This window comes from Trichechus manatus, unplaced genomic scaffold (genome assembly GCF_000243295.1).
Source record: "Trichechus manatus latirostris isolate Lorelei unplaced genomic scaffold, TriManLat1.0 scaffold00024, whole genome shotgun sequence".
Lineage (NCBI taxonomy): Eukaryota > Metazoa > Chordata > Mammalia > Sirenia > Trichechidae > Trichechus > Trichechus manatus.
In genome coordinates, this window is record NW_004443960.1 from 3,130,471 (window position 1) to 3,200,134 (window position 69,664).

Below are 69,664 nucleotides of genomic sequence, written 5' to 3' on the forward strand. Positions count from 1 at the left end.
TACTGAGGTATCCAGGACACTCTATTAGCTGGCTGCTACGTTCATCCTTGCTCAGCTCTCTGTAGCCACACTGGCGTTCTTGCTGTTTCTTGAACTCATTGAGCTCATTTGTACCTTGCTGTTTCCTCTGCTGGCACACTTTTCCACCACATGCAGAGTCCACTTCTTTCAGGTTTCCGCTCAGATAACACTCAAAGAGGCCTACAGCAACCTTCTCTAGAATAACTTCATAGGAGTGGAATCCTAAAATGCTCTTTACCTGTTTTAGTCTTCTTCCAAACATTGATCACTTTCCCGCATTTGAATGTAAGTTCCATGAAAATAGAGGACTTTGTCTTAGTCACTTTTGTATTCCCAGCCCAGAGAGCAATGTCTAGAACATAACAGCCACTTGATACATACTAATTGAATGACTTCGTGACATAATATTCCTACCATATATCTGTATTTGGAAAAAGTTTCCATTTACTCTGGTCATCTCCTCCATCTGGATGTGAACCAGTGAGCTATAGGAGTGGTAGAAATCTCTACTAGTCATCCAGTGCCTGGTGCTTAAATGCTAAATAAATAAAAAGTAACTGTAATTATTACAGGAAACACTTGTATATATGATACCCAACCTACTGACCTTCATATTGGCTCCACTGGACCTGGTCTTATCCAGGAGAAGTCCTCCTGAAGAGTTAATAGGACCAGCCTATATTCCCTCCAACCTCTGGAGCTTGGGTCCTCTGTGGTGGAACACAGTATTTTTGGTGGCTGAAGAAGGAGGAATGTGCACTGGATTCCCATTCCCTGTTTCCTTTTCATCCATCCACCTTATGTGTATTTCTTGGTCTCTGCTTTGGGTATCCACCCACAAATGCAATATAGTATAAACCAGATAGTAGATCGGAGATTCTGCCCTCTGGAATAGCAAACTATCTTTGCCTTTCATTAATAGTCTGGAATTAGTAGACGAATTCACTGTTAAGTTGCCAGTTCATGACCTCAGTTTTTCCTTCTCACAGCATTATTTGTGCTCCCCAAACCTAAAGTGATCTCCTGTCTAGAGCAAGGGGAAGAGCCATGGATCCAGGGACCCCAGGAGTTCAAGGACAGTCATGTAGAGTCTCCTACAGGTAAGTGTACGTCATGAGAAGAGGGGAAATGTACCTTGATAGGATCCTTTACAGGGGCTTAGCATTTTGAGATTTTACTTTTAAAAAAAAAATCAGTCATCATTGAGTTGTTCTTTTTTTTATTCCTGTGATTTTCTTGCCCTGGATACAGGTGGCTGATTCTTAAGTTTATTTCAACAGGGTTAAAGTTCAAAAATGACACTGGAAGTCATCAGCCTGTATCTCTTCCTGCCTTAGAAATAGAAGCACCAGGAGATATAGTTTCAAAAAAGGCCAGAGCCAAAGTTCCCCAGAAAACCACAGACAAAGAAAATCAAGGTGATATACACAGGGTGGGGAAACGGCATCAAGATTTTCCAGTAAAGAAAAGAAAAAAACTTTCAACCTGGAAACAAGAGTTGCTGAAACTTATGGATCTTCACAAGAAAGACCATGCAGGAGGAAAGCCTTTTAAATGTCAGGAATGTGGGAAAAGCTTCAGAGTTAGCTCTGATCTTATTAAACACCAGCGAATTCACACTGAAGAGAAACCCTATAAATGTCAACAGTGTGGTAAGAGGTTTAGATGGAGTTCAGATCTTAATAAGCACTTAACAACACACCAAGGCATAAAACCATATAAATGCTCATGGTGTGGGAAAAGCTTCAGTCAGAACACAAATCTCCATACACACCAGAGAACTCACACCGGTGAGAAGCCTTTTACATGTCATGAATGTGGGAAAAAATTCAGTCAGAACTCCCACCTTATTAAGCACCGGAGAACCCACACAGGTGAGCAGCCTTTTTCCTGTAGCATATGCATGAGAAACTTCAGCAGGCGGTCAAGCCTTCTTAGACACCAGAAACTCCACAGGTAAATAGAAGCTTGTCCAGTGTTCCCCTTTCTGAAGGAATTCACCAAATAGAGTTTAAAGTTGGTGAGAAAATACAAAATCATAAAGCAATCAATGATAAGAATTTGTCATCAGTGGAAAATTTGAGGGTACAGATGTCCTGACGGGAATCTAACTTGGCTCTGCAGGAGACAGCAACAGCTTATTATTTTTACTTTTAACAGGATTCCTTTGTAAGAGAGGTATTCTAAGAACATTCTGGTTGGGATTGTATTGGCAGAATAACAAATTCAACTTCAAATAGTAGATGCAAGCATGAGTCAATCAATGGTTTTCTATAATCACAAAGGTAAATATTTGTTTTACATTAGTCTCCCCAGCCACTCTTGAACATACACGATAGAAACATTTGTAGCATGGTATTCCAAAACAAAAAGCAATAATATGTGTGTTTAATTGTATACTATTATCTTCAGAGTGTCAGGCTTACTGCTTTAAATTGTCTCGTACGACAGAAATGTATTCTAATGTAAAGTTCTCCAAGAACCAAATTGGATTTCCTTTTATTTTTGGACACTGTTCACAAAGTTGGACATCCTTTGAGTATCTACTTGAACTTTTTAACAACTTTACCTCTTGAGTTTTTACTGTAATGAAATCATATTTACTTCATCACCAAGGAATCTGCCAGGTGAACTAATAATGCACTAGCTTATGTCTTTCATTGGTGGTGTTTGGAAAATGGGAAACATCTCCAGTGAGATCTTATGGAAACGGGTTGGAATTTGTAGCCATGGACTATGCATTAGATGTAAAGAATAATTTTTGGCAATAAAAGAAACTAGACTACTTTCTTACCTCATAATGTCACTAGGATTAAACAGCCATAAAATTTAGCACTTGCCTAAGGCTTGAAAGAAAATTAGTGGCAGTTCAGGATCAGATTCTGGTCAGGTTTCTTTTTGTTGCTTGCCTTTTAATTTGACTTGTTTGTTTATTATTAAGAATGAGAAAAGAATTGTGTTTATATGGAAACTGAGGTGTATGTTTTGCATGCAGACCCTTGAAGTTCACTTGCTTTGGTGACCTGGGGAATCCAGTTAGCAGAAGACAGAGAGTTCCCAAAAGGAAAGGTTTAGGAACTGATGAGTATTGGGCAAGGATGGGTGAATTCGCATCTATGTAGTTTGTCTTAAACTGTGTTATGGATTTAATTGTGTCCCCCCACCCCCAAAAAAAAATATGCATTGTAAATCCTAACCCCTGTACCTGTGGTAAGAGCCCTGGTAGCTCAATGTTTAAGCGTGTGGGTGCTAACTGAAAAGTCAGCGATTTAAACCCACCAGCTACTCTGAGGGAGAAAGATGTGACAGTTAGCTTCCATAAAGATTACAGCCTTGGAAACCCTATGGAGCTGTTCTACTGTCCTGTAGGGTTGCTATGAGTCGTAATACCTGTGGTTATGATCCCATTTGGAAATGGGTCTTTTTTGTTGTTAATGAGGCAGTATTATTGTAAGGTAGGTTTAAGCAAGTGAGCGCAAATGGAGGGGAAGATACACACCACATGATTGCCAAGGAACCTAGGAATAGAAACTGAAAAGAGACAAGGACCTTCCCCCAGAGCAGATCAAAAGAGAGCCTTCCCTTAGAGCTGGCACTGAATTGACTTCTAGACCCGTAAACTGTGAGAAAATAAATTTCTGTTCATTAAAGCTACCCACTTTTTGTATTTTATAGCAACACTAGATAACTAAGCCACACTGTAAGCTCTTAAGTGGGAAGGGTCTACCTGTCCTTTGTTCTCTCCGGCACAGCATTTAAGAGCAGTCTTAGGTGACAAATTTGATGGACTGATGAAAGTCCCTGTTGTGTGCCATTGAGTCAATTCCAACTCATAGGAACCCTATAGGACACAGTAGAGCTGCCTCATAGGGTTTCCTAGGTTGTTATCTTCATGGAAACAGATCACCAGGTATTTTCTCCCATGGAGCTGCTGGGAGGTTCAAACTACCAGCCTTTCAGTTAGCAGCTGAGCGCTTAAGCATTGCACTACCAAGGTGCCTTAAAGTCTGTACAGGCCTGTAGGTTTTCTAATAACTTACCTACTTAATTTACAACAGTGACTCTGGTATGTTCCTGCTAGAATTTTCAGGTACAGTCCTAGGTAAGGGGCTTAAGAAATTATCCCTTCCAAATCTTATTTTATAGATGAGGACATTAAGGCTCAAAATAGGTACAGGGACTTGCTCAACACCCAACAGCTAGAAGGCGACATTCCTTCTGGTGGTTGTCACTCATCTTCATCAGTCAGGCTGGAAGCAGGATTAGCATGATTTGTATGTCATGCCTGCACAGCCAGCCTGGATGACATCTGTTTCTGAGCTTATAAAACATTCCCGTTTCTTGATTAGTCACTGAAGCACTTTAAGTCTCCTTTGGTGTATAATAGAGATAACACTCACCTCAAGGTTCTGGAGATTAGATGAATCGATGAAAGTAAAATACCCCACAGAGCCTGAATTATAGTGAATGCTTAGTTCAAGTGTGTTTCTTTCTCTTTCCCCTGCTCCCTGGTGATGTGTGGAACTGACTGCATTAAAGAAGCTAATGCATTTGTGGCTGTGGCAGTTCCACTCAGAAGCTGAGGTGGTGGTGGTGATTATGCTAAGTTGATTTGGCCCTTGGCTTCCATGCTTTATGGTGTAAGTCACTAAAGCCACCTGAGCTATTAGTGAATGTGTGGATTGCTCAAGTTAATTCTTCCCTTTTTTCTGGTATATTCTGAACCTTAAGGCACCAGCTCCCTTTTAATGGAGTTGGTCTGGAACTTCTAGCAGTGATTTTATTTTGCTTCTCAAGATGAATGACACCACGACTTATTTCTTAAGCACAGTTGGTTCTCAAGCTCTGGTCCACACCGCTCTTACCCAGTTCCCTCTCAGCCTTAGACTCTTGGGACTTGGCCCCTTTTGCCAGGATATGTGGATTTCTTCCTTGCACTACATTCATTCATGCAATTCAGTTGAGGACCTTTGATGTGCCAGACACTGCCCTGGACTCTGAGGATACAGCTATGAACAAAAGAAACAAAAATGCATATGGCACTTGCATTCTAAAACAGTAAAAGGGCAAATGGTTATGCTTCCCTGATCCTGGCAGTTAGGGTTATGAAATAAGTTTTGGGTCTTGGGTTGTGAGCAGAAGTGTCACTTCTGGCTGAAGCATTTGTTTACTACTGTGAGACTCTAGTACTCCTTTGTCCTTAATTGTGGAATCACATAGAGAGGAGCCATGAGTTCAAAGCAGCCTGGGGTGCTGAGCCCCAACATGGAAGGCAACTGTTCTGAAGAATTCCCCACACCTGAAATAGTCTGTGGGAACAAGAAATAAACTGTTGTGTTAAGCCACTGAGATGGTGGTGGTAGTTGTTTCTGTAGCATAATCTGATGCATCCTGATAGACCGAGAGCCTAGAGGAGGGCATTTGGGGAAGGAACCTCATCCTTTTCATTCCACCTGGCCTTTGGGAGACAGACAGATTCCTCTTTCAGTGCTCCACTGAGCTGATGTAAGACTGTTGGGAAAGCTCAGGAACCCAAACAGCTGTACGCAAGAAGTTAAAAAGACTTAGATAAAAACAAAACCAAGATCTGTTGGGGCTTGGCTTTAAAATAAAATCTGAGACACACATACAACCCTAGGTTCAGCCTTAGAAGTTAGTATTAAAATTCTCACAAACACACTCCATGATCTTTTTCTTTTCACCCGCCATAACCTTAACCAGATGATTTTTTTTAGGACAAACCAGACAGGTGCTGGACACAAGACACATCTTGGAGAGCCAGACTCCTTAAAACACCCACCTCATTTCTGTGGTGGTGGTAGTTCCCATGGAGTCAACTCTGACCCATGGCAACCCCATGTACAACAATGAAACATTGCCCAATCCTGCGCCATCTTCACGATCATTGGTATGCTGGAGTCCATCCATTGTGGCCACTGTGTATTTTGAGTGCCATCCAACCGAGGAGGCTCGTCTTCCAGCACCATGTCAGACAGTATTCTGTTGTGACCCATAGGGTTTCCATTGGCTAATTTTCAAAAGTAGGTCACCATGCCTTTCTTCCTATTCTCTTAGACTGGAAACTACTGAAAAATGTCCACCATGGGTGACCCTGATAGTATTTGAAATACTGGTGGCATAGCTTCCAGCATCATATGTAACACGCAAGCCAGCACAGTAGAACAAACAGACAGGTGGTGGATTTCTGTGTTAAAACCCGTTGCCGTCCAGTTGATTCCAACTCACAGCGACCCTATAGGACAGAGTAGAACTGCCCCATAGGGTTTCTACGAAGCGGCTGGTGGATTTGAACTGCCGGCCTTTTGGTTAGCAGCCAAGCTTTTAACCACTGTGCCACCAGGGCTGATTTTTATGTTGCATACTCAATCTTCCTCAAACACTGCGTCCCCTTTATCACTGTTCCATTCCTAGAGACTCAATAGCTCACTCCCCAATTCCTACATCCTTAGCTCCCTAGTTTGGCTTCAGGGCACCTCATCGGCGGGACCCAACTTTCAGATAACCTGCTTTTCCTCTCTCCACGCTGACATATCCCTAGTGCTGAGCTAGCCTGTCAATCTTTTAGCCCCCAATATCGCCTCCTTGCCTGTCCAAATCCTTCCTTCAACCTCACATCCCATCTCCACCTTGTAACCCTCACAACTGAAGCCCAAACTGGCCTATCTCTTCTCAGAACCGTGGTTAAAACACAGATTGCTGGGCCCTACTCCTAGGGTTTCTAATTCAGTCAGTCTAGGGTGGGACCCAAGAATCTGCATTCCTAACAGGCTCCCACGTAATGCCAAAGCCCCTGATCCAGGAATCCCACTTTGAGAACCACTGTTCTGGACCTTTTCTCCTGGGGGCAGAGGTTGTCTTGGAAGCCCAGTAATTCTGAAGATTTTGATACCTATGGCAGGATATCAAAATCCTTGAGTGGGCCTGAATACATGGATTAAATGCAAATAATCTGCTCCTTATTCTCATGCATCTGGCAAATCACCACCAATAATTATGGGTGTAAAATCTCCACATTTACCCTGGAATTTTTTCTAAATTTTATTTTGTTGTTGATAATGTACACAGCAAAACATACACCAGTTCGTTTCTACATGTACAGTTGAGTGACATTGAATATATTTTTTGAGTTGTACAATCATTCTCATCCTCCTTTTCTGAGTTGTTCCTCTCCAATTAACATAAACTCACTGCCCCCTAAGGTTCTTATCTAATCTTTTGAGTTACTGTTGTCAATTTGATCCCACATAGATAGTTCTTAAAAGAGCATATTTTTACTAGTTGAACTATTGTTCAGTTTTAAGATGACTTCAGGGGATATTTTTGGTTTAAGGTTTAAAGATTATCTCAGGGCAATAATTTTAGGGATTCATCCACTCTCCATGGCTCCAGAAAGTCTAGAGTCCATGAAAATTTTAAATTCTGGTTTGCATTTTCCCCCTTTTGATCAGGATTCTTCTATGGAATCTTTGATCAAAATGTTCAGTAATGGTAGCTGGGCACCATCCAGTTCTGGTTCCATGGCAAAGGAGGCAGTTGTTCATGTAGGCAATTACCCACACATTCCATATCTTCCTCCTTTTCCTGACTGTCCTTCTTCCTCTTGCTTCAGGTGGTGGCCCATGAATTTTGATGCCTTCCCAATCTCACCCTCCGTCACTGGCCCTTTGAAGGCCTCCTGGATCCGTGGCCTCTGGCTGGAACACCAATGAAGTTTCTCAAACTAGTTTTCCTCCTTAGGTTCCGTAGAGGGCCCTTGCTGGCTCGGTGCCCCTGTCACTGCCCTGCCCATGTGCCTGGCATGCTCTCCCCTCCAGGACTAACCCTGGCAGAGGTGACATCTGACTCTCTTCCTCTTCTGGGGACTGGCAGGGCTGGGTTTCTCCAGTGCCTCAGCAGACTTAACCATGGGGGGACCAGGGAGTACCCTCACCCAGCCTTGTCCAGGGTCCTCTGAGAAGGTGGAGGCACCCTCTGGCAGGGTAGGGGTGTCATCTCCAAGGCCTGTACTTCTCCAGCCTTACAGGCGAGCAGCATCCCTGGGGCACATGAGGCCCCCAGAGGACCTGGAACATGCTGTCTTAGCCGCTACTCCTCATCAGGGCACCTCAGTCCAGCAGTCTTCAGACAGCGTTTACTTACTCTTGGTGTGTGTGCAAAGTCGATTCAAGGGTTACCTACAGGACACAGGTAAGTTGAAGGGCACCCGTTTCCAAATGCTCAGCTTCCATACACACTTCTTCCTAAAACTGATCTGAAAAAACCTTGGAGGACATTCCCCTTCCTTACTTGCACTCCGAGGAGCCCTGGTGGTGTGGCTTGGCTGCTAGCTGAAAGGTTGGCTCGAACCTGCCAGTGGCTCCGTGGGACAAAAGACCAGGCAATCCGCCCCCATAAAGATTATAGCCTTGTAAACCCTAAGGGGTCGCTAGGAGTTGGAATCAGTTCCACGGTAATAAGTTTACCTGCACTTAACCACCACCTTCCACTACCTGCCCTGACCTTACAAGAGTGTGTTGCCGGGCACTTAAAAGTCTCTCAGAACCCAAAGAGACTTAAAAAAATATCAGTGTCCTGGCCTGGAAAGTGGATGACTAATGACTGGGTAGGGAATCCTGCGAATCAAGAGCTTTCCAAATTTTTACCATCAACAGAATTGAAGGAGGACTTCACAACTCGTCAGCTGACAGATGATAAAGAAAAATGATAGTTCAGTATGTGATATACGTCATATAACTAAGAGAAATAGAAAATAGGTGATTATCCCGCAACAAAATTCCTTCCACTCCTACCTACATATCATCTCTGCAAGTGAAAAAACGGTATAATTGGTGCTGAGCTTGGCCTCATTCTGGCAATAACTAATATTCATTCATGATATATGAATGATTGAAAAAATCCATCCAGATCATTAAAAGATGGATTTCCAGTAAACTGTTATTTTTTGTTTATAACTATTTATCCAAATATATATTTGTGTTGTTTGATCAATAGTGTTTAATAATTATAACTCAATCAGAGGAAGAGATTTTAACATTTAGAGCCTTATGATCACAGGAAAGTAATTTTTCTTCTATTTATATACATTTTAAAATAAACATTCTTACCGAAGAATGACACAAACACAAATGCTCAAATCATAAGTACTGTGTATAGCTAAGTCATCACAGAGTGAACATCCTTGTTCCCTTCTATTCCTAGTTTGCTAAGATCATGTGATATATATATAACACATATACACATATTTATACATACATGCACATCATAAATACATCTTATGGATATCTATATTTCATATAGATAGGTAAAAAGTAAATATATTTCTAAACATTAAAATATTTCTGAGACAAACAGCCATGCTATGTGAGGCATTCATGTACCTGGTGCGGGTATTGGTGATCAGGACTATCTCCAAGGAATAGAGGAACTGCAGGCAGTTCTCGACTTATGCAAGTTACGAAAAATGGCACTTAGGACCGTCTTTTTTTTTTAATTATTATTTGTGTATTTTTTATGTATGTATGTATGTTTTAAAATATATCTGTAAGTTTATATATAATGTTTCCAACCCCCAAGGACAAAGATTAGATTTATAAAAATACTGATAACAAAAGGCAGTAATAATGAAAAACTGAAAAAAAATTAGGTATGTGGCTTATGTCAGACCTGACGACACTGGAGTCGTCGAAACAGAACCCCATGGTAAGTCGGGGACTACTTGTATACCGCAGGACTAGTCAACAGTGCTTTCTGACAACCACAGCCTGGGACAGCTGCAACACACCCAGACAGTCTGTGGCTTATCTAGTCATTAAGGAAATCTTCCACCTCTACAGACCGTTCAGATCCTGATCTCTGACCACAACATCACCTCTGTATTGCAGTTTTTGAATAAATGGTTCAATGTCTTCTGTGATGGTTAGTGTTAAGTGTCAACTTGGCTAGGCTGTGACTCCCAGTGTTGTGTAATTGTCCTCCATTTTGTGGTATTGTGTAATTGTCCTCCATTTTATGTGTCGTAAATCCTAAACCTCTATATGTTAATGAGCCAGGATTAGTGTGGGGTGTATCTTGAGTCACACCCTTACTAAGGAGCATGACTCAAGTCACACCCTTACTCAAGTCATACCCTTATTCAGTTCACCACCTTACTCAAGTATCTGATGTAAGGGGAGTTTCCTTGAGGGTGTGAACTATAGCCAATATATGTGGACACTGTCAAAGCTTGCTCTGGCTCTGGATCCTGCATCTGGCTCATCATCTGGCCTCCAGTTCTTGAGACCTGAGCTAGCAGCCTGCTGTCTGATCTGCCAGTTCTGGGATTCACCAGCTTCCACAGCCCTGTGAACCAGCAGTCTATTGTTTGACCTGCTGGTTTGGGTTCGTCAGCCCCTGCAACCACATGAGTTGGGAGAAGCCTCCAGCCTGACACCTAACCCAAGGATTTGGGACTTGCCAGCCTCCACAACTGCATGAGCCATTTCCTTGAGATATATATGTATGTACGTATATGCTTCACTGGTTTTGCTTGTCTGGAGAATCCAGCCTAAGATACCCTCTATTCTACTGGGGCTGTACATGTGGAGAGTGTATCAGGCATCTGTTGACTGCCTGCTAGCATCTATTTCCCTTTTTCCCCTTCCCAACAACCTTGATTCAATTTGGAGATCTGTGAGGTTCCTGACCCTGGTATCCAGGAATACAGCATGTGACCTTAGCTAAGTTAATAAGTAGATTCTTCGTCCTTAGCTAGAAGATGGCTCAGGGTCAGCTGGTCCCATCAGGACTTTTGTCGGAAATGCTAGAATAAAAACACTTCCTCTTGCTGGATTATACATCTAGCCCCAGTAGCTGTTGACAGTATTCCTGAAACTATTGGAGATGTGAGTGTTAGGATGAAGCCAACACCACAGAAGGCAGAGCAGACTGATAGACATTCAGTCCTTGGTGACATCATTGTGCTACAGGATCAAGCATCACCTGATACTTAGAACTACCCTGAACTTTTCAGATAAATGAGCCTGTCTTTTCCCTTTGTTGTTTATGCCATTTTGAATGGGGATTTCTGCTTATTGTAATTGAAAGAATTCCAACTAATACAGAGAGTAATAGCTGATTTAAGATGATTGATATAACATATATATTAACAGTTCTTTTATATGTACATATTTAGTCTACATAAAAGTAGAGCGGTATAATGAACCCCTATGCATGCTTCAACAATTATCGACATTTTGCTTATCTTGTTCAATTTATTCCCTCCACTTTTCTGTTTTTCTTTTGTCTTGTGGGAGTGAGTAGTTGTTTGCTTTTTTGGCGGGAGTATTTTAAGGCAAATCTCAGACATTATAGTACTTTACCCACAAATACTTCAGTTTGTAAGACATAAACAATTCTTGGCAGTCTCTGTCGTAACCTACCATTGAGGAAGAGTTCCCAGGCAGTGGAGGCCCTCTCTCCCACAGGAGAGAAGGTTAATTGAGAATATGGGAGGGCAATCAAAACTTAGCCGACAACTTCTGAAGGTGGCTTTGTGAAAGGACCCCCTTGGCTTCCTCCCTGGGGTATTTGTTTATGAAAACACCAAGCATCCCAAATACCTCATAATGAGGTGGTCCACAAGGGCTGTTTGATGCCTTTAATGATCACCAGGGCAACTTCTTAATAACTTGAAACTACATGAGCAACAGCTGTACTTTTAATGAGCCCCAGAGTGGTGGCACTCATTAAGAGTTTGGTGGCAACAGTTAATTGTAGGTTTCCTAGAAGTCACTAAAGAACAACTAAAATAATTACCCTCCAACGAATTCATACAGGGGATTTCCCCAAGGAGCTCAAAGGGCCCTCAGGGATAGTTCCTCATTTACCTGCTCAGATTGAAAACATTTTTCTGGAAATAATGTGAAAAGTAATATTCAAAACATTATAAACTTAATATAATTCACCCTCTCTCTCTCTCTCTCTCTCTCTCTCTCTCTCTCAAAAGGGGTGGTGTTGCTTTAAGCAGTCCTCGTCGTGTAGCTTTCTTGTCTTCTTTATGCACTCTTTGAGATAGAAGTTTCCTTATTTCTGCATTTCAAATGCCTAGCCTCAGGTGCCGTTCCTTCCCTGGTTGGGAGGGATGGAGACTGACAGTCCCTCGTATTGAGTGTCTATGGAATGAACTAATCAGACCATGAGGAAAGAGTATCCCAGGCAGGAAAAGTTTGTTGAGAAAAGGCACTAAGGCTGGAAAGCAGAGCCTGTTCCAGGAACTAGGGCCCATTCACCTGTGCTGGGTTTAGAATGTGTGTAGAATAGATGGCAATGTGGCTAGAGCACTTGAGGCCTTGAATGTCAGGGAGAGCCTTGAAAGCTTTATCTTTGGCTAATTTTCGTGGTAGTAGGAAGCTATTGGGGGCCCTGGTGGCACAGTGGTTAAGAGCTCAGCTGCTTACCAAAAGGTTGGCAGTTCGAATCCACCAGTCGCTCCTTAGAAACCCTATGGGGCAGTTCTACTCTGTCCTATACGGATGGTATGAGTCGAAATTCACTTGACCTCAATGGGTTTGGTTTTTTGGGGTTTAGGAAGTCATTGATGGCTTTTGAGCAGATTAGTTATACAGTTGGATTTGCTTTGTAGAAAGAATCAAGAAGTCCAGGTCTGCTCTGTAGAAAGACCAGTTGGATGACTCTTATACAAGCCCAGTCTAATGATGTGTCTCTAGAGCAGGGGTTCCAGCTGGGGGGGATCAATTTTGCCCCCACCCCCACCCTGGGGACCTTTGGCATTGTCTGGAGACAGTTTTGTCACAACTAGGGGATATGCTACTGACATCTAGTGGGTGGAGGCCAGGGATGCTACTGAATATCCTACAGTGCACAGAACGGCCTCCGACAAAGAGAAATCTCCTGCCCAGAATGTCAGTAATGCTGACATTGAGAAGCCCTGCCCTAGAATGACAGTAGTGGACATGGAGAGGGGACAGATGTCAGAGACATCTCAGGCAGAGACCAGTATTAGCCTCCTTCTGTATCTTTTTTGGTGCTTAAGTACTTGACACCCAGTAAGTACTTGTTGATTAACCAGGTCTCATTAGCCCAGCCTTCTTATTTTTCCATCCATTTATTCTTGTCTGAAATACTTATTTAGCACCAGACACTGTTCAAGATGCTGGAATTCAGCAGTGAACAAAACAAAGACCCTACTCTGAAGGATCTTACATTCTTGCAGGTAGTGACAGATATTAAACACATACATTATGTTAGGTGGTGAGATAAGCTGTGAAGAAGCTCTTGTAAGATGGGATTTCTCTTACGACCACCACATACCATTTACTTAGCACCTTCTAAGTGCCAAGCACTGGGCTTAATGTTTTACAAATATAATTCCTAATCTTGTCCTCAGTCCCACAAGGTGGGTAATGCTATCCTCAGATGAGAAAAGAGGCTCAGAGAAGTTGAGTAATTTGCTCAGAATCACTTAGTTTGGGGTTGAGCTGGACTTGAAACCAAGTCCACCTGACAAAGTCTGATGTTTTCATTACATAACACTGTGTCTCATACACCACGCTGATTTCACAGGGATGAGAACTCTGTACCTTCTTTCCTAGAGAGTAGGAAAGTGAAGTAGAAATGGACTCTCACATCAACCTCTTTCTCTTTCCATGTTGAAGTTTTTAACGGAGAGACTAGCTGGAGATGATTCATTAGAGTTGTCAGAACTGAATTTGGAGCCACAGATCTGCTTCAGTTGGACTGGGATTCCTCTCCACTCCTCACATTCTCTCAGACAGATGATGGTGGAACCTAACTTCGCAGAGGAAATTGGCAACTTGGAGATCTCCCACCAACCCTTTAGACTCTCCAGTTATTAGCAAGTGTCTGAGACTCGCAAAGCCTTCTCACAGCTCTGGGAGCTCTGTTGTGAATGGCTGCAGTCCAAGCTACACTCAAGGAGAAGATCCTGGAGCTGAAATAATTCCTGATCACCCTACTCAGGGAGATCTAAGCCTGAGGTAAGGGAATGTCATCTGGAAAGCAATGAGAATGCATGGTGCAAGGTTTGGAGTGAGGACTTGGGAGACTAAGGCAATGAGTGAGTAGGAGAGTATGTAAAGAGAAAAAGGAGATTGGTTTCTAGAGGGTCCGGGTTAGGAGACAGGCAGCTGGAACAGAGTGGAGAAACGTGATTTTGCTGCTGCTTCTTAAGCACTTGATTCTTTTCCATGCCAACTGGTGTCCATGCCAGCTTTCCCAAGAGAACAGCCTTTCTTCTCCTTTTCAGGAAAGAGGGTGAGTGGAAAGTGAGGTTGGATGCCTTCACCAGTCACTGAGCTTTCAATAAGTCTCTGCTTCCTAACAGTGAAGGATGGGAGGTGTTTGTCCCCTGTAGAATTCTGTATCAACTCTCATGGAAGCAGCAGTCAAGAAATCAAACCACGTATTACATTGGGCATACCTGCTTCAAAAGATCAAGTGTTAAAAAGTGAAGATATCACTTTAAGGATTAAGGTGCGTATGACCCACACCATGGTATTTTCAGTCACCTCATGTGCGTGCGAAACCTGGACAATGAATAAAGAAGACCAAAGAAGAGTTGATGCCTTTGAATTATGATGTTGGTGAAGAATATTGAATACATCATGGACTGCCAAAAGAAGGAACAAATCTGACTTGGAAGAAGTACAGCCAAAATGTTCCTTAGAAGTGAGGATGGCAAGACTTTGTCTCACGTACCTTTGGGCATGTTATCAGGAGGGACAAGTCCCTGGAGAAGGACATCATGCTTGGTAAAGTAGAGGGTCAGCAAAAAGATAAAGGTAAAGTAGAGGGTCAGCAAAAAAGAGGAAGACCCTCAATGGAATGGATTGACTATCTGGCTGCAACAATGAGCTCAAACATAGCAATGATTGTGAGGGTGGTGCAGGACCGGGCAGTGTTTCATTCTGTTGTACATAGGATCACTGTGAGCCAGAACCAACACAATGGCACCTAACAACAACAACAACAACAGAACTCTACCGTTCTCCCTCTGAGCTAGCTCTGTGGAGGAGAATCTTCTGGTTCACAAAATGCCCGCTCATTGATGAAGGGATTGCGAACAATGCCCAGCAAGCTGTGGCAACTTAGGTTATGTCCTTAGAGTCTAAGTCACACATAATGGGCCTCAGGCTGTTTTTAGAAGGGTATGCTCGCAAGATTAGGCCCCTTGGCTGCTGTCTGGAAACCTGGATTTCTCGGGTTCCCACAGTGCCCTGACTGTTAAAGGCGTTTTACTGTGCCTAGAATGTGGGGGCCCTGGTGGCGCAGTGGTTAAGCGTTAGGCTGCTAATCAAAAGATCAGCAGTTCAAATCCACCAGTTGCTTCTTGGAAATCCTATGGGGCAGTTCTACTCTCCTATAGGGTCGCTATGAGTCAGAATCAACTTGTCAGCGATGGGTTAGACTGTGCAAACAGCTGAATACCTGCTTTCCTTCTGGAAGTTTGGAATTTTGGTACGAGCTAGGTAAGGATGCTTACATGACGAGCCCCCAGTAAAGCCCCTGTGCGCTGAGTCTCTAATGGATTTACCTGGACAGAAGCATTGTACACAAGTTACTGTGCTTTTCCCTGTACAGGAAGGAGAAGGCATAAGGAGGCCTGTGCATGGATTTCTCTAGACTTCACTTGTCTACTTCCCTTGCTGATCCTAACGTGTATCCTGCTGTAATAAACCACATGCTGAGTCTTGAATACCAACAAATCACTGAACACATGGGTGGTCTTAGGAACCCCTAAAACAGGATCCTTCACACATCAGTATTCAAATATGCTGTGATAGCTGTCGTGATTTAAAAACTGCTCTTGAGCACACATCTTCCTGTACCTATTGCCCTATCTCTCCATGTGTTTCCTTGCCATTTATTCTTCTCTGTTCTAACTTCTACTACCATTCCGCTAAAATGCTCCTGCTGAGGGCTCTGTTGACTTCTGTTTTGTCAAATCCAATAAACAGATTTTGGTCCTCAACTTATTTGAGATCACTAGCATTTAATCCAATTGATTACCCCCTTCCCCTTTGAAATTCTTCTCCTGACTTCCTTAATACATATTCCTGGTTTTCCTCCTACCTCTCTTGTCTATTCTTTCCAGAACTGCTCTTCTAACGTGACTTTAAGTGTTGTTTCCCAAGGTCTGGTCTCTTAGCCAAGATTTCAAAAATTTAAATGGGCATAAATATTTCAGGAGAACTCTTAATAATAAACAAAAAGCCAATTTTAAAATGGGAAAATCATTTGAATAGACATTTCTCAAAAGAAGAGACACAAATAGTAGCCACTAAGTCCATGAAAATGTGCTGAATGTCATTACTGAAAATAATGTGTGTTACACATTTGTGTTTGTTTTTTTTTTTTTTTTTTGGCCAAGTGAGCACTTCCTGCAAGAGGTATTTTCATAAGCTCACTGTGCTATTTTTTTTTACATGTTGCTATAAAAAAATTAGCATAGCACTTAGGAGGGAGGAGAGTGCTCAGGAAATGCGAATCAAAACCACAATACCACTTCACACCCACTAGGATGGCTCTAATCAAAAAGTGGGACAGTAACACATGCTGGCAAGGATGTGGAGAAATAGAACCCTTATACACTGATAGAAGAAACCCTGGTGGCACAATGGTTAAGTGCTTGGCTGCCAACCCAGAGGTTGGTGGTTCAAACCCACCCAGCAGCTTCGCAGAAGAAAGCCTTCATGATCTGCTACCATAAAGATTACAGCCTAGAAAACCCTATAGGGCAGTTCTACTATGTTGCATGAGGTAGCTGTAAGTCACAATTGACAGCACCTAACAACAACAACAACACACACTGCTGGTGGAAATGTAAAATGGCTCAGCCAGTTTGGAAAACAGTCTAGCTGTTTCTCAAAAAGTTAGACACAGAGTTCCCATGATCCAGCAATTCCACTCCTAGGTAAGAGAATGGAAGACATGTCCACACAAAAACTTGCACACAAATGTTCATAACAGCATTATTCTTTTTATACACATAGTTGATTGTTTAAGAGAGCATATTACTCACAGGTGATATTGTTTATTTTATAAGCCAATCTTACTTGACTGAAAGGTGACCTACAGAAATAGCTTCAGTTCTATGTTCAAAAGTATCTTAGGGCGATAGTCTCGAGGGTTCCTCTACTCTCTCATTGGTCCAGTAAGTCTGGCCTTTTTTAGGAATTTGAATTTTGTTCTACATTTTTCTCCCATTTTATCCAGGACCTTCTGTTGTGTCTCTGGTCAGAAAGGTTGGTAGTGATAGCCAGGCACCATCTAGTTCTGGTCTCAGGTTAGAAGAGGCTGTGGTTCATGTAGGCTGTTAGTCCTGTGGACTAGTGTCTCCTCTGAGTCTTTGGTTTCCTTCATTTCCTTTAGCTCCAGATGAGTAGAGACCAATAGTTGTATCTCAGATGGCCACTCGCACTTTTAAGACCCCAAATGCTACTCACCAAACTAGAAGGTAGAACATTATGAACTATCCTGTGCCAAGTTAGTTATCCCACAAGACTATGGTCCTAAACCTTTTAACCCAGTAAATCCCATGAGTTATTTGGCTATGTCTAGGAAGTCTCCATAACAGTACCCCCTATGTTTTTTATTATATGGGTATATATGCAGCACACCAAAACACGTCTATACATATGCCTACAACACACCTGTACATGCACGTGCATTTATTCACATACGCCTTCCTATACACATACATGCATACCTACCTACCATGTAACCATGCACATGTTATTTGGTTATTACTGTTGTTGCAAAATTGTGTGTGTCATAGCACTTACTGAAATTGTACCTTTTTCTTGTGTACTTCTTAGTGTCTTCATTTACATTGGTCAAGTTGTGTAGACTTCACCCATATTTGGTATTGCTTTCCTATCACCAAAAATAACAAGTGTCTACCATCTAGAAAGCGATTCCCCCTGCTTCCTTGTCCCATTTCCTGGTAACCATCTAAGAACTTTGCATTCTGTGTGTATATCTATTCTTGACTTTTTATAATCGTGGAACCATACAATATTTGTCCTTTTGTGATTGACTTATTTTACTCAGCATAGTGTCCTCCAGATTCACCCATGTTATGTTTTGCAGACTCATTATATATATATTCTGTACAGTTACATAGTATTCCATTGTTTGTATGTACCACAATTTGTTTATCCGTTTATCTGTTGATGGGCACTTAGGTTTTTTCCAACTTTTTGCTATTGACAGTAATGCTACAATGAACATAGGTGTGTATATGTCTCTTCGTGTGACTGCTGTTCTCTCTCTTGGATATATACCTATGAGTGGGATTGCTGGATCATAAGGTATTTCTATATCTAGCTTTTTGAGGAAGTACAGCTTGTCCATAGTGGTTGAACCATTTTAAGCAGCATTATTCTTAATAGCCAAGAAGTGGAAACCCAAATATCCATCAACTGATGAAGGGATAAACAAAATGTGGTGTAGCCATACAATGGAATATTATTCATCCATAAAAAGGAATGAAGTACTGCTACATGCTATGACATGGATGAAACTTGAAAACACGCTAAGTGAAAGAAGTCAGACCCATAATGAAATTGTATTATTTCATTTATATGAAACATCCAGAATAAGCAAATCCATAAAGAAAGAAAGTGGAGAAGGTATGCAGTAAAGAGTGAGGTGGTCCAGGCTGGGTTCACCCTGAGGAAACACTTGAGTATTTTCTTCTGTTCTGTCTCTGCTTCTTTTTTCCCAGAATGTTGATTTTTTTGGCTTTTAGGTAGAGTGTATATTTTCCTTTACTCCTATTTCATTCTTCAAAAAGGCCCAAGCAGAGACCATGCCACTTGCCTTTCACTACCACTTGGGGTACTAACACTTTGCATGCACAGGCCAAGAACCATGGACAATGTACTCATCTTTTACCATTTTTTTTAAATCCATGGAGTTCTCATAAAAGTTTAAATATCTATGACTTGTTCCTAATCAGTAAGTTTTAAATTTGGTTCTTATTCCTCCTCACACCCACAGCTGGATTTGACTATTCTCTTTGCAGTCAAATCCTGCTGAAGGCCTGTATTTTCTTTATTCCTATGGTCTTCTTTCTCAGTGGTGGCTCAAACTCTTCCAACCCCAATTCTGTTCTTCCTCTGCCCATTTCCTTCCCCTTATTCCTCCTCTGCACATTCTACCACCCTGAAGTAGATTCTACAGTTGACTCCTCCTCAGGACCCTGCAGGCTTCTGTAAAAGCATAAAGTGGCACAATGATTAAGCATTTGGCTAACTGAAAGATTGACTGTTCAAACCCATCTAGCAGCTTCACAGGAGAAAGACCTGGCAATCTGCTCTTGTAAAGATTAAAGCCTAGAAAACCCTACTAGGCAGTTCTACTCTGTCACATGGGGTCACTGTGAGTCAGAATCAACTCGACAGCATCTAACAGCAACAACAATAGAGACAATTACGACCAAAGGCCAAGGAAATGGAGTCAAAAAACACCTTTATTTTCATTAGAAACTTTATCCAGTGGCCTAACCTATCCTTCCTCTTCTCTGTCCTCTTTTTGGTGGTGGCTGGGTTACAAAGAATAATGACCTTGTACTCTGAAAATAAAGTAGTACATAATAGTAGGTGCCTAGAGGTCAATTACTGGTTTAGAAAAGATACAAGCTGTTAACTTCTAGACGTGCTTTCCATGAGAAGAATTTCTTTCTCAGCCCTGTGTGAGAGCCACTTGTGCTATGCTCTTACCTGGCCCAGAAACACTTCTCAGACCATTGGTCACCCATTCTTGGTGTTGGGAACAGAACACCCTGGTTTCCTTGCAAGACTTATGAATCCTATAACCTTTCCTTCAAAGCAAGATGTAAGTCTACAGCGACATACTGCTTTGGAGTCATGAGTGGAGCTAAGGGAGTTCAGCATTCTTATTCCTTTTTCTATTCCTGGACATGGTTCTTAAGCTCCAGTTGTCAAATGGCTAATATATCTTCCTACAAACAGAAGGAAGCTCTAAGAAGCACATATTGGTCTAAAGAATTGACCTGTCAGGTTTCCTACACACTTATGTAACACTTCTCTTCCTTCCTGTGATGTGAGTGTCTCTTTCATGGGAATTTCCTTATGGTGGGTGAGTCTAGACTTCTTTATGAAGCTTTTCTCACACTGAGAGCACTTGTAAGGCTTTTCCCCAGTGTGGGTTCTCTGGTTGGCACTGAAGTGGGAACTGATGTTAAAGCTTTTCCCACACTCCACACACTTGTATGGGCTCTCCCCAGCATGGCCTCACTGGTAAGCATTGAACTGGGAACTGTTGTTGAACCTCTTTCTACATATGGTACACAGACAAGGCTTCTCCCCAGTGTGGGTCCTCTGGTGGACAATGAGGCTAGAGCTCTGGTTGAAGCTTTTCCCACATTTCCCACACCAGTAGGGTCTCTCCCTTCTGTGAGTTCTGAGGTGGGTAGTGAGATTGGAGTGCTCACTAAAGCCTTTCCCACATTCAGTGCACTTGTGAGGCTTCTCTCCTGTGTAGATTCTGTGATGCCGAACAAGATGAGAACCTCGGCTAAAGCTTTTTCCATATTCATGACATTTAGGGGCTTTTTCCAGTCTGGGCACTGGCGTGTAGGGGAAGGAGGAGCTCTGAGAGCAGTTTTTCCCCACACATGAGATGTTTACAGGCTTTCTTCCCAATAGAAATTCTCTAGTAGACACGTCCTCTCCTGGGATGTGGGTTTCTCCTCACTCTCCCCTGGATAATTTCTTCCTTGCCTTCTTGATGTTGGCTCAGTCTTCCAGGCTATTTTTAGCTCAAAGTACTGAGAAACTTCTCCACTAGACTTTCTCTGCAAAGTGTTGTTCATTTCTACTTCTTCTGAATTATTGCATTTTGGATGCTCGCTTTTAATCTCTTTCTTGATCTTAAAACCTGAAAGAATAGAAGTACATTAACTGTAATATAGAAAAGGGAAACAATGGAATGAGAAAAGAGTTACAACTATTATAAAGAAAAAATACCTCATTGTAATCCTGCAATGTGGTTAAGTCTTGGCTAATTAAAAAATCTAAGTTTTATTTTCCAATTGTAATGTTTTTAGAGTACCAGAAACCTGAGACTGTCACTGTTTCCACCAGCTCCAAATTCTGTGGTCACAGGAAACTTATACCCTAAACTCCACCAACTTCTTTTTTTTGGCTCTTTTGACACAAGGACAAACTGAGGCAAAGAGTCAAACTTTATGTCATCTGTCAGTCTGTTTATAGGTATAGTCTCAATTCTTGAATGGCCTAACCTCTGGGAGCAAAATGGTAAGAGGCGACCCTGGGTGTGGCCAACTCAAACAAGAAGGAAGCAAGTTGCTGAGTAGCTGGCAAGAACACGCTTGGGCTACAAAAGGCATATCAGTGCTGGAGAGGTCCAGAAGAAGATGGAGTCTGGTCTGAAGGCCTACTTCAGTTCAAGGAAGCAAAGTGAAAGTCTACAGAGAAAGATGGCATGGATTCAGTGAAAGAAGATGGCAAATGCAAAATCAGGGCTGCAAAATGCAAGGGAAATAATCCTTAAATATGAAAACCAAGACTCACTGTCCTATACAGGATCAGACACCATGACAATGACAAAACCAGGAGCAGAAACAGCTGCCCCTTGATTCCTAGGTTAATGTTCTTCAGATGAACTTTCCCATTCTTTAACCATCAGAGCCAAGAGAATCTTACCAAGTCTGTTTGGGCACAGGACTTACAATATCCTGTCCAGTATTGCTGAAGTCCTTTTTGTCTCTGCCTGCACCATCTCTAGTGGCACCTTCTTCAATATCAGTGGGCACCTCATTCTGCTGATTCAGCTTTGCAGCCTGGGTAGCACTTCTGTTTGGGCCAGGAACACCACTGCTTGCCATAGCAGGAGCAGAGGCCAAGGAGATCAAAAGAGCATCCATCTCCTCATAGAAAGTGCAAGCCTCAGGCACATGGTCTCTCCTCATTCTGTGCTAGCTTGACTGTAGACTTTCGAACTTGGTGTGACACTGCTCCGGGGTCCACAGAAAGCCCTGCTCCCAGAGTCATTCTGCCACAGCCCTGTACATCTGGCTGTTCCACTGTCGAGTTTTGAGTTTTTCATAAAGCTGAAAATTACTGAGAATGGCTAGGAGTGTCTTGGCCTCTTCATAGCCCCTGTGCACACATGCTGCCAGAGGACAAAGAATACAGCCATCATATCAGAGGGGACTGTGATATTGCAGTGCAGGGCTTTAGTACCCAAGAAGTTCTATACTAGTTTCTTAAACTACGCCACAACTGACTACTGTTATTCCTGGGAAGATCTCTCACTGCGGGCTTTTTATCTAAAACATTTAGTGTGGTAGAAAGGAATCCTCTCCAACTGAAAAGGAGTTACATAGTTATCTCTACAGCTGCTCTTCCTATTTTTCCCTAATTATTCTGAATTCCACTCATTTCTGCTGGAAAGATGCCTTTTGAAAAGGGTAGTGTCTTGCCTCTCTCCAGAGTTGTAGGAATCCCCGAGAGTGTATGGCCACATGAGAGGACAAAGTGAAAAGGTGAGAGTTGGAGAGAAGCAAAGACTTGGAGGAAAAAAGAGCTGGTTATAGGATACATCTGCCTACTCCCACTTTTAATATTTGAGTAACTCCTGAGCCTATCTTCATCTGTCTGTTCTCCTGTAGTCCCATCTGTGCAAGAAACTAAATTACAACAGTTAATATCCTAACCATCACGTGTATGTCAGTTTGTCATAGTACAGTGGCTTGCATGTTGCTGTGATACTGGTAGGTTTGCCACAGGTATTTCAAATACCAGCAGGGTCACCCTTGGTGGACAGGTTCAGCAGAGCTTCTAGACTAAGACAGACTAGGAAGAAGGACCCGGCAGTCTACTTCTGAAAAAATTGGCCAGTGAAAACCTTACTACCAGCAGTGGAACTTGTCTGATATAGTGCTGGAAGATAATCCCTTCAGGTTGGAAGGCACTCAAAATACGACTGGGGAAGCGCTGCCTCCTCAAAGTAGAGTCAACCTTAATGACATGGATGGAGTCAAGTTTTTAAGACCTACATTTGCTGATGTGGCATGACTTAAAATGAGAAGAAAGAGCTGCAAACATCTGTTAATAATCAAAATGTTGAATGTACGAAGTACGAGTCTAGGAAAATTGAAGAGCATCAAAAATTAAATGGATCACATAAAGATGGATGTCCTAGACATTAGTAAGCTGAAATGTCCTGGTATTCGCTGTTCTGAATCAGACAATCATACGGTCTACTATGCCAGGAATGACAAATTGAAGAGGAATGGCATTGCATGCACTGTCAGAAAGAACATTTCAAGATCTATACTGAAGTACTGTGCTGTCAGTGATAGGATAATATCCATAGGTTTACAAGGAAGACCAGTTAATACAACTGTTATTCACATTTACACACTAACTACTAAGGCCAAAGGTGAAGAAATTGAAGATTTTTACCAACTTCTGCAGTCTGAAATTGACCAAACATGGCAATCAAGATGCATTGATAATTACTGGTGATTGGGATGCAAAAGTTGGAAACAAAGAAGAAGGATTGGTAGTTGGAAAATATGGCCTTGGTGATAGAAATGATGCCAGAGATTGCATTACAGAATTTTGCAAGACCAACGATTTCTTTATTGTAAATATCCTTTTTTCAATAACATAAACGGCAACTATACACATGGACCTTGTCAGATAGAATACATAGGAATCAAATCGACTACATCTGTGGAAAGAGATGGTGTAAAAGCTCAATATCATCAGTCAGAACAAGGCCAGGGGCCAACTGTGGAACAGACCATCAGTTGTTCATATGCAAGTTCAAGTTGAAGAAAATTAGAACAAGTCCACAAGAGCCAAAGTACAACCTTGAGTATATCCCACTTGAATTTAACAGACCATCTCATGAATAGATTTGACACATTGAACACTAATGACCGAAGACCAGACAAGTTGTGGAGTGACATCAAGGACATCATACATGAAGAAACTAAGAGGTCATTAAAAAGACAGAAAAGAAAGAAAAGACCAAAATGGATATCAGAAGAGACTCTGAAACTTGCTCTTGAACATAGAGTAGCTAAAGCAAAAGGAAGAAATGATGAAGTAAAAGAGCTGAACAGAAGATTTCAAAGCGTGGCTCGAGAAGACATTGCAAAACATTTTGATGATAGTATTATTCCCCTGCTCAGAGCCACTTAAGGCTACTCCATTCACTCAGTATAAAAGTCAAAGTCCTTACGATAACCTCAAAGTCCTACATTAGTGCCTATCAGATTATCAGTAGTGAAAGAGCAGTTTTTTGTTTGCTTTGTAAAATACAATAAAAATGTAGTTAGATGGTGCAGCAATGTCAGATTGCTATAAAAGTTTCTAAACGCTTGCTCTCAATTTCAGTTCACCTTGCTTTCCAGAGCACTGTCCTATGTGAGCTGGCGCTGTGATCTCATTTTTTTTATTACTCTCATCTTCTCTCAATCTGCACCAGTCACAGCCTTGCTCCAGACTCAGAGCCTTTACATTGGCTGTTCATGGAGCAGGCTGTAGGTTCTGGGGCTCCATTTCTTGGCCTGGCTGCTTGCTGCCGGTTTTGTAGCTGTTTGATTCTTCCACTGTGTCCTCATCCTCCACATCTTTCTGCTTCCATGGCCCCTGACATGGCCTCTTGGCCTCAACAGTCCTATCTGCCAAGTTCCTGGGACAACTGGTGGGCCCTGTGAGGTCAGCAGAGTGTCCATCTCTTCCTGAAAGGCACAGGGCTCCGGGCTGTGGCCTGGCTTCCCTTGGCAGTAACTGGCCTGGAGTTTCTGAACTTGGTCCAACACTGTTCCAGCGTCTGGTGGAAACCCCATTCACACAACAGCTCAGCAACTTCCCCATATTGCTGGCTGCTTGGCTGGTGCACCTGGAGTTTTTCATAAAAGCCAGGCTCACTGAGAATAGAAACTCCTGGTCTCCTCGTAAGCCCAGTGTGGGCCTGCTACTTTCTCATCTGCCAAGTCCAGCTGTTCCGTGTCACCCCTGAGGTTTTCTCCTCCCTTTACTGATTTCTCATGAGCTTCCACTCCGGTCCCACTTGTGGAGCTCTTTGAAGGCTTCACCTCTCTGCAGCCATGAAAATCTGGAATCCCCATGTGTTTTCCGTGATCCAGCCCAGAGACCACATTTGGGCTGTGAATGGGAAATCGTGCATGTGAAGAAGCAGAGAGGCGACATCAAGAGCCACACTCGCTATGGAGGCTGTCTCTGAATCCAGATAGTCTGTCCCCAGAAGGGGCAGAACTGAGAAAGGGGAGGAGCAGTCTACTTGGCAGAACCACCTCCCTAAGAGTCCTGAGACCCGGGAAAGGGGCTCTTGGTTCCTCCTGAAGGGCCTGGGCATAGAAGTAGACTGTCGGGTTGGGATGTTTTGCTTGTATTTTAATCTCCTGTGCCCTGGAGATGGCACAGCTATCTGTGCATGTGAGTACATGCTCATTCTCTCTCACCTGGTCCTCTGAGTCCAAGCCTAGGTGGCTATCTGCCTCACTGTCTTTTTCTGGTTGCCTGTCTGCCTGCCTCACTGCCTTGCTGGTTGCCTGTCTGTCTGGCTCATTGCCTTGCTGGCTGCCCCTCTGTCTGGCTCACTGGTTGCCCCTCTGTCTGCCTCACTGCCTTGCTGGCTGCCTGCCTGTCTGTCTGCCTCACTGGCTGCCTGTCTGTCTGCCTCACTGGCTGCCTGTCTGTATTTCCCTCGCTGTCTGTCTTGCCTCACACGTTGTTTCTCACCTTCCCCGCTCCCTCTTTACCTCCTCACACACTCATTGTCCCCCACTATCTCATGCTTCCTCCCTCCCTCTTGCTCACACTGTCTGTCATGGATTGAATTGTGTCCTCCAAAAAATGTGTGTAGCAACTTGGCTAGGTCATGATTCCCAGTATTGTATGATTGTGGTATCTGATGTGATTTCCTTATGTGTTGTAAACTCTACCATTATGATGAGATTACATGTGATCTCCTCATGTGTTGTAAATTCTATCACTGTGATGAGGTTATATTCATGAGGTTGACAAGAATAGTGTTTTAATGCAATCTCTTTTGAGATATAAAAGAGAGAAGCGAGCAGAGACACATGGGAACCTCATACCACCAAGAAAGCAGTGCCGGGAGCAGAGCGCATCCTTTGAACCTGAGGTTCCTGCGCAGAGAAGCTCCCAGACCAAAGGAAGACTGATGACACGGACTTTCCTCCAGAACCAATGGAGAAAGCGTTCCCCTGGAGCTGATGCCCTGAATTTGGACTTGTAGCCTACCGGACTATGAGAGAATAAATTTCTCTTTGCTAAAACCATCCACTTGTGGTATTTCTGTTGGAGCAGCACTAGATGACTGAGACACTGTCACACATGCTGTCCGTCCTGGTCATGAGACCTCTGACTCGTGTGCTTTCTTTCAATCTCCTGTCTCTCTGCGTCTTTGTTTTTCTGTGTCTATCTCTCTTGCCTGCTCTCAATATTTTCCTGTTTATTTCCTTCTTTCCCTGTACCTACCAGTCTCCTTCTGTCTCCTTTCCTCTCGGGTTCTTGTGGTCTCTGTCTCTCTCTCTGAGCAGCTGAACACAACCACTCTGGATCTAGAGGGGAGGCAGGTCCCTGCCCAGTGAGACGTGTCTGTCCTGGGTCACCTCCCTGTACTAGGCCCTCTGTGCAGGGCCAAGGTGCCTCTGCTCTTCTTGACAGAGGGACACGGCTCTGTCCTCACATGTGACTGGTCCCTGCAACAACACCGGGGTCTGCTCTGGCTGGGGTGAGGGCAGAGACAGGATCAGAGCCTTCAGACTGGGACAAAGCAAAGGCAAGCTGAGGTCTCCTCCGTGGGAAGGCACGCACTTAGTAAAGAGCCATGTGATGATGAAGACAACCTGAGAGAAACTCAGCATACTGAATAAATACCTTCCTGATCTCTCTGGAGGAGGAGGGTGAAGTGGGGAAAAAAAAGACCGACGAATCAACCACAGCTCACCTGGAATCCAGCTGTCCAGAGCACAGTACCTGTCTCCTGGCCTCGAAGCCGCCTCCTCTGGGAAGGACTCTGGGAGGCTGAGGAGTAAGCCAGGCTGGAGGAGAAAAAAGCCCGTGATAGAGGGCCTTCCACACTATAGCCCTGAGCAGGGGTTCCCAGCAGGGCCAGGGCCAGCAGAATCAGCAACACCTCGGAACTTGTCTGAAATACAAATTCTTGGCCCTACCTCAGATCTACTGCATCAGAAACTGAGGGTAGAGCTTCCAGGTGAGTCTGATGCACAGCAGATTTAAACTGCCACAGAAAATTGTCCCTCTGTGCGGCCACCCCCAGACAGAACCTGAGACATTCCTTTCGCCTGATTCCTCTTGGCATAATAGCTTTAAAAATTGTTTTTAATTATTAAAAAAATGTGTACATTATAGAAAAATAATTTAATATAGAATAATAGAGGGTGGGAATCTCTCATAGCCCTACCACCCAAAGATAACCATAATCCGTTGCTATTGAGTCGATTCCAACTCATGGCGACCCCATACGTGTCAGAGTAGAACTGTGCTCTATAGGGTTTCCAATGGCTGATTTTTTTGGAAGTAGATCCAAGGTGCCTCTGGGTGAACTCAAATCTCCTAGCCTTTTGGTTAGCAGCTGAGCGCCTTAACTGTCTGCACTACCCAGGGACTCGCAACAGAGAACCACAGTACTCTTAACAAGACCACAGTAACTCTACTCTTTTTATTTTTTCACACCAAAATAATATACTCTTCCTTAAATCCCCACCTTCAAGAATTCTACCCATGAAATGGTTCATTATGACTTATTAACTGAACTTCAGAGGAGACGCAGAGATATGCAACCCCTGGGAAAGTTAACAACACTCGGGATCTGTGAGCGGCTTGCGAGCGAGATGTGCAGAGGTAGCGTGGAATCTGACCACAGCAGTCCTACCTCCCTTGCTTCATAGACCCCTGCTGTCCCAACGCCTCCAGAATCAACACCAGCGAGCACAGGTGTTCTCAGAGATTAAAAGGAAACAAATGGTAGGCGGCAAAGCTCACAAAGATATTTATAGAGTATTTACTTTGCTTAAAAAATATGAAAGCAAATAAACCTCTTAGGCAAACTTCCATGTTACCAACAGAAGCTTACCAATTTAAACACCATTAAGACACACAGTTTTCTTCTAGGATTTGAATTACATAAAGATGAACCGGCGTTTAAAAACTACTTGGCAGCTTTCAATTAAGTGGAAAACTCAGCAGTGCCCTTTAGGGCTACCTAGAAGTGTATCCAGCCAAATCGCTTCATGGAAAGGAGGCTAGGGATGTGCATGGTTAAGTAAAGTAAAGACACGAAAATAGAACCTTGGAAGAAAGGCAAAAAAAAAAGTGTATTCTGGAAAAGAATAAGCAGGATGCAGAAGGGGGTTTAATGTATTCAAGTGAAGAAGTATGCAGAAAGTGAGGATGAACATGCTCATCTTTAGTAAGACCTGATTAACGGTAGAATTAAATTGTAATAAAAGAGAATTAGACTAATACGTAAAGAACTCTACCTCCACTGCAAGTGCTATTACTCTTAACTGAAATTTGAAATCTTGGTTTTTGATATATTTCAAAGGCATTTAATCTGCAGCCAAGGGGCTGACTCAAGCTCAGACTTTGTTTCCAGTAGATCATTGCTCCTCACCTGCCTCAGGTGAGGGCAGAGGCTTCTGCTTCATCCAGACTGCTCCCCTGGTCTTTGGTGTGAGCTCCATGACTTCTTTCAAGTCTGTCCCTCTGGATGAACCTCCTCTGGCTTCAGGTAGAAGCTCGGTGGTTCTCTGGCTGCTCCCAAAGGGACCATCTCCTTTAGCACTTTTAAGCCCTTCCCAGAATCTGGGACCTGGGAACAGACCCCAGCAACTGTCACTACAAATTCCTGCTTAAACTGGACTTCTGTTGTTGGTTGCCGTTGAGTTGATTCCATCTCGTAGCAACCCCACGTGTGTAGAGTAGATCTGTGCTCCATAGGGTTTTCAAGGCTGTGACCTTTCAGAAGCAGATCACAGGCCTGTCTTCTGGGTGGGTTTGAACCACCAACCTTTCAGCTAGTAGTCAAGCACTTAACCGTTTGTGCCACCCAGGGACTCCCAAGCTGGACTTTATAACCCCTAAAAACAATTTGCAACAAGGAAGCAAGAGAAAAAATTCTCAGAGCTACTGTATTGTACTGTAATAAAATAAACATTAATAGAATTTGGCCTCTCTTTGAAGATCATTTATGTGAAAGCACCCAGCCTAGAGCCTGACACACCAGAAATACTCAACAAAACCCCCATGGTCTCGGCACTACTACCATTTCCTCCTCCCCCAAATCCAATGCATCACCGCGTCCTGTCACTTCTACCATCAAGAGATAGCTTCAATCTGTCCCTTCTTCTCCATCTCCACGGCTTCCAGGTTGGTGCAGGACACCATCCTCTGTCTGAACTGCTGTAATCATTGCCTCTTAGTTGGCTTCCCTTCAGCCTCTCTGTTGCTGTACCTCTAAACCATCCTCTACATAGAAACCAGGCTGATCTTTTTAAAATGTAAGATCACATCCCTCCCAGTACAACCCGTCTGGGGCTTCCCACTGCACAAAGAACAAAATCCAAACCCCTCCTGGCAGTCTAGAAGGCCCGGCACCGTCTGGCTGCTGCCTTCCTCTCACCACTCTTCCCCGCCATCTCTAGGTTGTAGCCACAAAGCCTTCTCTTCTTTCTCAAACAAGCCCAGTCCTTTCCCTCTTAGGCTCCTGGTGTGTGCTGTGCCCTCGGTGGGGAGGCTCTTCTACCAGCACTTGGCACATCTGGGTCCCCGTCCTTCACATTTTGGCTCAAAAGTCACACCTCAAAGAGGCCGTGCCTAATCACCATCTCCTTCATGATCATTCTCCCCCGATCGCCCTGCTCATTTCCTTTAGAGACTCAGCTGAAAGAAGCTTTATTCCTGTGCTCATTGTCTGTTCCCCACATGGAATGTTCCTCCTCCAGGCCAGGGGCCATGCCTGTCTTGTTCACTATAATATCCCCAAATCTGGAATACCATTGACACTTAATCAACTTTTTTCTTTCATAGCCATCTTCATTCTTTAACTCCCATAACTCTTCCTTAAAGTGACTGACAAGAGGTACTGAGAGGCACCTGGGGTCCTGAGACACTGTATCGACCTCCATTACTACTTCTCATTCCCACTTTTTACTCCCCACTTCACCTTAATGATAGGTTTCAAATAGCTGTTTTAACCCTTGCATCCTTGTACTGTTTTCATCCGTATTAATAGTTTGGTTCTGAAATGGTGAGCGATAAGATAAGGGTTGGTAGAGATTATCAACACAGAGAAATGGCAAGCGGAACCGGGATTAGAATGACGGTTATTGTTATTGTGTGCCATCAAGTCGATTCCAACTCATAGTGACCCCATGTGACAGAGCAGAACTGTCCCGTAGGGTTTCCTAGGCTGTAATCTCTACAGGAGTAGATCACCAGGTCTTTTCTCCTACAGAGCCACTGGTGGGTTTGAACCGCTGACCTTTTGATTAGCAGTGGAGTGCTTAACTGTTGTGCCACCAGAGCTCCTAGAATGATGATTAGCATACAGGCAGGAATTCCCACTCTATTTACTTCACCTCTCCAAACCATAACTTCCCACTCAATCCTGTTTATTATAGAATCCTAATCTAAATGAATAGTTTCTTTTAGAAGGATCAGCATGAAGCTCGTTCCTATGAGATGGAGGTTAAAGATGTCCCAAATGTCCAACTTTTCCAAACTGTTACACTACTCCATCATCTCTAACAGCAACTACTACTCCCTTCAGTACTCTCCCTCCCGTCTTTGGGTTCCATAATTTGCTGCAACATCTCACAGAACTCACGAACTGTCAAGGAAATGGCTCACATGGTTGCAGAGGCTGGCAAGTCCCAAATCCGTGGGTCAGGCATCAAGCTGGAGGCTTCTCTTGACTCACGTGGTTGCAGGGGCTGATGAACTCAAATCAACAGGTAAGATGACAGACTGCTGGCTCGCAAGGCTGCTGAAGCTGGCAGATCAGGTCAGACAATAGGCTGCTGGCTCAAGTTCCAAGAACCGGAGGTCAGAAGATGACAAGCCGGATGCAGGATCCACAGCAAGAGAGTGAACTTTGCCAGAACATTCATATATATTGGATGCGGACCATACCCTCAAGGAAACCCGCCTTACTTGAGCAAGGCAATGCAAGGATGTGACTTGAATAATTGTAGTAAAGGTGATAACTGGTGTAAGGGTGGTGACTTGAATCACATTCTCTAACAAGGTAGTGACTCAAGATACATCCCACCCTAATCCTGCCTCATTAAAACAATGGACAAATCACTCCCAAACAGGACCATAACCACAGGCATAGAGGCGAGGATTTACAACACATCACAAAACGGAGGATCATTACATCAGACCACAAAATGGAGGATGACTACATCATTATATAACTGCCAAACCATTGAAAATCATGGCTCAGCCAAGCTGTCACATTAACCTTAACCATCACAGGTTCCATACACCTTATCTGCATTAGCAGCAAGCTGTCCAATCCCCTTGGTGGGCCACAAGTACCTTATTTGCATAGTCCCACCCAATCATTGTGTCACAAAGCTTATGGCTAGAAAGGCCATATTATGTAACTCACTGCACCGCACAATCCTATAGATTTTCAATTAGACTGCTCTTCGCCTCTCCAAAGTATGTAAGAAATGACTCAATCCTTAACCCTATGACTTTTCATCTACATCCCCCGTACCACTCGTTCCCCTCACAGCCTGTGTACACCTTCTCACTGGGAAAGGAAGGAATCTCCACTGCTTGGGTCCCTCCCATTCCCACCACAGACTCAGGGTACCCAGTGAGGGTCTACCTGCTCTGAGTTCAGACCCACTCAGGGAAAGGGCATTCATCTGACCCACACCCTCCACTACTCTAGGCCTCTCCAGGACTGCTGATCCAGATTTCAGTTGCTTTCTTCCCACCAAATCTCTCACACCAAAGCCCCAAGGTTACCTTTCCTTCTGTGCCTTTCATGTCTCCATTCTCCTAAAATATACAAGACAGTTACACTGATCAGACCTCAGTCCTAGTCCCTACCTCCACAAGAGGGTATTTTGTGAAATCCGTCACTGTCCCAAACTGACCACTTAATCCAGGCAGCAAGAACCAGGGCAAAGCCTGGCTCTATTACGACCTGTTTAGTGTACCACGCATGGTACTCTGCCTTCAAGGAAACTTCTAGTAAGAAAGATTAGATTTTAATTCACCAGCATCTCTAATTTTCCTGATTCCAAGTGAAGAATAATTGTCCTTTGCCTGGCCTTCTTTTGGAGAACTTTTCTGAGTGTTTTTACCACTTTAATTAGGGATTCTAAACATTTATCGAATATAGGAATGTCTAACATTCATTCCTGTACTTCAGCAAATGAGAAATTCTTCCATACAACCAGAGACAAAGGACCAACCCAAGAGACCCAGAACTTTCTGTGGGCATCAGACAGCCATTGTGCATTTGTGAACCAAGTGCTTCTCCAGTAACTGGATTCCTGTGCTCCTCACCTCAACTTCTTCATAACCTAAACCACAAAGCTTCTGATTTCCTTTTCTCACCTGTTCCTCAACCAGAGCCACGGCTTCCTCACCATTTTCTGGATGCTGCTCCCTCACCCAGGTCTGGACCTCCTCTGGCAAGATGGTCAGAAAGTGCTCCAAAACCAACAGCTCCAGGATTTGCTTTTTTGAGTGTGTCTTAGGCCTCAGCCACTGACAGCAGAATTCCCAGTTTGCTAAAAGCCTCATGGGGCCCAGCTACCAACTGGTAGCTAGCAGAACTGCCTCATGCGCTGGCAGGAGGCCTCAAGAGTCAGTGCTGTTATGAAGAATTGTTTTCTGACCCTCTGTGGAGTCCTTGCTTGCAGCTGGGTGTGCTGGGGACCCATTGCTGCAGCCATCATTGCTTCAAAGAACTGGCTCGCTCTGGCTGCTACTTCTTCTACCCTGGGATTACATTCCATCTCCTCTTATCACTAGGAAGCCATGTCCTCCTGGATACCAATGAAGGGAGTGTCTTTCTGGAATCAGAGGGACATGAGGGTATCATAGACGTGCAGAGACTCATTGTTGAAAGAAAAGGCTCAACTTTGAAGGAAGGCTGAAGAGGATGGAATAAGACAGAATGAAACTATCCCAAACGTCCTTCACTCTGCTTCTTTGGGTTCATTTTATTTCACTTCCTTACTCCCTCCACAAACCCAAGCCAAGGATCCAAACCACTAGAAGTATCAAAACAGTTTTCTCCCTAGCCAAATTCCTATATCTGCCGGGGGATTATCCAGACTCCTCCTCACAATGTAGTCCGGCTGTTCCCTCTGTTGTTCCCTGCATGCCTGGGTCTCTTCCCTGCCCTCCCCTCCCCTCAAAGAGCCTGAACCCACCTTTCCAGTTTCCACCTTCTCTAAAAGGAGAGGACTAATCTGTGTGTGCCTCTTGATTAATCTCTTCATCACTACTACAACCCCTCTACTACCACCAACCCCACCATCACAAACACATACAAGGTGGATACTAAGTGATCGTTCCGGTTTGTTGTCTTTTTATTTTCCATCATTCCTCCCCACTTCTTCTGATAGCAACATCTTCCCTTGTGAAAGAGTGGCGTTGTTAATAATACCCTCCCCCCCCCACCCCAGGAGTGGGCACAAGACAAAAACTGGGCCTACTGGAATTCTTCTGTGAGCTTTAGCATACAACGGGGAGGAAAAACTCTGGATTTCCTGGGAAATTTGGAGGTTGTAAGACTGGAGTTGTCTGCAGCCATGTCCCACTCTCCAGTCCACTCCTCCACCAAAGGTGGGGAGCCTATTTACAAGAGGAGACCAATATGCCAGGGGTCTTGACATCTCTGGATCCCTGAGGACAGTTTATGTAAGCCAATATTTTTTAGTTTGAGTTGGATTTCTATTACTTAAAATAAAAAGATTAAAACAGATACAATCATAATGGGCAAGACAGTACTCTCTTTAAATTTTACATAGGAGCTGTTACATCATCACTTAGTAGTATTAAAATGGATTGGAATGCCTTTCTTCCAGAGAACTTGAAGTGCCTTCGCTTGTATTCTCTCTCTACTTCACTGCAGCACGCAGGGGCTAGAGACACAGAAATCAAAGGCATTACTGTTAGCACCACTTTTTAACAAAAGGCAAGAAACTGCCACAGAGCAGTTGAGTGTCTGCCCAGCATCACAGGGCATGCTACTAAGCAACAGGCCCCTGACTAAACCTGCCCCTTGCCTCCATATTTTCTTACAGCCAGTAACTTATCTGGATAAAGATATAACCGAATAAATTTTATTTGAGTTTCATGTGAGCTCTTGTGGCACAGTGGTTAAAGAGCTCGGCTGCTAACGGAAAAGTTAGCAGTTCCAACCCACCGCGCGGGAGAAAGATGTGGCAGTTTGCTTCCTAAAGATTTACGGCCTTGGAATCCCTATGGGGCTGTTCTCTGCCCTATAGGGCCGCTCTGAGTTGGAATCGATTTGATTGCAATGGGTTTGCGTTTTTTGGGTTCGTTTCATGCAGATGGCGGGGTCTGCACTTCTCTTGCCCTATACCTCAGATCCCGTTCACAATTAAATTAAAAAATACGGCTCTTTCAGAAATTGGTTCCACTCTAGCGATGAACCCAAACGTGGAGATTAATGAAGATCGAGTGGGGAGTTGGCCAGACTCACTTTTCACTCCGCCAGTGTTTACAGAGTACCTACTATGCACTCAGCGCCAGGTGAGGTGGAGTGAAAAAAAACCCTAAGGCTCCCCACTTCAGCGGAAAGGGGATGAGATGAGTAGGGTCACAGCTAAGAGTCCGGGCGCCGACTTCGGGGTGAGCGGACAAGGAGGGGAGCTGCCCTGGGCCGGCTCAGGGCGCTAGGCGAGGGGATGGCGCTCGGGCAAGTGACCGCGGAGAGTCCAAAGGTGCGTTCGGGAGAGCATCCTTCCGCCTGGGGTAGCCCCAAGCGAGGAAAAGCGCCTGACCCGACCTCCACTGAGAAGCCTCCCAGCGGCGAGGAGCTCCCAGGCTGGCGTGGGGTCTAGCCTCGAGCCCTCCCCGCCGCGAGAAAGCGAAGGACTCACCAGACCAAACTTCCCCCCAACTCCCTCAACCACTGGCCGGAAGTTGGCGCAGCAAGCCCGACGCTAGTCTGCCCACTACGCACGCGCGCAAGCCGCCCCGCCGGACTACAATTCCCGGGGTGCATGCGAAGGCTGGGTGCCGCCCCTCTCCACCCGCCGGCATCGACAGACCCAGCAGCCAATAGACGAAGGAGACCGCCCGTAAGATAAGCCAATCCCTCTGGAGGGGAGGCGCGCCCTACCACCGGGTAGTTCCCAGGCTGCTCTGGTAGTCTCTGTGACTAACGGCTTTGTCTCCGCCCCCGGCGCTTGCTCCTGGCTTCCGGGTCCCCGGTCTTAGAGAGGTGAGTCGGCTTCAGGTGGGCGCAAGTTTTTGTGGTATCGCAGGCGTCAGCTGATGCCGGCCCTGGCCAAGTAGTTGAACTACTCGCCGGGCTGCCATAGCTACGCCAAGCCCGGGGTCAGGTGGGGCGCGGAGCCCGAGCCGGGCGCCCACGGAGGCCGGAGCTGCTGGGCCTGCGGAACATCCAGAGCCGGCAGCCGCTGCGCCTCTTGTTCAACTTTGCCGGCGAGCAGGAGTTTCACAGCTAATTTCAACCCGGGGATTGCGATGTTGACCCTCCTTGGTTTTACTTGTTAGCTCCCAGCGAGATGCTCGAGGTCAGTTTAAGCCAGGATGCTGGAGAGTTGGTGCAGGCTATCTGTATAACGAATTGAACTTTTCCAAGGGATTACTCTGTCAAGCCCAGAGATCATAGTGCTCATTTCCTCTGACACTGCTTGTACTTGTTACTGAAATAAAAGCAGTATTTTTCCCCCATTTTCCTTTCAGGACGTGTGACTTTTTTTCTTTGAAAGACAGTTCAAGAATCTGGTGGAAAGACAAGCTCTTCCGACTTTCAAGCCCCGTGCTGTCATCAGAAGTTTGGGGTAAACGCTGGGAAATGAGAAGGCCCTGTCTCTGCATTCTGCCCTCTGACTGGGCGCTCCCCTCCTCCTCAAAGGAGCGTCTTTTCTAGGTGTCAAGATAGCATTCAGAAAGGCTTCTCCAGGGTCATGAACCAGGACATCTAAGCTGTTTCCAAGGAGAGAGGTCTCTCGAATCCCACAATGGCAGCTAAAATGGAGATAACTTTGAGCTTGCAACCCCACTCTCCGGATTCCCCCAAACAAGAGAGACACATAATAGCAAAGCTCGAAGAGAGACAGGAACCTGCTCTGCACAATAACCGCCGGGATCCAGAGCTCTCCCGACAACGCTTTAGACAGCTTTGTTATCAAGAGTTGTCTGGACCCAAAGAGGCGCTCTGCCGCCTTGGACAGCTCTGCCGGGAGTGGCTGCAGCCCGAGCTGCACACGAAGGAGCAGATCCTGGAGCTGCTGGTGCTGGAACAGTTCCTGACCATCCTGCCCCCAGAGATCCAGACTTGGGTCAGGAAAAGATGTCCAGTGAACAGCAAGGAGATTGTGAACCTGGTGGAAGAGTTTCACAGAGCCTCCAAGAGACCAAAGCAGTGGGTAAGGAAGGTCCCCTCTCCTGTTCCCCTTGCATCTCTTATTCATCTGGATGGTGTTTGGTCTCTGGATCCCCCCTCACCCCTTCCCAGTTAGACACAATCCAGAAATGGACTTGATGGCTTCTAAAGTTACTCCACCTCTGCACCTCTGTCTGCAAACCCCCAGCAAGGTGTGACAGGTTTTCAGCAAACCCAGCTACTGGCTCTCCAGTGAGGAAGTGGAGGCCTCATCAAGGCTCTTGTGTTCCTTGAAGGGCCTCATGTCCCCAGAAGATTTAAGGTTCTTGAATCTCTGCTGTCAGCTCTGCCCCCAATTCCTCTTGAAGTTTTCCTACAATCAGAGTTCTTAGCCTTTAGATCAGGAAGTTACAGCTTAATTACCAGTGTTGCTATCCCTTCTCACCTGCACCCCCCAAGTCAGACCCAAGTGAAGGCCTAGGCAGGAAGTAAACAACCATATGCTCTGGAAAACGGGAGCGGTTAGGGAATGGAGGTGGGGCATTCTTCTTCGAGTCCTGTTACTGCTGGGATCTCCTTACCAGGACAGCCTTTGGAAGAACAATTTATTAGATAAGTGGTTTTTAATGGCCCGTCATCATACTAGTTCCCATTCCTACAGGGTGGGAGAGAGAACACAGGCTGGAAATACAATGTGCCAGTGTCATAACTGACCCTGATATTTTTGTTCCAGCTCTTCTCTGATGCTGTAACTCCAGGCAGTGAGGAAGGACCAAGCTTTAGGGGTAGCCACTCAGGAAACACTGTATCTGCTGATTTATAGCAGCCTCATTCTTGGCATTCTGCATGCTCTTCATTTTGCTTCCTTTGAGGATTTCAGTGGTCTCTATCAAAGTTGACCTCCAGGCTGGTACCAGGAATTCCCAAGGTAGCAGGGTCATTATAGAGCATTGAGAGGTAAGGCTGCCTTCAGTCAGTCCTTGGCCTGAGCTTTCATGGACACGATGGGGTTTGTCCCTAGGTGGCCGTCTGTATGCAGGGGCAGAAGGTGCTCTTGGAGAAAACTGGAGCTCAGCTTGGAGAACAGGAACTGCCAGACTTTCTGGAGGAGTCTTCCCAGGCAGAACCTCAGGACCAGCTGAGCCACCATCATGGAGAGAAATATCACCTTCTCCAGGAACCAACCCTTAAACTGGCTGGGACAGGTAAACACTCTGTACCGCTTCCCTCCTTTTTATCAGCCTTTGTCTCCATCAAAGCATCTCATGGTCCTCAAAAGGCATAGTCTGTCTGTGTGTGTGTGTTAATGTCTGTAATCATAGATCTGTAATCATAGGTCTTTATTTTCCAAAAACCCTCACTAATTAGAATGGTGGTGAGACTATATGTTTCTCATTTTCTATTAACGAATATTTGACAATCAAATGTACAACAGGATTATTCTAGTGCCTACTTTTCTGTTCCTTTCAAAGCTTCTTGTAGTGAAGACAGATCCAAATATGAGCAGTATGATCACCGGTGAACTTCATCCAAGCTGTGGCTGAGTTTTAGCACCTAAAATAGCCCGATGGTTAGAAGGGGCCTAAACAATATTTCTTTTAGAGAAAAAGCTTATACTCCCTATTATTTTCTGCACCTCCTTCTCTTCTCTGACATTGTTTATGCTTTAAACCCCATATTTGTTTTCCTGTATTTCCCTGTTGTTAATGGTAGTGTGCAGATGTAAATGCTGGCCCCATTCTGCACAATCCTATGATCCCTAAGTGTGAATGAAAGTGACAGTTCGGTCAGTCTTGGTCCTGTAAATACAGGATACGGTCAGCAAGTTAGAGAAGAGGTTTACAAGACTACAGCCTTGTTTCCTTATAAGGTGTTACAATCAGTGAAACATTTTGGTTTGATTATTCTTGGAATTCAGGAAAAGGATGAGACCTGGGGCATCAGTAAAAAACATTAGGACTCTTGACTGAGGTCCCTGTCCCATAAGCTATGACTGTCATGGTCCTAAAGAAAGTGAACCACACACACTCACTTCTGCCTCAGCAGAGACAGCTGGGTATGTGTGTCCATGTCCATCTCCTTTCATTTGATCCCTGAGAGGGTAGATTACCTTGTTCCTCATCCCCCAGATCTACCAGATCTTCCTCCAGAGTGCACTGTCCAGTACAGTAGCCACTAGCCACGCGTGGCTATTTAAATATTTTGTAGTGAGATATAAATCACTATAAAATTCACTCTTTTAAAGTGTATAATTTAGTGGGTTTTAGTATATTCACAGAGTTGTGCAAACATCACTACTAATTCCAGAACATTTTTATCACCCCCAAAAGAAACCCATACCCATTAGCAGTCACTCTGCATTCCCCCCTTCCTGAAGCTCCTGGCAACCACTAATCTACTTTCCATGGATGTGCCTATTCTAGGCATTTCATATAAGTGAATCATACAGTATGTGATCTTTTGTGATTGGCTTCTTTTATGTAGCATAATATTTTCAATATTTTCATGTTGTAGCCTGAATTAGTACTTCATTCATTTTTATTATTCTGCTTTATGAATACACTATATTTTGTTTATCCATTCATCAGTTGGTGGACTCTTGGCGTGTTTTCAGTTTGGGGCTATTAAGAATAATGCTACTGTGAACATTTTTGTATAGGGTTTCTTTGTTTTTTTAATTGTTGTGAAAATGTACATAACAAAAAACACACCATCTCAACAATTTCTACATGTACAATTCAGTAATGTTGATTACATTCTTCAAATTGTACAACCATTCTCATTATCCTTTTCCAGATTATTTTACCACCATTAACATAACCTCAGTACCCTCGAAGCAAACATTCCCTCTTTCTCCCTCCCTCTCACCTCTGGTAACAGCTAATAATGTTGGGTTTCTATATATTTGCTTCTTTCATAAAAGTGAGATCATAAAACATTTGTCCTTTATGGCTGACTTATTTTGCTAAGCATTATATTGTCAGGGTCCATCCATATTGTGGCATGCATCAGGACTTCATTTCTCTTTATGGCTGAGTAGTAGTCTGTTGCATGTATATACCACATTGTGTTTATCCATTTATCTGTTAATGGACATTTTAGTTGTTTCCACCTTTTGGTTACTGTGAAAAGTACTGCAGTTAACATCAGTGTACAGATTTTTGTTTGTGTTCCTGCTTTCACTTATTCTGGGTATATACCTAGAATTGGGGTTGCTAGGTCATACGGTAGTTCTATGTTCAACTTTTTGAGGAACTTCAAAACTTCCACAGTGGCTGTAGTGTATAGGTTTATGAATGAGCATAAGTTTTCATTTCTCTTGGGTATGTGCCTATGAGTGGAATTGCTGAGTCATATGGTAATTCTACATTTAACTTTTGGAGCAACTGCCAAACTGTTTTCAAAGTGGCTGCACCATTTTACATCCCTATCGGCAATGTACAAGGATTCCAATTTCTCTGCATTCTCGCCAACACTTGCTATTGTCCATCTTTTTTATTATAGCCATTTCAGTGCGTGCGAAATGTGGTATCTCATTGTGGTTTTGATTTGTATTCCCCTAATGACTAATGATGTTGAGTACCTTTTCATTGCTTATTGGCCATTTATATATCTTCTTCGGAGAAATGTCTATTCATGTCCTTTACCAATTTTTAAATTGGGTTGTTTGTCTGTTTGTTGTTGAATTGTAAGAGTTCTTTATATACTGTCTACTAGACCCTTATCAGATACATAATTTTCAAACATTTTCTCCCATTCTGTAGACTATCTTTTCACTTTCTTAGTAGTGTCCATTGATGCACAATAGTTTCAGTTTTGATGAAGTCCAGCTTATCTATTTTTTCTTTGATTATTGTGGTTTTGGTGTCATGTTTAAAAAAAAAATTGCCTAATCCAATGTCAGGAAGATTTGCACCTGTGTTTTCTTCTCAAAGTTTTATAGGTTTAACTCATATTTGGCATAGTTAAGTGCTTGACTACTAGCCAAAAGGTTGGTGGTTTGAACCCACCTAGAGGTACCTCGGGGGCCTGGTGGCACAGTGGTTAAGAGCTTGGCTGCCAACCAAAAGTTCAGCATTTCGAAACCACCAGCCACCCCTCGGAAACCCTATGGAACAGTTCTACGCTGTCCTTTAGGGTCACTGTGAGTCGGAATCTACTCAATGGCAACAGGTTTGGTTTTTTTTTTTTTTTTTTTTTTTGGTTTAGAGGCACCTCGGAAGACAGGCCTGGAGATCTGCTTCCGAAAGGTGACAGCCTTGAAAATCCTATGGAGCACAATTCTACTCTGACAAACATGGAGTCACCATGAGTTGGAATCTATCTGACAGCAACTAACAGCAGCAACTCTTACATTTAGGTCTTTAATCCATTTTGAGTTAATTTTTGTATATGGTGTGAGGTAGGGATTGAAATTCATTCTTTTGCATGTGACTGTTCAGTTGTCACCATTGAATTATCTTGGCATCCTTGTCAAAAACTAATTGACCATAAATGTATGAGTTGGCTATTTAATTAAAATCAAATAAAAATTAAAATTCAGATCCTCAGTCACACTAGCCACATTTCAAGTACTCCATTATCATATATGGCTAATAGCTACTATAGTGAACTGCACACACATATATACACATGCACACACATTTTCCACATTGCAAGAACCCCTACTGGACAGTGCTGTTGTAGATCTTCCACTTGGTGATCCTCAATCCTGGAAGTCACAAGTTGGGGAATTTCTGTAATTAGGATACATGTCTAGCCCGTATTCTAGTTTCCAAACACATATGACGTCAATTTTGTAATGAACAGAAACACTAGATTTACCATCCTTTGAAGAGAAGATGGTTGTCAATCAGTGTCCATGGAAGTGATGGGTATTTGTTGAAATAGCTCAGGCACAAAATTTGAAGTTTTTAAATTTCAGCTCTTCTTCCATTCATTCACTGACACTCTGTTCTGATGGGTTTTCTTTTCTGTGTTCCTCCTTTCTTAAACTTTTCCCTAAAGGTAGGAAGGAGGGAGGAGGTTGGAAAACTTGGTTTCTAACTTTAATATAAATCAGAATCACCCCAGGAGCTTGTTAACTGTGTAGATTTCCAGGCCCCACCCCAAGAAATTCTGGAGGAGGGGTGGGGAGCCCGCTTGTTTAACAAGTACCCCAGTTGAGTCTAATGCAAATGACCAGTAGAGGATCTGTGAGAAACCTTGCAGTATATTTCATGACTCATTTGCTGAGGTTCTTCCTTCAAAGTCCAGAAAATAGAACATATTCTTTCTAATTATAGAGGCCACCAGAATGAGAAGTGACAACAAGGAAAATCCACAACAGGAAGGGACTAAAGGAGCAAAGCCTTGTGCAGTGTCAGCTGACAGATCCAAAGGGAATGGTCTGCAGAGTCCTGAACATACAGCGGTGAATATGAGTGAACCCTGGTTGTCACCGCGACAGGTCAGCCCCCCAAATGCCCAAAAGCCATTCACTCACCACCAGAGACATTGTAGACAACTGGAATACATTAGCAGCCCCCTAAAAAGCCACCTGCTGAGGGACGTGGAGAAAAGCAATCATTTGGAACGTCTTGGGCACCCAAAGAAATCTTATAAATGTGATCACTGTGGGAAAAGCTTCTCATTTAATTCAGAGTTGGAAAGACACAAGAGAGTCCACACAGGGGAGAGACCCTACACGTGTGAAGTATGTGGAAACTGCTTTGGGCGGCAGTCAACCCTGCAACTGCATCAGAGAATCCACACTGGAGAGAAACCATATCATTGTAACCTGTGTGGGAAAAGCTTTCGCCAGAACTCAAACCTTCGCAAGCATCAAAGTCTCCACCATGGAGAATAAAAGGAGAGCTTCATTCTTTATGTTCAGAAGGAAGGTATTTGTACTTCTCCTTCCCCTTACTTGCATGTAAATCACAAAGACTTAACAAGGAAAGGAAAAGGTCCCTGAGGAAGTGATGGTGCGCATTTGGCTGGTGTGAGGAGTCCCAGAAGAGGCTGATGAGGGACGTGCCCATAGACAGTGTCAAGGGTGAAAAAAATGGCAGATCTGGGCATTGGTCAAGGAGAACTGCAGTCACTGTTGGAGAACAGGGAGTAAATACTGAGGGAGAGACAGGATGATCCTGCTTCCCTTATTTTGAAATGTTCTATCGCTTTATCCTATAAAATAGGTTAAAGGATAAATTCTACATTTAGTTGTACATTTGTTGTCACACCAATCTTTATCATGCTCAAACATTTCTTTAATAAACATGAGTGATCCACCAGCATTTCAAGGCAAAAATTCATTGGAATGTAAACCCCCTGATACTCCATCTGTAATTCCTGGCTCTTCATAACAAAGGATTGCATTAAGTGAGAATGTGTCATGTTTGTGTTTCCAAATAACTAAACGATGGATTTATAAAAAGAAAAATACATGTGTGTATGTATATATATATGTATGTGTACATTATTTTCTTATATATATGATCCTTTTTATATCAAAGCATCTTTGATTTAGAGAAAGTAAGTCCACATAGCAACCCCAGCCAAGAGACAGAGAAACGCTATCGAGAGGTGAGAAACCCTACCCTATACTATGAAAAGATTGTTAAGGACAGGAACCTTGTTTTTCCATCATTGTAGCTTTTGGACTTAGCCCAAGAGAAGTAGGTGTTCAGTAATTAGTTAATTGAGGACCCTACTTTCCCCGCCAGGCCCATTTCTGCCTGAATTAAGAGATCCTGTTGAATGCAGCAGTCCAAAACCTTTGCCTTTTGGGCAGAGCCTTAATGAAAGTCCAGTGGCCTTCCTCATAGTTTTTGGTGGTCCTTTAGGGCCTAATCCTAGATGCCCTTCCTAACCACTATGTTAGACAATTCATGTCTATCTGAAATCTCCCCAAAGGGAGGGAACATAAATTTTTATTTTTCTTATTTATAAGGGTTAGAGATTGGAACTCTTCCTGAAGTTAAGAGTTCTGCTTCCACGGTGTTTTGAAGTTCTTGCAAAGGAATACTCTTCTTGAGTGTTTTCTCCTGATTACAAAATCAGTATATGCTCATTGTTGAATCTTACTGTTGTTGGGTACTTGTTCAACTCTGGACCTTGAATAAATGTGACAAAATCACCACTCCAGACCTGCAGAAAAGGTTTTCAAGTGTGTGACACTGCCTCCCCTCCCCCAATGTGGAGTTAACTTTGGCAGATAGAGGGCTCAATTCCAGGCCAAGTAGGGCCAGTAAGGAAGTAGGCCCCTGGGTGCTCAGCCACATTTGCAGGTTTGCACTCACTTCTTCAATTGTAGGGGATCCCCCGCATTCCCTTTGCCCATGCCGGGTTCCACTGGAGGGCGTCAGCATGGAATGCTGACCTGGTTTGAAATCAGCTATCACATGCAGCACCCCAATATAAGAATAATCTTTCTTTCATGTGTAGCCCTTACCTATGGAGATTCTGTGATCTTTTCTGGACCTTGCTCAGTACTTACCTTTGTGGAGATATGATTCCTGCTCAGGTTATCTGGTCCCTGGGGTGCCCTCGGGCAGATGTTGAGGAGAGGGTAAGCCTCAGTGGATAGGTGGGAAATCTGGACCTCACAGATTTCTCTGAAACACATTTTCTGTCCATAGTGGATAAGTGCTTTGTAAATCTGTCCCTTAACCATTATCATTACCATCAAAATTAACAATAACTCCCAAGTACCATCCAATAGTGTTGAAATTTTTCCCAATTGTTTCTAAAACAAAAATGCTACTTTTTGCAGCTTTACTGAGGTGTATTTCACATATAAAAATTCATCCATTTAAAATGTACAGTTCAGTGGTGTTAGTATATTCACAGAGATGTGTAACGATCAGCATAATCTAATTTTGGAGTATTTTCCATAGCCCAGAAAGAAACCTCATAATCATGAGCAGTCACTCTTCATTCCTGGCTATCCTCAACACCCCCCTTTTTTCACTGAGCATAATGTTTTCTCAAAGTTTAGTCATGTTGTAGCCTGTATCAGTACTTTATTCTTTTTATTGCCAAATTATATACTATTGAATGGATATACCACATTTTGTTTAGCTATTCATCAGCTGATGGACATCTGGGTTTCCACTTTTTGGCTATTATGAATAATGCTGCTATAAATACTGTTGTACAAGTTTTTGTGTGGACATGAGTTTTCATTTCCCTTGGGTATATACCTAGAAATGGAATTGCTACGTCATATGGTAACTGTTTAACTTTCTGAGGCACTACCAGACTGTTTTCCAAAGTGGCTGCACCATTTTACATTCCCACCATCAGGATATGAGGGTTCCTGTTTCTGCACATCTCCACCAACACTTAACTATTTTCCAATCTTTTGATAATGGTATCTCATTGCAGCTTTGGTTTGCATTTCGTGAGGCCAGGAGTAAGGGAAGGGATGGGTACCATTAGTTATATCCCAAAGGACTATTAACCCTGGGGTGAGCCACAGAGATGAGCTGGAGGTACCCTCTGAAAGGCAGACTTGGGCCAGCTCCTCTTTCATTTTGATCGTACACTGCCCATATCCTCTCCTGGAACCCCCACGTATACTCTCCCACGTGGTCAGTTCTTTGAAACTATGTGAGACTGTTTTCCCTTTGCAAGAGGTGGGTTCTATGGAAGGAAGCAGTGCCTAAACCCAGACACATGTCTATTTGTCTCTCAAATTATTGATGTATTTGATAAACTGAAAGAATGTCAAGTGTGGCTGTACGAGAGACCAAGACCAGAGAAAAAAGAGAGCAGTTGGAGTTGAAGCTGGCAAGGTACAGTCAGGAGGCCATGTTGAAGATTCTGGGCGTTTGGAAGTGTCAGTTTTACAGCATAAACCATTGTGTGGATGTGGTGTCACATACTGGAAGGAAACAAGATTAGGGGTTAAATGCATGAGTCGACTTCAGGAAGATCTCTAGTAGGCAGCTGAATGTAGGGACCTGGAGTGTAAAGAAGAGGACAGTCGGGCTAGAGTTCACGTGAGGTTTTTACATCCATGAATGGTTAAACTGGCTTGGGAAACCATGTACCCAAGTGAGCCCACGATTCAACCCCAAGAACCAGAGCATGCTAGAGTTCGGCTGCAGGGCACAGTGAAAGCAAGACACTAGCGTTGGGTCTATAAAGAAAATATTCTACCCAGGGCGGAGTGAGAAGCATAAAGCATCCCTGTCTAATGGGGACATACTCTCGGTGGGCCCGTAGCTCCGTAGTGCCAAGATGGGAGCAGGGCCGGTGAGGTAGCGCCTTCCCAGCGTGGTCAGTGTCTGGTGTCCCCGGCAGTCGACCCGCGATACCCTTCCACTAGTGGGGAAGGCAAGATCTCAGACCTCCCTGCCCTTCGGCAAACGCTCCTGCCCCTACCGCCCAGTTTCTGCAGAGACCGCCTAGCGACGGGACGGGTGGTGGCAGTGGGCCGGGAGCCGTACCCAAACTTCCCGCTGGAACCAGACGGACGCCCACAACAAGCGCCTCTCACAGAACGCAACGGACACCACCTGAACGGGTTGCCGGAAGTGAGATCGCAGCTTCCGGTTCCCAGCCGAGGGGGCCGCTCCAGCTCCATATCTCTTTGGCATTTCCGCCGGCCGGCGCTGCAAATGGCGGAGCTGGAGCCTCAAGGCCTCTCTGAGGCTGCGCGGAGTTTCCCGGGAGTCCCTTACTTCCCACCCCCAGCTTCCAGCAGCGACTCACGCAGGGCAGTCGCGGCTCTGGGGAGCCGCTGTGCGGTAAAGACGGGAAGGGAAGTCGACGACTAGAGCTCTGTGTTCCCAGAATAACGCCGGAATTTTTCTAAGCTCCAGGGAACAAGTGATCTTACGTCTCCATTTATTTAAACGGCACTTCATTCATTCACTCATCCAAACCACAATCTGCCAATCTTAACAGTTCCAATTGACTATACTAAAAACCACTTAAGTATTTAAAAAAAAAAAATCATCTCCATCATTATAAAAAAGCATTTATTAAATGCCAAATTGCACCTTAGGCAGACATAATCACTGCCCATAAGGCTGATGAGAATGTATCAAAACCAGTAAAATTGAAACATTAAACAAACAAGTACAAATACAACCAACGTACTCCTGAGGTATTCAAAGGAACTAGAGATTGCAGCATATTCTCAGGTTTACACAAATGTGTATTTATATCCTATCCTCCTCCTCCCTTGATTGTTAATGCAAGGAAGGAAGTCAATTATAAAACAACACCCGTAGTCAGATGGGGCTTGATCAATAGCTCTCCCAATCTACAAACCCACAACAGATACCTATACACACTCCTCACGAAGATCGTTGTTAGTTAGCTTTTTAAATATGGTTAAAGCAAAGGCACTTTCCTACTGAAACCCCACAGGGACAAGTTTAACGAACAATTCAAAATATTCTTTACTCATATAAACTATAACCTCTTAGGCCTCCCCTGGTACATATATGAGACTAATTGGCAGACTACTTTGAGTAAAATCTGCAGTTTCAGATTATGACAGTTTATGCTGCAGTTAGCAGAACACTGCCACTTAATTATATGGAATCCCAGGAGTCAAAAGCTCAAAAATGGCATTTACTATGACATGTCATTTTTAAACTTCCTGAATTCTTGGGTTAGTCATTTTCTACATTAGGGGAGATATGAATAGATTGCTATTTGCAGCAACAAAGCTCTAAACAACTTTTTTGAGTGGAACTGGGACTCCCTTGAGAATAACTAAATTCCTTAATTTTTTAAATTACAAAACATAAATTGCCGACATCTGAATTCTGTTAGAATAATGTTGTTTCATCATTCATGACTGTAACAGACCCTGATATTCCGGCAATCACATTAAGGACTTGTCAGGTACACGTTTTCATCATTGCTTCAACAATGAAACCAAAAAAACTTGAGTCAGTATCTTTGGCACAAAGCTTTCACTTCTAATGGTATGTCAAAGTCCAAGCTGCAAACTATAGTTCACCAACTGTTCAAAGAAATAAAACTCTTACATTTAGTTTTTCATCCCTGTATTAGCTTTTATCCAGTATTTGTTAATCACGCCTAACACAGGAGGTTAATAATCTCTCTGAATGAAAGTCAATCTTGTGGAATCTACGTTCATCAGTTGGCACTGCAAATAGAAGGCTGAAAATGCCATCATCATAAAAACAGCATGGCTCTCACTGGCTGCCACGACCTCTTTGTTCAACTCCCTGGGCTCAGAGTAGCTTGAATTACATGCAGCAAACGTGTTTTGGAGCAAGTGTACAAAAAGGCAATATCTGAAAATATGCCTATTTCACAGTAACTGACACTCAGGGTTTTGTTTTTTTCCATTTTTCTACACACTAATCTTTAACATTACACCAAAAAGTCATTTTGATTACACCCATGTGGACGATAGTGTTTCTGTAAAAATACTGTTTTTCTTATCTCTTACTGAGTTTTGGCATAATCTCCCAAAATCTGGAGAAGAAAGAAAACTGCAAAACCTGAGAGGTTTACTGTAAAGAAAGCCTCATCTGGAAAAGTGAATGTCCATTTCGAGGTGTGGAACAGATTCATGGCATAAATTCTCACCTTCCCTATACTTTCTTAGGAGCAAAGGATGGCAAAAACTTGCTGCCGTCAAGTCGATTCTGACTCATAGTGACCCTACAGGACAGAACAGAACTGCTCCAGAGGGTTTCCAAGGCTGCAATCTTTATGGAAGCAGACTGCCACATCTTTCTCCCTCAGAGCGGCTGGTGGGTTTGAACTGCCGACATTTTGGTTAGCAGCTAAGCACTTAACCACTGCACCACCAGGGCTCCTATAAAAGGATGACAGCTTCCCTCTTTTTATGTCAGCCCCATTCTGTCCAAGTGCCTTCTAAGAGACTCTTAACTGCTTTCTGCAGCTCTTCTAGTGGGGGCCTCTTTCTAACTTTATTCACCACCTTGAAACTCTATTCAGTCTTAAACTCAAATATCAGCACTCCTAATATGTGCTACTAGGCATTGTGTCAGCTTCTCCCATTCTGGACAGAAGCAGGAACGCGGGGAGGTAGTGCTCTTATTGATGTTTAACAAGGATTATTATACCGCAGAGTTGGCTTATAAGAAAATTAACTAGAGACTCTAGCTTTCTACACTGTTTTAAGCCTCTCAGACCAAGAGAACCTGCTGAAAAAAAAATTGAAGACAAGCTCACTTTTTTATTCAAGATCCTGAAGTCCCAGCTAACTGGTGTCCTTTATCCTAAGAGCAGAGACACCAGAAACAAAGATGCAAATCTGACCTAGACATACAGGGCACATGGTCTCAACTGTGTGTCTGCGAACAAGGAACAAGACAACAGTGTCAAAAGAGGAGCATGGAGTGGGCAAGCTGAGTTAGGGCTGTCGGCTTCAGTTCTCCTCACTCACCAACACTACCTTCCTGCCTCTAACCAGTGTTAACAGCTCAGTGCAGTAGCCAGCACCCGGGACATTCAATTCAGCCGAGCGCTTTAACCATTGTGCCACCAGAGCTCCTTTCACTAAACGATAGTTACTATTATTTGTAGCAAGATATGTAATATGCTTTGGTAGAGATTTGGAGGCAAATTACCTCATAAGGGTCATCTTAGACAAAAGCAGGCCCTACCACCACCTCTAAATAGCTTTCCCCTGATCCAAGCACCAGAAGTCTGTCGTTGGACTGCCAAAACACCTCGCAAACACCCGAATCACAAAGGCCAGTACTTGCTGTTGGCATCAGATCTGAAAATGGGAATTCCATGGATATTAACAACCATCAAGAAACTAACTAGTTCACTCGTTTGGGAATTTTTTACAGGGGAAAAAAAGCTTCTAAAATTCTCTAGAAACTCACATGTAAAACAATACTAATTTTATACAGATATTTCATTTAAATAGTTATAGCAAAAAAAGTATAAAACATATAAAAATAAATTCTCCCCCTTGCAAACCTTATTAAACATGTAAACAAAATTAAAAGAACTCTAACAATAACCTTCATTTTAAAGAAAACTGAGTTAAAAAAAGTTCATAAAAACAGAATTTGAACAGTGACCGAGACAGAATCCTGGATTCACTGTTTTTTCAGTAATAAAACAGAAATAATACTGCCTAAATCGGGGACGCGGTGAGAATCAAATGATACAGTACATGAAATAAGTGTAAAGTGCGTAGCACAGTGCCTGGCACATAAAGGGTAGTGGTTTCCCACCAAAAAGATACTGAAAAGCACAAGCGTTATGAAAATTTTGTTATTATTTACATGGTACTTTTCATGTGGGTTTGCTGATGAATAATGAGACGCATTTCCAACCTGAAACATTTCTCACACACGGTACATTTTAAGGGTTTCTCTCCTGTGTGGCTTTTCTGGTGGCATGCCAGTTCTGATTCCAAAATAAAAGGTTTTGCACATGTTTTGCATGTATGGGGCTTTTCCCTCATATGAACCTTCTGATGGGAAATAAGGTCAGAGAAACAATGAAAGGTTGCCTCACACTCAGGACATTTTAAGGGTTTACATTTCGAGAATGACAGTAAATTTTCCCCATAATCACTGAATCGTTCAGAGTCCTCTTCCTTCTCTTCCTCTTGTTGAGGGGGCAAGGCTTGAGGGCTGCCCGAAGCTCTTCACACTCTGAGTATGCTGGTGGTGTGTTGCCAACGTGTGCGTTTTCTCATGGAAAGGAAGATTTGTTTTCTGACCAAAATGTTTCTCATAGTCAGCATATTCATAGGCTGTTTCTGCAGTGTGGGTTTTCTGGTGCTGTTGCAATCCTGGGAACCACATAAAACCTTTACCACATATCCCACACGTATAGGGTTTCTCCTTTACATGGACGCTCATGTGCCAAGACAAATGTGAGTGCTGATGGAAGCTGGTGCTGCACTTGGCACATTTATGCGGCTTTTCCCTGGTGTGGATTCTCCTGTGTATCCTCAGGTTGGCTCTATGACTGAAGATTTTCCCACAGTCACCACATTTATACTCTTTTTCTGCTGAATGAATTTTCGGGTGCAAAACAAGGTATGAGTTATCACTGAAGCTTTGGTCACATTCAGGAGACTTATGTACATTTTCAGCTTCTTCCGAGGGAAACTCAAGAATTTCAGAAAGTGCTCTGGTTCCTAAACACTGAGAAAGTTCTACTAACGGAGTATGGTTTTCAATGGTAACTAGAAGGCTTATGAATCTTTTTTCACAAGTGGAAGTTCCACCTGATATTTTCCCTCCAGGGCTTCCAACTTCATCTTCAGAGGATTCTTCTGAATAATAGATAAGGGGCACAGCAGTGGAGTACTTTTCTAGGGCAAGTTCTTCAAGCTCTATAGATTCTAGACTTAACTGCTGATTAATCTCAGTCTTGTCTTCCTCTCCTGTTGATAAAAACAAAACAAAGCAAAACACAGACAACACCCTCAAGTGGTACTGAGGAAACAACAAGCTAAGGCAGTTACACAGAGCACCAGGAAACTATAGGTGAACTAACCTATAACCCAGACATTGATAACATACTAAATAGGGGGCAGTACACTCTACCAGCTTCCCAAAGGATCTAGTTCTAGGTGAGCCTCCAAGTGGAGGGAGCAAAGAAGAACTACAACTAAGTCAGAGTCCAACAGGATAGGTACTAAGGAAAATCTTTCGGCAGACATATCTAGAGGTGGGGTCTTCCAGTTAAGTCTATTTAGGACTCAACAGTTTTTTTAATCTTTTAAGCTACCTCAAGCGACAGCTGAGCAGAAAAATATAACTCATAATTAAGAGAAAAATCAATCAATAGAAACAGACCCAGAAATGACACAAATGATAAAATTAGTAGAACCAAAAAACCCAGGGCCATCGAGTCAATTTTGACTCACAGCAACCCTATAGGACTGAGTAGAACTGCCCCACAGGGTTTTCCAAGGCTTTAAATCTTTACTGAAGCAGACTGCCACATCTTTCTCCCATGGAGCAGCTGGTGGGTTTGAACCACAGAACTTTCAGTTAGCTGAGTATTTAATCACTGTACCACCAGGCCTCCTTAAAATTAGTAGAAGGGTGTTAAAACAGATATAAAAATACTCCACATGTTCAAGAAGGTAGAGAGAAAAATGAATATAATTAAGAAAGAAATGGGAAAATATAAAATATAAGTTATGGGACAGCTTAGATACTCAACCCTAGTCAGGGATAAAATATGCTCAGACATAGGAATACTTCTGCATATAGTTCCTCTTAGGTGAGAAAGGCACAGTACCATCTTAAGATTAAATCAATGGCCCTGAGACACTCTTTAAACACTGAACCAAAACGATCTCGAGATCACCTTTTATCAAAATAGCAGAGTGGCACACAAAATAAAGGATATTCCTCATAATAATGTTGGCTCTACTAAGAAACTATCTATATGAGACCCAGAGGTGAACATTTACTCCAAAGCAAAAATGAGAAGATAAGCAGGCAGAGAAACTAGAGTACTGGAAATGGAACGACCAGAACACAATTAAAGAGAATGTTGACAAATTGTGGAAAATGTAACTAATGTCACTGAACAATTTGTGTGGAAACTGTCAAATGGGAACTTAACTTGCTGTGTAAGCTTTCACCAAAAATACAATAAAATATTATTAAAAAAAAAAAAAGCAAGATGAAATCAATTTCCAATTTTTAGCAAATAATAGTAATCTATACTAATGAGGTTTCCCAAATAAAATTGTGAATGGACTATAACAAATATTTGGGAAGATTACCAGGCACTACTATGTCTCATGTAAAATCACAGTAACTGTACTAGACTGGATTTTGGTTTTTAAAAATCATCTCATACTTTGAAACTTGCTGTCTCATGAAAGTTCTTATCATAGCCATATAAATCATCCAGGAATAGGTCCCACTTCCCCAAACCAACATGTGGACAAGCCATGAAATCCTAATCCTAGAACTGACCAAAGTTCCAAAACTGCAGGAAAAAACAATTGCCTTACCTAGCCAGGCCACATCACCGAAACACTCCTGTGTGATACCTTTGCTGAGGGACCTCTGGGCAGGGTGCAGACTCACACACTCCTCTTGAGAAAAATACACAGCCAGATCCTCAAACAGCATTGATCCCTGGAACACATGAGATCCCATCTTGGTACAAGAGGCCTAAGGGCCAGGCCCCACTTGGTGTAGGAGGACTGAGAAAAACTAGAAATGTCAGATGAAAAGGTGAAAAGGCCTTAGGGTAAAAAGTTTCTGAGTGCTGGAGATGGAGTAAAAATGGGGCCTAAGGAGTGGAGCCCTGGTGGTACAGTGGTTAAGAGCTTGGCTGCTAAACAAAAGGTCAGCAGTTCGAATCCACCAGCCATTACTTGGAAACCCTGTAGAGCAGTTCTACTCTGTCCTATAGTGTCACTATGAGTCAGAACCAACTCGATGGCACATAACAACAACTAAAGGAGTGCGAGTTGAGAACAAGAGTGAAAACGGACATAAATTTTGATGGAGTGGTATAAGCGCCAGGACAGTAAACTCTGAATGGTATAGTGTCTTCTGGGAGAGAAAAGGTAGGGAACAACTCCTGGGGAGGGAAACCATTAAGTAAGGATGTTCTAAGGGAAAGGGAAGACTAAGCAGCCCAGGAAAAATCATGAAAGGGATAGGGGTTCCAGGCTTCTCTCAAAACACCTTGCCCTTTGCTGTTCCTGCTTTCTTCCCATGACATTCATTGCTAAGCCCCCTGAAGCACGCCATTCAGGCCTGCTCCATCTTCCCTAAGTTTACCAGTCTATAAATCAACAGGAGAACTTCGATGTGCTTAAGAAACACCTAGGGTATCTGGGGTTTGTTGTTGTTTTTAATTTGACAGGTGAAGCCTAAAAAACTGTCATTTTGAGAAGTATTCCAGAAAGAAACTTTGTTTTAGACTCCTCCAAAGCGCCCTGCTCCCATCTAGTGGTCTGAGAGATTTGGATAAACCATTTCTTCTATGTGCCTGGTCTAGAAACAAAGACAGTTTCCCATCACCACAGGTATGCCTAGCCCGCTTCCAAAAGAGAACAAGCAGAGGCCAGAAAGTTGCCACCAGAATTTGAGCGGGAAAAGGGACCTCGCATCACCTGGGCCGCGGTAGTAGAGAGCGCGGACGCCATCTGGAGGGTAGGGGGTGGTCTTCTTCAAGTCGCGACAGGGACCTCGGGACAAAGCTGGGAGGGGAGAGAATAGTCCTGAGCGGGGCCAATTCGGCCACAGAGCTCCTCCACGCACCCCTAGGTTCCCTGGCTTCCCCAAACCTCCTTAAGATCTGCGCCGACTGCGCCTTTTCTCGAGAGACCCCAATTCTCCCTGCCAGCCGGCCCCTACTTACCGCTCCGGGACTAATGGCCTTAGAAAGCCTCGCCCTATCCGGGCAGAAGCAGCAGAAAGCGACGCCCAACAGAGACCGCAGAACCAGAACCGCGGCCACAGAGAGGCTCCCACGACCCCATACCCACCCACGCCAAAGCGACCGGGAAAGCCGGCAGAAGCCGGCCGTTTCCAGGATTATACGCTATCCTGCTCTGTGATTGGCCTGCGTGACTCCGAGGGGGCAGTCCTTCTTGTGTGTTAACCAATCGAACACCTTAAAGGAGGCCCAATGGCCCACCGGGCATTCTAGGAGATGTAGTTTTTCCCTACGTTTCTACAAGCATTTCCGGTTCCGCTGGCTGAGTCTCCTCGGTGAGCTCAGTGTCTGCTAACTCGCTGAAAAAAAGCGTTAGGGTGACCACCGGAGGGGCGTAATGTTTCCGAGAGGAAGGAAAGCCAGAAGAGAGGGAGATTCCGAAACCCGAAAGAGAGTCGATAACGAAATGTGGGTTCGGTCGGCAGTGGCCTGTGAGCCTGAAAACTTGGGTTCGGCCGAGGTGAGGTGAAAGAGGGGCCGGGGGTGTCCTTGGCCTAGCCTTGGACTTGAGCAGTCCACTGTGTCTTTGGTGGATTGTCGGGCCGTGGGATGTAAAGGAGTGCCTCCGCGTTTTTCACAGTTCAGAGCGGCGCAGTCTCGGCTGCTACTCTGCAACCTAGAAATATCCTAGGGACCTGTGCCCCGCGGCTGTACCCCATCCGATCCAGATCTCGCTCTGAGCCACAGGGGACCTCAAGCGGGACTGTTTACTTTACGAGAAGTTGTGTGCCTCCTCATACCTCACATGACCTGCCCTAGTGCCAGATATTTTCTGCTTTACTGAGACTGCCGCGGTGCGGAGATTTGGAATTAGAAAATTGTGCTCCTTCCCACTAATTGCTTGGGTCATCTTGGCCAATTTACATCTTTGCTTTCTTCCGCTGCAGAGAACTCAGAATGCCTCTCCTGGCCTTCTCAGAGGGTACTTTTAAAGATTATAAGATAATATAAGTGAAAGAAATTGTCAGTTTACAAAGGTGTTTGTTTAAGGAAAACAAGGATAATGGTACCTTAATAGAAAATTCTGAGTAACCGTCTCAATATTTGTTATCTTAGTGCCAGGCACATGCCTGTATCTACAGTGTTGCTTAATGAATGGTTGTATGGTTATTAAAACAATATTATTATCAGAGTTAACAAATTGAGTAGTGGGATTTGGTGGATTATTAAATAGGATAGTTTCAGCTGCAGATAACATAAAACTCAACAAAAAGATGTTCAAAGATAGAACAGTTACAGGTTGGTTAATTCAGTGGTTCAATGACACCGTGTTGTTGTAGTTGTTAGGTGCCTCGTTAGGTGCCCTGCGTACAACAGAGTGAAACACTGCCTAGTCCTGTACCATCCTCACATTCATTGCTATGTTTGAGCCAATTGTTGCAGCCACTGTGTCAATCCATGTCCTTAAGGGTCTTCTTTTTCGCTGACCCTCTACTTTACGAAGCATGATGTCCTTCTCCAGGGACTGGTTCCTTCTGATAACACATCCAAAGTACATGAGAGGAAGTCTCGCCAGCCTCGCTCTGCCATACCTTAGTATATTAGTGAAGGTGACAATGAAGCTAGATAATACATGCAGACACGTTGTCAAGCTAAGAAGAGTGCTTTTTTCCAAGCTTGTCTTTATTAAGGAAGAAAACTTTTCCCCAGACCCTCAAGCATAGGTCCCTCAGATTTCATTGTCCAGGATTGTATCATGTACCCATCCTAAACCAATCATTTTCAAGAGTAAAAAGATTACCATAATTGGTTAAGGCCTATTATGGTGCACCCTCTGGCACGGTGGAAGGGCCCAGCCTCTCCTGGCCATCTGTGTGCACAAAACAAGAGCTCTGTTTGGGAGGAAAAAGAAACAGAATAAATGTCAGATAGGTACCCAACAGTATCTGCCACAAGTGATATCTGCTGACAGCTACTAAGAGCAAGGCCTTGTGGGAATGGGTCACAAAAGAGGTTCACTTAGGGCATGGGGATCCCAGGAGAAAGGTGCTGAAAGGTCAAGTGGAAGAATGATAGGGACAAACTTCCCTACAGGCTCGACCAGTGCAAAGCATATATATTGAGAAGAGCTCACAACCTGCTACATGCAGGCTTAAACCAAAGGCATGTTCATCACAGAGTCACAATGCCGCTCAAGTAGTCATCTTCCCTTCTCCCTTCCTTCATGCTTATATTTAATGGTGTTGTTTTTTCAGGGATGTCTCATTTTTGGCTCAGACTCTCCTAATCTGAATTTTACATGGCCTTTTTCTTTGAACCCTGTTCCATTATTACAAAGAGATAAACACAGTTTCCCATGACTAGAAATGAAGCTTATGGTGTTAACTCAATGGATAACCAGAAAGACGATTATCTCTGAAATGAGAGGGGAAACAAAATCTTCCCTAGACCTTCTAGGACCTAGCTACAAAAAAATAAACCAGTAGACCAAGAAAGAGGCAGTTCGGAATCTTACTAAAAGTAAAGAGATGAGATGCAAAGTCTAAGATAGACCAAGATTGAAAGAATAAGACACAGAATTATTTGTAATAGAGAAAAATTGGAAATGACCTAATGTCTAAGTATTTTTCCTCCTCCTCAGGATGAAATATTATTGCATCCATTTAAGATAATATTTATAAGGAATTTTTAATAACATGGGAAAATGCTTCCATTATGATGTTGAAAAGAAGATACAAAATTGTACATAAAACACCATCAGGATTATTAAAATGCATTGAAAAGAGTAGTAAGGAAATGTACTGATGTTGAGTGATTGTCTTTGGGTGATGAGATAGGATCATTTTTTCTTTATACTTTTCTGTATTTTTCCCATTTGTTACAGGGAATATATGTTACTTTCATAATTAGCAGAGTAATTAAGCCAGGGTTCTGGAGTGAGACTGCCTGGGTTGAAATTGCTTCTAACAGCTTAATAGCTGTGACATCTTGGATTAATTATTTAATCTCTTGGATTAATTATTTAACCTCTCTAAGTCTCAGTCTCCTTATCTGCAAAATAAGAATAATGATGGCAACCACCTTATGGAAATTTAGGAATGATTAAATAAGATAATACATGTTGAACACTACTTAGCACACAGGAAGTGCTTAGAAAGTGTTAGCTTTATGATTGAAAAAGTGTTTGAATATAATTATTATATGTTAGTGCTTTAACAATCAGATACGTCAATGTAATCCTCATATAGGTTCCTATAATCAGGCATTTACCAAGAACTTGGAAGAAGGGAATAAGGCTGTCTTTTGAGAGTTAAACTAGAAAAATGGAGACAAGATCAAGGGTCAACAGAAATAAGTAACCTTAAGGATAGCATGTGTTATTGGTCTGCACAAGAAAAGCGGGACCTGGAAAGTTAGTCAAGTTATGATTTACAGATCTGAAAAGGAATGAGTTTACAGAGGAGTCTAGTCTGCATGGAACCAAGAAAAAGAAGAATCAGTCCAAGAGGCCAGCACTGCCAAGACAAGGAACACTGGGCTTGTGGGACAGACATTCCTGACACTAGAGAAGGGTCTGCTGTGTAAAAATCTCCCTTAAGGCTCTCTGCCTCCCTTTCCTCTGATACCTTGCTTACTAAGAACTTTCTGGTTAATGTTCTGGCTTCCCAGGAACCCTGAAATTTGAAGGGCGTGTACTGGAGCAGGGATATGAGAATTCCAATCATTGTAACTATAAACAAGTAAGCAAGCATTTAGGTTTAAGCCAGGGCTTCAAACTGGTTCATTCCAGTTGGAACCTCTGCTGAGAATTTGCATTTCCACCCCCATGTATACTGAATCAGAATCTACATTTTTAACAAGATCCCAAGTGATTCTTATGTATAACTTCCTGGGAACTTGTTAGAAATGCAGACATCTAAGCATGAGTCTAAGCATCAGTCTCTTGTAAGTCTGATTGGTAAGCCCAGTCTCAAGGTACAGTGACAATATTAGTGGAAAACCATACCGTCCAATGAACAGCCTGACCCTCTGAAACCATGTAGCTACATGACATGACTATCCTGTACCACCTCTGTCTTGGTTCTAATTGTAGCAAGCATTATCATCCTTGGTGATCCAAATTATATACTTTCATCATTTTACACCAAGGGAAATTTCTTTGGAAGCACAATATTTCCAGTTGTACTAGCTTTGATTCATGCAGATATGAATAAACCCTTCAGAACCATGAGTGGGAATAATCCACTCCACCTCATGCCAGTCTCATGGAATCTCTTTGCTCTGCTGGGAGTGCTCCCAGTGGGGTCCAGAATCCTCTCAAGCAGAGCAGATGCTGGCCAATAAGCTGTCTACAGAGCCTGCCATGAAGTGCCTTGTTCAGTATCTGTTTCTAGGACGCTGTGAAAAAATGCTTTAAGAAACTCAGCTGTCCTCCTGGGTAAGTCAGAAAAGTTGTGATCCAAGGGAAGGCATCTTGTCTTTAGTGAGGAACCAGTTTGTTTGTTTCTTGAGTTTCATACTTCGTGATGGGCACTCAGGGCTGCCACCGGGGAGGGAAGCTTTATTCTACACGATATAGAGGCCTTGAGTGGATATGTCATTGTCTGTGAAATGGAGACAATACCTGTCTTTCGAGGTTGTTGGGGAAGTAAATGGGAAAACACTGGAAGGACTAAATAATACAGTGTTTAGCACATAGCAGACACGTAGCGTTTATTAGTTCACTCACATTCCACTCCAGAAGTTCTACAGCCCTTTGTACACGCCTCTTGTAATTCTTATCAGACTATGTTGTAATTACACATCTCAAAGAAAGAGTCTGTGTCTCTTCATCACTGTACCCACAGCTCCTGGTACAGGGCCTCACTCTCTTTAAGTGAGGGAAGAAGGAAAGGAAAGAATCCAATATTCAAGCTCGGCCACCATCTCACCCACATCCTTTTTCAATTTGCTTTTTATTTATCAAAATATCATTGCTTATCCATGTAAATAAGATCCCTAGAAGGATACCCAGAAACTGCCTGGAGAACTTGGGTACTCAGAGTCGAAGGGAAGCCTACTGTTCACCATATATCCTTTATTCTGCTTAAAAATTTTTACCATGGGCATGCGTTACTTCTAAAAAAAAAAAAAGTTTAATGTCAGAAAATCTCCCCAAGTTAGGTCAAAATGTCATGTTGGACATATCTGTAAAAATCATAATGAAGAAATATAAATGGTTAATAAAAATAGAAAAAAATCCAAACTTATGAAGAAATGCAAATTAAAACACTGAGATCCTTTTCACTTAGGTTGCAGAGAAGTAAAGAGTGGTAACACCTCATGTTGGTGACGGTGTGGAGGAAAAGAGTTTCCTTGCTCTTGATGTGAGAAGAAATTGGTAAAACCTTTCTGGCAGGCAAACTAGGATTTGTTTCAAAATGTAGAACTTGCATTAAATTTTTTGTGGTCATTATTTGCTATGTTTAATTAATCCCTTTGTTAATGTAAACAAGGTTTTGTTTATTCTAACTGAAGGGCTTTGGAGAGGTCTTCTGACAGCAAATGAAAGTATTTTCTTCAGGTATAAACTGGCCAGTTTGCAAAGACCAGCTCCACTTTGAATTAGAACAGCAGAACTTGGGTAATTTTAACCAACAGTCTAGTAATTGTCCCTAAGGAGATCATTAGGAAAGTGTGCAGGTTTGTGTACCAGGTTGTTAGTCACAGTGTCGTGTATAACCTGAATGCCTGGGCAGTGGTGGTGGTGCTGTGTGTGCCATCAAGTCAGTTCTGACCATAGTGACCCCATGTGACAGAGTCGAACTACCCCATTGGGTTTCCTAGGCTGTAATCTTTACAGGAGCAGATAGCCATGTCTCTCTTCCATGTAGCCACCAGGTGGGTTCGAACCGCCAACCTTTAGGTTAGCAGTCTAGCACTGAACTGTTGTGCCACCAGAACTCCTGAATGTCTGGGTATTGGTGGGGAAACCTGATCACCATTCCCTGCTATCCTCCTTCCCCAGACCCAATCTACTGACTACCTTTCGCCTTTCATGAACAGAGCAGTGACTGGGGCCGTAGGCGGGTGGGATCCAGGGAGGGCAGGCTTTGGGATCTCCCAGTGTTGGGGTAAGAGAGCAGTGCTGGACTTCATTCCTTCATGAGCCAGATGACAGCCAGGATGGGGATGGTGGAGGGAAGACCAAAGCGAATTAAAATGCCTTAATTTCTGGAAAGTTCTTGAGCTTGGAGATTTATGGGAAGGCCAGAGCCTGCCATGTATATGGCAGCTTGTAGGTCACCAGAGGGGCCTGATGACCTCCCTATCTCCAAAGCTGGGGCTGGGAGAGTGGGTGTTCCAGCTAAGAAGGGGGAACTGAGGGCTCCCCTTTAAGTAGCTCCACAGAGGACTACCTCTGCTTGGCAGCTTGGGGTGGGGCCGGATGACGAGAGCAGAGACGGCTGCCTTGCCACCCCTTATAGTGCCTTTAGGTGAAAAGAGCCGGCTAATGCTGATGCTGTTGGACCACAGGCCACACTTTAAATAGCAAGGACCTAGGTAGTGTTTTGCCCTTCCTGTCTGACTGAAGGCACTCACTACCGTATCCGTGTTCCACCCAGTGGAAAAGGGGAGGAGAGAGAAAGTGGAGGGTAAGAAATTTCCTTTCTCTAACCCCATCTTTTTTATTTTGAAATTTTCTAACTTACTTAATATTTGAAATGGTAATGCACTAAACCCCGATGTACCCAAGTAGATTAAGTGATTTTTAACATTTAAGTAATTTCCTTTGAAGACTACGACACACATGTTCCTACATCACTCTACTTTTGTCTATTGATAAAAACCTTGGCACATAGCCTCCCCTTGCTGCAAGAGAGGCTGAGAAATATCACCTAGCTTGACAGCCACTTGCCCTGCTGAAGGTGCATGGGAGCTTTATTACTACAAGAAGGTATGATAAAGCAGTTATTTTTAAAAGAAGAAGAACTTACGAGAGAATGGGTACTACTCGTAGCCATGGATTCGATTCCAACTCATGATGACTGCATGTGTGTCAGAGTAGAACTGCTCCGTAGGGTTTTCAATAGCTGGTTTTTCAGGGGGTAAATCACCAGGCCTTTCTTCTGAGGTGCCTCTGAGTGGACTCGAACTGCCAACCTCTTGGTTAGCAGCAAATGCGTTAACTGTTTGCACCACAGAGGGACTCTAAAGAGTTGCCGTCAGGTTGATTCTCACTCATAGCGACCCTATAGGACAGAGTAGAACTGCCCCTTAGGGTTTTCCAAGGCTATAAATCTTTATGGAAGCAGACTGCCTCAACTTTCTGCCATGGAGCGGCTGGTGGGTTTGAACCGCTGACCTTTCAGTTAGCAGCCAAGTGCTTAACCACTGCACCACCAGGACTCGGAGAATAGATGTTGTTGTTGTTAGGTGCCATCTAGTCGGTTCCAACTCATAGCAACCGTATGTACAACAGAACAAAACATTAATCACACACAAGTAAAATTTTGCTGTAGATAAGTCAGAAGCAGTTGGAGCAGTACATCAACAAGGAACTGCCAGAAATTCAAGCCAGATTCAGAAGAGGCCATGGAACGAGGGATATTATTGCTGATGTCAGATGGATTCTGGCTGAAAGCAGAGAATTCCAGAAGGATGTTTACCTGTGTTTTATTGACTATGCAAAGACATTCGACTGTGTGGATCATAACAAATTATGGATAACATTGCAAAGAATGGGAATTCCAGAACACTTAATTGTGTTCATGTGGAACCTGTACATAGACCAAGAGGCAGTCATTCAGACAGAACAAGGGGACACTGTATGGCTTAAAAGCAGGAAAGGTGTGCATCAGGGTTGTATCCTTTCACTATACTTATTCAATCTGTATGCTGAGCAGATAATCAGAGAAGCTTGACTGTATGAAGAAAAACAGCATCGGGATTGGAGGAGGACTCATTAACAACCTGCGATACGCAGGTGACACAATAATAGATTTAAAAAAAAAAGTAAACCTGTTGCCATCGAGCCAATTCTGACTCATAGCGACCCTATAGGACAGAGTAGAACTGTCGCATAGATAGTGGGGGACAATTAAGATACCTCTGATACTGACTCACTGAATCTTGTAACCAGTTGTTGTTTTCTTCAAGTTAGATCCTGGAAAGCTTGGAGCTAAATATGGGGCTCATCTCTAGAATGTAGGTAGGACATCATAGGATGCATTTATATACCATGTCACTATTTACTTTCCTACCCTAATTTTTCCTTTGTCTCATTTATCTTGCTGTATATTGTATGGATTTTTGTAATAAACCTTTAATTTGTAAACAAATTTAAACAATTTAATAATGACATACTATAATTGTGTGTAGAGTGCTCAAAATGTTCTGAATAGGCCTAAACAACTTTACCACAGCATCTCTGCTCACAATTGCGTGTTTGTGGTACTTAAACCAGTAACTCTACAGAGTTGTAAATAATGTTACCTTGATCTTCATTTTGTCCAAGTGATTTTCCAGCCTTTAAAAAAAAAATAAGAATTTACAGAAACTCACAAAAAGGAAATATAAATACAGGTTGCTTTGCATAAATTAAGAGTCCACCTGCCACGATACCTCATATTCTGTAGACAACAATAGAATATCTATTCCTTGTTATTTTATATCACCTTATTATACTGTTGTTAGGTGCCATTGAGTCAGTTCCGACTCATAGCTACCCTGTGAACAACAGAACGAAACACTGCCTGGTCCTGAGCCATCCTCACAATCGTTGTTATGCTTGAGCCCATTGTTGCAGCCACTGTGTCAATCCATCTCATTGACGGTCTTTCTCCTACTTTACCAAGCATGAAGTCCTTCTCCAGGGACTGGTCCCTCCTGTTAACATGTCCAAAGTACGTGAGACAAAGCCTTGCCATCCTCACTTCTAAGGAGCATTTTGGCTGTACTTCTTCTAAGACAGATTTGTTCATTCTTCTGGCAGTCCATGGTGTATTCAATATTCTTTGCCAACCCCATAATTCAAAGGCATGAATTCTTCAGTCTTCCTTATTCACTGTCCAGCTTTCTCATGCATGTAAGGTCACTGAAAATACCATGGCTTGGGACAGGGGCACCTTAGTGCTGAAAGTAACAACTTTGCTTTTTGACAGTTTAAAGAGGTCTTTTGCAGCAGGTTTGGCCAATGCAATATGTTGTTTGATTTCTTGACTGCTGCTTGCATGGGCATTGATTGTGGATCCAAGGAAAATGAAACCCTTGACAATTTTAATATTTTCTCAGTTTACCATGATGTTGCTTATTGGTCCAGTTGTGAGGATTTTTGTTTTATGTTGAGGTGTAATCCATACTGAAGTCTTTGATCTTCATCAGTAAGTGCTTCAAGTCTCTTCGCTTTCAGCAAGCAAGGCTGTGTCATCTGCATATCACAGATTGTTAATGAGTCTTCCTCCAATCCTGATGCCACAGTCTTCTTCATATAGCCCAACTTCTTCGATTATTTGCTCAGCATACAGGTTGAATAAATTTGGTGAAAGAATACAACCCTGACACAGACTTTTCTTGATTTTAAGCCATACAGCATCCCCTTGTTCTGTCTGAACAACTGCCTCTTGGTCTATGTACAGGTTCCACATGAGCACAATTAAGTGTTCTGGAATTCCCATTCTTTGCAATGTTATGCATAATTTGTTATGATCCACACAGTTGAATGTCTTCGCATAGTCAATAAATCACAGGTAAACATCTTTCTGGTATTGTCTGCTTTCAGCCATGATCCATCTGACATCAGCCATGATATGCCTCCTTCCATGTCCTCTTCTGAATTCGGCCTGCAACGATTTTTGAATTATCTTCAGCAAAATTTTACTTGCGTGTGATATTAATGATATTGTTCAGAAATTTCCACATTCTGTTCAATAGCCTTTCTTTGGAATGGGCACAAACATGGATCTCTTCTAGTCAGTTGGTCAGTTAGCTGTCTTCCAAATTTCTTGGCATAAACGAGTGAGCGCTTCCAGCATTGCATCAGTGTGTTGAAACATCTCCACTGGTATTCCATCAATTCCTGGAGCCTTGTTTTTCACCAATGCCTTCAGTGCAACTTGGACTTCTTCCTTCAATTCCATCAGTTCTTGATTATATGTTACTTCTTGAAATGGCTGAATGTTGACCAACAGTTTTTGGTACAGTGACTGTGTGTATTCCTTCCATCTTCTTCTGATGCTTTCTGCGTTGTTTAATATTTTCCCCGGAGAATCCTTCAATATTGCAACTCGGGAGGCTTGAATTTTTTCTTCAGTTCTTTCAGCTTGAGAAATGCTGAGCATGTTCCTCCTTTTTAGTTTTCTAACTCCAGGTCTTTGCACATTTCATTATAATAGTTTACTCTGTCTTCTCCAGCCACCCTTTGAAATCTAATGTCCAGCTCTTTTACTTCATCATTTCTTCCATTTGATTTAGCTACTTAACGTTCAAGAGCAAGTTTCAGAGTCTCTTCTGACATCCATTTTGGTCTTTTTCTTTCTTTCCTGTCTTTTTAATGACCTTTTGCTGTCTTCGTGTATAATATTCTTGATGTCATCCCACAACCTGGTCTTTTGTCATTAGTGTTCAGTGCATCAAATCTGTTCTTGAGATAGTCTCTAAATTCAGGTGGGATATACTCAAGGTCGTATTTTGGCTCTAGTGGATTTGCTCTGATTTTCTTCAGCTCCAACTTGAAATTGCATATGAGCAATTGATGATCTGTTAGACAGTCGTCCCCTGGCCTTGTTCTGACTGATGATATTGAGCTTCTCCATCGTCTCTCCACTACTTTTGGTATGTCTGTGATACCAGTTACCTTTAAAACTTCTGATTTTTTAAGGCACCTACCTTTTCCTTATCAAAATGTTAAAAGGATATGCTTTTGATATTTCTAAGATAGTATTTTTTATTGTAGTGAAAAATAGATAACAAAACATTTGCCATTTCAACCATTTTTACACGTACACTTCAGTGACATGTTCACCATGTTGTGCAACCATCCCCATTATCTGTTTCCAAACTTTTCCATCACCCTTAACAGAAACTCAGTGCCCTTAAGCAGTGATTTCCCTTTCCTTTTCCCTTCTACCTCTGGTCACCGCTAATAAGCTCTGGTCTCTATACATTTGTCTATTCTCGATATTTCATGTAAGTGGAAACATACATTTGTCCTTTTGTGACTGACTTATTTCACTCAGCATAATGTTTTCAAGATTCATCCATGTCGTAGTGTGTATCAGAATTTAATTTCTCTTTATGGGTGATTACTATTCCGTTGTATCTATATACTGAATTTTGTGAGATAGTGCTGTTTTATCTGGGGTACACAAATGTCTTTAATCTGTGGTAAGGTTTATTACACTTGATATAAATGAAATCGTTTTGTTGTTAGGAGTGGTTGGGTCGACTTGATTCTGACTCATGGTGAGCCCGTGTGATGGAGTAGAACTGGGTTTTCTAGGCTGTAATCTTTACAGGAGCAGATCGCCAGGTCTTTCTCCCAGCGAGCGGCTGGGTGGGTTTGAACGCCAATCCTTTGGTTAGCAGCCCAGCGCTTAACCGTTTGCGCCAGCAGGGCTCCTTTTAGGGTTAATCAGTTTAGCCTTTGGCTGTAAGCAGATTCTTCTTATTCCATCTTTTGGTTTTGTGGACTATTGTGGTTATTTGAAAGCAAAGAATAAATTCCTGCTTTAAAGTTTAACATCGAATTTCGCTCAGCACAGGTTCGCTAGTAACATTTGGGTTCGCTCTTGCGATGTAGACCCTCCTCCTCCAACTTGAGGACAGCGCACACTTGCCTGTTTCACACAGTGACCGCCCTGAAGTGCCTTTTTGCCAGTTTGGGACTCTGTGGGCTGAGGACGCCTGGCGCTGTCACAGGGTGGTGCTGCCGGCCACCCTGAAATTGTTGAGCCGCAGAGCCAGCTCCGCACAGTTCCATTGAATTACGCTCACCGCGCGTCCATACCACGGGGATGTAAAAGTCCAAGTCCAAAATACAAACCTAGGAAATGTTTACCGATTACTGGATAACTATGAGTGATTCCCGTCTTTAAGAGCTTTAGAAGACCCAAAGAACGCCGACCCGGAGGGCCTCCCCGACCCCAGAGACAGCACCCCCAGGACCCGGGCTCCGCTGGCTCGGCCCACGCGCGCCAGCTCGGGACTGTAAGGGGTCTGGCCTGCCACATCTCAGCGCCTCCGCCGCCTCTCGGAGGCCCCACCTTCCCCCGGACCGGCTTCGCGGGAGGCTTGCCCGCTTCCAATATGGCGGTGGCGGCCTCAGGGCGGACGGCGCCTCACGTGTGGGCCTGTGGCCAATGGGCTTTCGGTCTGCGCCGGCCGGCCTGGCGCAGGAGGCGGAAGTGCCGCGGGTGGCCGTCTCCGTCCCGGTTGCGGCCCCTGCCGGTTACGTAACTCGTCGCCGGTTCCGCGCGGCCCCACTCGCCGGCTCCCTGCGACCCCAGGATGTGCTGAGCCTCACGACGCCCTCTGCTGCCGCCGGCTCCCGCCCAAGGTGAGGCGGCGGGGCTCTGGCCTGTGGTGGGGCGGGCGGGGAGGTGGCGGCTCCGTGCGGGCCGGCCGGGCTGCTGGGAGGCTGGGCTGGGCGGGCACCTCTCTCTGAGGGTGGGATTGGGGGCCCGGACGAGCAGGGTCAGGCGCGGGTGGGGGCCTGGGGACGAGCAGGGTCCGCGGAGGAAAGCCCGGGGTCCGGGTCGTGTAGTCTCTGCGCTGCCCCGCGCCCCTTGGGCGTCCAGTCGTCCCCAGAATCTAGTTTCCGTGACGGCCAGGAGGGGTGAGGAGGAGGCAGCGAGGACCCAGACGAAGGAGGGGTTTTGCCTGGGGGACGCTTCTTTGCCAGACCCCAACAGGAGTTGGAGAAATTTGGAACTAAAGGACGTTCTCATTGCTACTCGCTGGGGTCTCGCTCGACGTCAAGGACCCTGCGAGTCCTACCCCCTCACCTCTAAAAATTGACAGACTGACCGTGCAGGTCATACCCCAACTGGGACCTCTTCTCTCCTCTTTTGGGCCTTTTGCCCTTCTTCCCAACTGGCCACTCCCCAAAGAGTAGAGGAAACCTGTAGCTTCTGTGGTTTGACTGGAAGGAAGTTGGGGAGGCTGTGGGCCTTCTCTGGACCGGCCATAATGAACAGCCAATACTTCTGTTCCCCGCGGGTGATGGAACCCAGGCTTGGGAATCAGGCAAGGAGTTACCCTGCAGGAAAGGTGGACGTTGGCTGCTTCATTAATCTCTTTTCACTCTGCTAAGCCCCTGAGTTTGTGCTACGCGTTTGTCATGTAGGAAAAGGATGGACGATCCAACAGACCAGCTCGTCTAGGTGGCTGGAGTGGCCGTTAATCTGAGCATCAGAACTGGAGAGAAGATTGCCATTTACAAATGTTGTCCTTTCAACAGGGCACTGAAGGCATGAAACCTCTAGTTAATGCTCAACTGACCGAACAGGGAAACATATCACTTCTAAGGTCACCCATGGCAGACTGCGACGTTGCCTTTTTTTTTTTTTTTTTCTTTAACTGCGGTGAAAATATACATAACAAAACATAGGTTATCTTAGCAATTTTTTCAGATACAATTCGGTGGCATTGATGACATTTTTCAAGTTGTGTAGCTGTCTCCTTGTCCTTTTCCAAATCATTCCACCACCATCAACATAAACTCAATGTCCCCTAAGCAAACACTCCCCCTTCCCCTCTCCCTCCCACTCCTGGTAAACCCATTGCCTCAGTTGGGAGTTGATTCAGACATAGCCATACTATAGGACAGAGGCAAGTGGCCCCATAGGGTTTCCTAGGCTGCAGTCTTTACGGGAGCAGATTGCCAGGTCTTTTCACCCTCGTAGCTGCTCGTGGGTTCAAACCGATGGTGCTTAAACACTGCACCACCAGGACTCCTTCCCAGCCTTGGTAACCACTAATAATCTTTGGTTTTTATATATTTGCTTACCTCATAGATATGAGATCATACAATATTTGTCTTTTTGCGACTGACTTATTTCGCTCAGCGTTTCAGGGTTCATCCATATAATGGCATACATCAGGACCTGATTTCTCTTTCTGGCTGAGTGGTATTCCATTGTGTGTATGGATGTTTTGTTTATCCGTTCCTCTGTTGTTGGCCATTTTGCTTGTTTCCACCTTTTGTGACACCGTTTTTGATGGAGAGGTGTTAGAAGTTCTATGACTGTAGTGCTGGCCGGCCAGGGGAGTCTTGAACATCACTAAATTAAAAGGGGTTTGGTGTCTTTAATTAGTGAAGATGGGGTTAAAGACTAGAGGAAACTGGAATATAAATGCCAGTGGTCTTTCCAAATGGACACATGATCATGGCAGAACGTAGATCTTCCTGTCCCCTATTTCAGGATGTTGTACCCACCAGAATTAATGTGCAAATAGGCCCTCAGAGAATGGGACGTGTCTGAGCTCCTCCTCCATCAGGCTGTGGTTTGCTGAGCTGCATCTCCCTGAGTGTCCAAATACGCCAGGTTTCCGTGAAGATAGTTAAAACCTGTTAAGCCACAAAGTCAAGGCATGGTTTGCTGTCAGTATAACCCGTTGCCATCCAATCGATTCTAACTCAGTGACCTTATAGGACAGAGTAGAACTGCCCCGTAGGGCTTCCAAGGCTGTAAATCTTTATGGAAGCAGGCCACCACATCTTTCTCCTGTGGAGCTGCTGGTGGTTTCAAACCACTGACCTTTCAGTTAGCAGCTGGGTGCTTAACCATTGGGCCACCAGGGCTGCTTGGCTGTCAGTATGCCAGAATGAAAAATACAATTTTAGGAAAAGGTCCGTGTGTATGTCCTACCTTGAGCCGCGCCCAGTTGTAACTTGAAGTGGCTTTGTCACCCTGTTTATTCTAACCACCCCCACTCACAGCCAGTGTGAAGAGTATCTTTAGCTGTGACTTACATATGTTGCTTAGCAATCGCACACAGTGGCTTCTGACCAGAATGGACAAAAATTCCTGGATGTCAGGAGAGTTGTGGGATAAAAGGTACACCTGAGACAAGATTTAGGCCGACCCAGAAGGGTGGTGCTGGCATTGCTGACTGGGCGCTCATGATCCAGATACTATCCCTGCTTCAGGGGCCTGTTAGCAGCAGTTTGGCCTCCGATGGCTTGAGGTGTGTTTAGGTGGATGCAGTATCATTACAGGAAATGGAAACCATGTGGAAAAGAGTTAGAACTCTGGAGTTCAGGGCATTGAAAGCTGGCTGCTTATCAGGCAACATCTATTCTTAAATGGTGACTCCTCCTGTCTGCAGCTCACCTCTGGCATCTCCCGTCCACACCCCTTTGGAAGGAACCCACAAATTCCTTGTGGTTTTTACATCTCAGTTCCTCATTGGCAGAAAGCAAGGCTGAGTGTGGAACCCTGAACGGAAGCTAGCTCTGCTTCCATCCATGTGAAGGAAGTGCCCCCAAGTGACATGCTGATTTGCAAAATGATGCTGGAAGTTTGGGGTCTCCTTCCGGCTGACTCCAAATGCTGGCGTTGATCCAGCAAATTTTTTTTTTCCTTCTTTCCCTCCCTCCCTCCCTCCATCTTTTGTTCCTCTCCCTCCC

General features: G+C 43.7%; 5 protein-coding genes and 1 pseudogene across 12 annotated transcripts in view; 3 read left to right on the forward strand and 3 right to left on the reverse strand.

Annotated features, from left to right (window-relative positions):
- The window catches only part of ZNF75A (zinc finger protein 75A), an 8,873-nt gene extending 5,656 nt beyond the window's left edge, over positions 1-3,217 (forward strand). For 4 of the 7 annotated variants that reach the window (XM_023728424.1, XM_012554677.2, XM_023728423.1 and 1 more), the window contains 2 exons: positions 1,011-1,121; positions 1,302-3,217. In XM_023728424.1, the coding sequence (XP_023584192.1) occupies positions 1,011-1,121; positions 1,302-1,981 (791 nt within the window). In that variant the 3' untranslated portion in view covers positions 1,982-3,217. Of the gene's footprint in view, positions 1-1,010 lie in introns of all 7 variants that reach the window. The other 3 variants (XR_002823566.1, XM_023728426.1, XM_023728427.1) reach the window with 3 other exon arrangements.
- Positions 3,218-19,923: 16,706 nt separating this feature from the next.
- LOC105756122 (zinc finger and SCAN domain-containing protein 32-like) lies at positions 19,924-21,645 on the reverse strand. The gene is given in 3 exon segments (XM_012554619.2): positions 19,924-20,696; positions 20,698-20,739; positions 21,631-21,645. Coding segments are annotated over 3 exon segments (708 nt in total). The 3' UTR covers positions 19,924-20,045.
- On the reverse strand, positions 20,826-33,124 carry LOC105756004 (zinc finger and SCAN domain-containing protein 32-like; annotated as a pseudogene).
- A 2,374-nt stretch (positions 33,125-35,498) lies between these two features.
- Positions 35,499-44,732, forward strand: ZNF174 (zinc finger protein 174). 2 transcript variants are annotated; one of them, XM_004373199.2, is made up of 4 exons: positions 35,499-35,586; positions 36,075-36,760; positions 37,739-37,922; positions 42,003-44,732. In XM_004373199.2, exons 2-4 carry the CDS (start codon positions 36,353-36,355, stop codon positions 42,563-42,565), a joined length of 1,155 nt encoding a protein of 384 aa, XP_004373256.1. In that variant the 5' UTR covers positions 35,499-35,586; positions 36,075-36,352; the 3' UTR covers positions 42,566-44,732. The 2 variants fall into 2 exon arrangements, with proteins under 2 accessions (XP_004373256.1, XP_023584198.1); XM_023728430.1 differs by lacking the exon at positions 35,499-35,586 and adding an exon at positions 35,617-35,902.
- A 1,799-nt stretch (positions 44,733-46,531) lies between these two features.
- Positions 46,532-54,172, reverse strand: ZNF597 (zinc finger protein 597). The gene is given in 5 exon segments (XM_004373419.3): positions 46,532-50,297; positions 50,299-51,079; positions 52,673-52,799; positions 53,789-53,875; positions 54,037-54,172. Coding segments are annotated over 4 exon segments (1,278 nt in total). The 5' UTR covers positions 53,822-53,875; positions 54,037-54,172; the 3' UTR covers positions 46,532-49,960.
- A 12,221-nt stretch (positions 54,173-66,393) lies between these two features.
- The window catches only part of NAA60 (N-alpha-acetyltransferase 60, NatF catalytic subunit), a 26,149-nt gene continuing 22,878 nt past the window's right edge, over positions 66,394-69,664 (forward strand). Inside the window, exon 1 of the mRNA XM_004373200.2 lies at positions 66,394-66,589. The gene's annotated coding sequence lies outside the window, so the exon portion shown is untranslated. The remainder of the gene's footprint in view (positions 66,590-69,664) is intronic.

Excerpts from the sequence above, each read along its gene's own strand:
- ZNF174 (XM_004373199.2), top strand. The coding sequence starts at position 36,353 with ATGGCAGCTAAAATGGAGATAACTTTGAGCTTGCAACCCCACTCTCCG. Across the intron at positions 36,761-37,738 it reads CCAAGAGACCAAAGCAGTGG|GTGGCCGTCTGTATGCAGGG; the intron begins GTAAGGAAGGTC and ends GTTTGTCCCTAG. Across the intron at positions 37,923-42,002 it reads CCTTAAACTGGCTGGGACAG|AGGCCACCAGAATGAGAAGT; the intron begins GTAAACACTCTG and ends TTCTAATTATAG.